The sequence below is a fragment of the Ipomoea triloba genome, chromosome 5, assembly GCF_003576645.1.
Source record: "Ipomoea triloba cultivar NCNSP0323 chromosome 5, ASM357664v1".
In the NCBI taxonomy this organism is placed as follows: domain Eukaryota; kingdom Viridiplantae; phylum Streptophyta; class Magnoliopsida; order Solanales; family Convolvulaceae; genus Ipomoea; species Ipomoea triloba.
The window spans coordinates 2423181-2495269 of NC_044920.1; the positions used below are offsets into that span (position 1 = coordinate 2423181).

The 72089-nt window shown below is 35.6% G+C and overlaps 7 protein-coding genes across 8 annotated transcripts; 4 read left to right on the top strand and 3 right to left on the bottom strand.

Moving 5' to 3' along the window:
* Positions 1–14971: 14971 nt before the first annotated feature.
* LOC116019429 (7-deoxyloganetic acid glucosyltransferase-like) lies at positions 14972–17094 on the top strand. Its single transcript, XM_031259615.1, has 2 exons — positions 14972–15484; positions 16013–17094. The coding sequence occupies exons 1-2, from the start codon at positions 14983–14985 to the stop codon at positions 16957–16959; spliced, it is 1449 nt and encodes a 482-aa protein (XP_031115475.1). The 5' UTR covers positions 14972–14982; the 3' UTR covers positions 16960–17094.
* A 2446-nt stretch (positions 17095–19540) lies between these two features.
* Positions 19541–21607, top strand: LOC116019063 (7-deoxyloganetic acid glucosyltransferase-like). Its single transcript, XM_031259138.1, has 2 exons — positions 19541–20068; positions 20496–21607. The coding sequence occupies exons 1-2, from the start codon at positions 19567–19569 to the stop codon at positions 21440–21442; spliced, it is 1449 nt and encodes a 482-aa protein (XP_031114998.1). The 5' UTR covers positions 19541–19566; the 3' UTR covers positions 21443–21607.
* A 4143-nt stretch (positions 21608–25750) lies between these two features.
* LOC116019074 (17.3 kDa class I heat shock protein-like) lies at positions 25751–26502 on the bottom strand. Its single transcript, XM_031259158.1, has one exon. It carries the CDS (start codon positions 26418–26420, stop codon positions 25941–25943), a length of 480 nt encoding a protein of 159 aa, XP_031115018.1. The 5' UTR covers positions 26421–26502; the 3' UTR covers positions 25751–25940.
* Positions 26503–29187: 2685 nt separating this feature from the next.
* Positions 29188–29897, top strand: LOC116019075 (18.1 kDa class I heat shock protein-like). Its single transcript, XM_031259159.1, has one exon. The coding sequence runs from the start codon at positions 29373–29375 to the stop codon at positions 29850–29852; it is 480 nt and encodes a 159-aa protein (XP_031115019.1). The 5' UTR covers positions 29188–29372; the 3' UTR covers positions 29853–29897.
* A 1146-nt stretch (positions 29898–31043) lies between these two features.
* On the bottom strand, positions 31044–34585 carry LOC116019255 (N-carbamoylputrescine amidase). The gene is made up of 9 exons (XM_031259404.1): positions 34331–34585; positions 34082–34130; positions 32622–32713; positions 32302–32453; positions 32165–32211; positions 32012–32045; positions 31721–31887; positions 31508–31604; positions 31044–31425 (listed from the first exon to the last, which is right to left on the bottom strand). Exons 1-9 carry the CDS (start codon positions 34417–34419, stop codon positions 31250–31252), a joined length of 903 nt encoding a protein of 300 aa, XP_031115264.1. The 5' UTR covers positions 34420–34585; the 3' UTR covers positions 31044–31249.
* Positions 34586–38093: 3508 nt separating this feature from the next.
* On the top strand, positions 38094–40789 carry LOC116019350 (7-deoxyloganetic acid glucosyltransferase-like). Its single transcript, XM_031259523.1, has 3 exons — positions 38094–38746; positions 39042–39265; positions 40052–40789. Exons 1-3 carry the CDS (start codon positions 38260–38262, stop codon positions 40760–40762), a joined length of 1422 nt encoding a protein of 473 aa, XP_031115383.1. The 5' UTR covers positions 38094–38259; the 3' UTR covers positions 40763–40789.
* Positions 40790–45371: 4582 nt separating this feature from the next.
* On the bottom strand, positions 45372–47911 carry LOC116019040. Of its 2 annotated transcripts, none has more exons than XM_031259108.1 (5): positions 47574–47911; positions 47188–47454; positions 46717–47095; positions 46133–46243; positions 45372–46044 (listed from the first exon to the last, which is right to left on the bottom strand). In XM_031259108.1, exons 1-5 carry the CDS (start codon positions 47862–47864, stop codon positions 45941–45943), a joined length of 1152 nt encoding a protein of 383 aa, XP_031114968.1. In that variant the 5' UTR covers positions 47865–47911; the 3' UTR covers positions 45372–45940. The 2 variants fall into 2 exon arrangements, with proteins under 2 accessions (XP_031114968.1, XP_031114967.1); XM_031259107.1 differs by having other exon boundaries at positions 46717–47101.
* Between the last annotated feature and the right edge of the window lie 24178 nt (positions 47912–72089).

Sequence of the window (72089 nt, forward strand, 5' to 3'; positions counted from 1 at the left end):
AGACGTCAAAATATAAAATGTTCACAGAGCTCCCTGTGTCGACCAGCACCCGCTGGACATCCGTTCCGCTGACATCTAGTGTGACGACGAGCGGGTCATTTTGGGTTTCCCCATGGAGTGGTAGATCATCGTCAGTGAAAGATATTGGCTCTGTACGCTTTTTCTTCTCTCGGGGTTCCGAGTGGATCGTCCCAACGTATAAGTTCCTCGCCCATTGCTTCCTTTGGCGCGAAGAGTCACCTCCTTCAGGGCCCCCGTAGATGACGTGGATCACTGGTTTCTTTCCGACAGCCTTCTCGTCAGCTGTCCCAGGTGGGACGAATGCCTTGTTGTTCTTTTCGGGATTCCTTTTCCACACATTCCTCTCCGTTTTTCCTTTGTTTCTATCTCCCTTCATCACAAATTGCCCCAACTCTCCATTCTGAATGAGTTGTTCGATGAGCACGCGCAAGGCCATGCACTCCGAAGTATTGTGTCCCTTGACTCTGTGGAAAGCACAATACTTGCTCTTGTCCTCCCCCTCAGGTACCGGCTCCGGCGGGTGGACCAGATTGCATTGCTCGGCAAACTGCAAAACTTCCACCAAGGGTCTGTTCAATGGAGTGAAACGTGGTACGTCATCTGGTCGGTTGTGTTGTTTGACGTGTTTGAACGGTGGTCTATTCTTCCTTTGATCATGGCCTCTGTCCCGATTGGCCGGTTGCTCATCACGTCTCTTTGCCATGTTGGCTTCGGTGGCGTCTGCATGATGTTTAGCTCTAGTGATGGCCTCCTCATAGGTTCGGGGGGGATTAACTATGAGGTCGTAGTAGAGCGCCCCAGAACAAAGTGATGCAAGGAAAGCTTGGATTGCTACCCGGTCCTCCATTGGTTCAACCTCATCAACCTCACGTTCCCATCTGAATAAGAAAGTAGACAACGGTTCTCCCACAGCTTGATTCACCTTGTTCAGGCAAGTGTAAGATTTCTTTCTCGATTTACTTGCAGCGAAGCGCTTTACGAACTTATCGGCCAGCTGGCCGAAATTTCTGATCGACCCCCGCTCTAAATCCTTGAACCATTCGGCCGCCTTACCGACCAAGGTGGCGAAGAAAGCTCTGCAAATGACCGCATCGCTTACTCCCAACATCAACATGTTGCCATAATACATGTCGACATGCTCTTGCGGGTCGTATCGCCCGGAATAAGTGTGGGCCAACGGGATCTGGAGGTCCTGCGGGTAGTGGGCATTCATGATGTCGTCCGTAAAGGGGGTGGAAATTAGCGGGCATGATGGTTCTTTTCTCACGCCGACTTTCTCGCGAAGTTCTTGTTGCAAACGATCTACTCTTTCCTGCATCCTGGCCATTTGGCGGCGGGGACTATCTTCTTCATCGAGTCGCCTCTCTTCCCTAGCCGGTTGATCGTCTACTCGACTGGTCCGCCGATCACGTACTCGACCGGCTGGTCGTGCCCTTCTATCAGCTGAACGGGCGCCCCCATATTGTGCACTTCCAGTGCTGCTTTCCTCCACAGTCCTTCGGGACCTCTGTCTCGCGTGTTCATTGTCATTTTGGGGCCCCAAGCGAGATCTAACACTATTCTGGATGCGATCGAAAGCGCTCCTACGTTGGATGGGATCATACCGACGTCCCTCTCGATCGGACCTCCGTGTGCGATCCGTAGATTGGACTTCCTCCAAGTTACGATCTTGAGGTTGGGGGTGCGACTGTTGCCTCTGGGAAGGTTGGGGCACCTGTTGTCCCACGGCGGGGATTTGAGGGATCGCCATCATTTGGGGAGTGGGTGATACAACATAGTATCCAGGAGTCCCCGGCCACGTTTGGTACATCGGNAAACGGCTAAGCGCTGCTAGTCGACCGGTCAGTCGCTGAACATCCTTGACTGATCGGGGGGGTTGCATCTCCATTATCGCTCTGACCTTCTCGGGGTTTGGCTCGATCCCCCGCCCCGTCATCATGAACCCCAAGAATTTTCCCGTCTGAACAGCAAAAGTACACTTACTTGGGTTCAGACGCAGGTTGAAAGTTTCCATCACCTTGAATGCCCGGGCAAGATCGGCAGGATGAGTTTCCTTCAGTCGACTCTTGATGAGCATGTCATCCACATATGCTTCCATAGTCGACCCGAGCAATCCTTTAAACAGCTTGTTCACCATCCTTTGGTATGTAGCTCCGGAGTTCCGCAGACCAAATGCCATTACCACATAGCAAAACACTCCGTCTGGAGTGATGAAAGCAGTCTTCTCTTCATCTTCCTTGGTCATGAAGATTTGATGGTATCCTTTGAATGCGTCCATGAAACTTAGCAGCTCACACCCGGCTGTTTCATCAACCATCTGGTCGGGATTTGGTAAGGGATATGGATCCTTCGGACAAGCTTTGTTCAAATCGGTGTAGTCCACGCACATTCTCCATGTTGGCGGTTTAGGCGCAAGGACTACATTGGCTAACCATTCCGGGTAGAGGACTTCTCGGACGTGCCCTACTGCCAAGAGTGTGGCGGTCTCCTTTTTCACGAATTCCCTTCTTTCACTCGACAGGTGCCTTTTCTTTTGCTTGACCGGTTTTGAACCTGGCTGGATTGACAAGCGGTGGCAAATGACAGATCGATCAACTCCGAGCATGTCTTCCGGTCCCCAAGCGAAAACATTCTTGTATCTCTGCAACACTCCAATGATGTCTTCACGTAGGTCGACAGGGAGTCCTCGACCGATCTTGACTACTCTTTCTGGTCGGTCGGAGTCAAGTATGATTTCTTCCAATTCTGAGGCAGGTTGTGGTTTTTCCTTCAGCTCTCCATGGTCGACCTGCTGGGATATGGTGTGAATCCTACTTTCCTCCCGGTCCGACTGCTTGACCGCTCGCACGTAGCATTGCCGAGCAGCACGTTGGTCTCCTCGGACCACTCCAATCCCATTAGGTGTATGGAACTTCATGCACAAGTGGCTCATGGATATAACAGCAGCTGCGCGAGTGATGCCTGGTCGTCCAAGTATAGCGTTGTGAACACATTTCAATTTTACTACCACAAAGTCCATGGTAGTCTTCAATACGTTCGGTTGGCTGCCCAACTCCACGTCCAAGCGGATGACTCCCTCTGCTTCTATGGAGTCGCCAGTGAAACCAGACAGCGGGGTCCGAATGGGGGTTAACCGATCGGTGGACAAACCCAATTGTGTAAAGACGTCAAAATATAAAATGTTCACAGAGCTCCCTGTGTCGACCAGCACCCGCTGGACATCCGTTCCGCTGACATCTAGTGTGACGACGAGCGGGTCATTTTGGGTTTCCCCATGGAGTGGTAGATCATCGTCAGTGAAAGATATTGGCTCTGTACGCTTTTTCTTCTCTCGGGGTTCCGAGTGGATCGTCCCAACGTATAAGTTCCTCGCCCATTGCTTCCTTTGGCGCGAAGAGTCACCTCCTTCAGGGCCCCCGTAGATGACGTGGATCACTGGTTTCTTTCCGACAGCCTTCTCGTCAGCTGTCCCAGGTGGGACGAATGCCTTGTTGTTCTTTTCGGGATTCCTTTTCCACACATTCCTCTCCGTTTTTCCTTTGTTTCTATCTCCCTTCATCACAAATTGCCCCAACTCTCCATTCTGAATGAGTTGTTCGATGAGCACGCGCAAGGCCATGCACTCCGAAGTATTGTGTCCCTTGACTCTGTGGAAAGCACAATACTTGCTCTTGTCCTCCCCCTCAGGTACCGGCTCCGGCGGGTGGACCAGATTGCATTGCTCGGCAAACTGCAAAACTTCCACCAAGGGTCTGTTCAATGGAGTGAAACGTGGTACGTCATCTGGTCGGTTGTGTTGTTTGACGTGTTTGAACGGTGGTCTATTCTTCCTTTGATCATGGCCTCTGTCCCGATTGGCCGGTTGCTCATCACGTCTCTTTGCCATGTTGGCTTCGGTGGCGTCTGCATGATGTTTAGCTCTAGTGATGGCCTCCTCATAGGTTCGGGGGGGATTAACTATGAGGTCGTAGTAGAGCGCCCCAGAACAAAGTGATGCAAGGAAAGCTTGGATTGCTACCCGGTCCTCCATTGGTTCAACCTCATCAACCTCACGTTCCCATCTGAATAAGAAAGTAGACAACGGTTCTCCCACAGCTTGATTCACCTTGTTCAGGCAAGTGTAAGATTTCTTTCTCGATTTACTTGCAGCGAAGCGCTTTACGAACTTATCGGCCAGCTGGCCGAAATTTCTGATCGACCCCCGCTCTAAATCCTTGAACCATTCGGCCGCCTTACCGACCAAGGTGGCGAAGAAAGCTCTGCAAATGACCGCATCGCTTACTCCCAACATCAACATGTTGCCATAATACATGTCGACATGCTCTTGCGGGTCGTATCGCCCGGAATAAGTGTGGGCCAACGGGATCTGGAGGTCCTGCGGGTAGTGGGCATTCATGATGTCGTCCGTAAAGGGGGTGGAAATTAGCGGGCATGATGGTTCTTTTCTCACGCCGACTTTCTCGCGAAGTTCTTGTTGCAAACGATCTACTCTTTCCTGCATCCTGGCCATTTGGCGGCGGGGACTATCTTCTTCATCGAGTCGCCTCTCTTCCCTAGCCGGTTGATCGTCTACTCGACTGGTCCGCCGATCACGTACTCGACCGGCTGGTCGTGCCCTTCTATCAGCTGAACGGGCGCCCCCATATTGTGCACTTCCAGTGCTGCTTTCCTCCACAGTCCTCCGGGACCTCTGTCTCGCGTGTTCATTGTCATTTTGGGGCCCCAAGCGAGATCTAACACTATTCTGGATGCGATCGAAAGCGCTCCTACGTTGGATGGGATCATACCGACGTCCCTCTCGATCGGACCTCCGTGTGCGATCCGTAGATTGGACTTCCTCCAAGTTACGATCTTGAGGTTGGGGGTGCGACTGTTGCCTCTGGGAAGGTTGGGGCACCTGTTGTCCCACGGCGGGGATTTGAGGGATCGCCATCATTTGGGGAGTGGGTGATACAACATAGTATCCAGGAGTCCCCGGCCACGTTTGGTACATCGGAGTCAATCCTTGTTGTGGAGCTCCTTGCAACGGGTTTCCCCCAAGTGCACCTGGTGTTGGAGTCAGCATTTGGCCCGTAGGGGGCAGCATGGCATATGTTATTGGAATTTGAAAACTCGTCTGCCCAGCACGTTCGCCTACATTCGGGTTGACCGGTTGGGTAGGTCGTGCATCTTGCCTTTGGTTGGATGTCAGCTCGTTCATCAGGCTCCTGGATCGATCCAACTGGCGACGTAGATCATCTTCTGGGAGTGGTTCCATCACATTGTTGGGGTGAGGCCCAACCTGCCGGGTTGGACTCCCCCTACGCGCATGACTTTGGCTCAAACTTTTCCTGCTGTTCGTCATTTTGAGGTCAATAGAGGGTTGTGAGAAGAAAGAAAAATAACGGGATAGACGAAGTGACTTGTCCAGTCCCCACAGACGGCGCCAATGATAGCGTTAATGTAAACGGGGTCTACGATTACGCTACGAATACGTGTGCTACGGGTGGTGAAGGATGTCGCTCGGTGGGTCACCGGTCGACGACTGAACGGTTCGAAGCTATATCGCTCTACGAGTGACGAACAGTCATAAAAAGTAAGCAAGAGAAAGATGATGATCAAATCGCAAGTGTATTAGTCTAGTACTGATGAGTTCTCCCCCACCAAAATGAGGGGTGTGATCCCCCTATTTATACTAAGCAGGTCACGTGAGTACTCAACGGATGACATGCGGATGGTCTGACGTGTCATGTCGGCATTGGTCACCTTGAACAGTCGCTCTGCAGGATCTCCGTGACGTGCTCGAGGTGGCAGAGCAATTACTCACAAAATGCCATCACTTGTCGCCTCGAGCATTGCAAACGATTAGAATCTTCGGGGAGCTCAAATGATTCCTATAATTCGGAATCTCCTAGCTCCTTAGTAGGCTGCCCGTAGGGTGGCAATAAGTCGCCCGTAGGATGATAATAGGCCGACCGAGTGGTTGTTGACGGAGTGTAGAGTGGTTGATGCGGACCGACCGAGTGGTTGTCGACGGAGTGTAGAGTGGTGGATGCGGACCGACCGAGTGGTTGTCGACGGAGTGTAGAGTGGTGGATGCGGACCGACCGAGTGGATGTCGACGGAATGTAGAGTGGTCGATGCGGACCGACCGAGTGGATGTCGACGGAATGTAGAGTGGTCGATGCGGACCGACCGAGTGGTTGTCAAGTAGGGTGGCAAAGTGCGCGCGTAGTCCAATTGCGTATTTACCCATCAATTATCAAATAATAAACATTCAATATAAAATTAATGTATTTTTAGTATATTAAAAATATACATTGTATTTAGGGGATGTACATTATTTGTGTACTGAATGTACATTATATTGTATAATGTACATTTAGTACACATATAATGTACATTTTATATATTAAAAGTGTACTTTTTTATTATAGTCCACATAGCACTATGTGGACCATGTCCACACAATAATTTGTCCTTTCTCTTGGATTGGCTTTTATTTATTGGGTGTCCATGAATGGGCTAATCCTATTGCTTATTAAAACTAAAACTTAATTACCAATTAGATAATGACACATAATGAGAGATGAATTGTATGAGAAAAATAAAAGGAGTATCTACCATTATTCAATTTCTTTAGTACTATCTACCATTATTCATTATTTTAAAAAAAATTTGAAAAATGTGTTTTCAAAGAGTCTTACTTGCCCTAAACGGAAAATTTATACTATGGACCATGGTTCATGCTTGATATAGTACTAAGGCCCAAAATATGTGGTGGCCCAATTCGTGTACACAGCCTAGTCAGAATTACAACTCAATCAAGATCAATACCGGATATAATATTATTTTATTATTAAATTATTAATGTAATATTATATTCTTAAAAGTCAAGTGCCCCTTGAAAAATATTATATTCCTAAAAGGTCAGGTCCTACAACTATGTAAAGGACCCTAACCCTTCAAACTCACTCAGACAATCAAGAGTCACTTTGACTCCATAGAATCAATTCAGAGTAATTGAAAGCAATCTAAAAGGAAAATACTTTTTCTACTCCCAACTTTTACTCTCACACGAATGAAAATGTCTTATTTATTCTTGCCACATCAAAGAGTATAATTTATGGAGTAGAATTTAGGAGTCTCAATAGTAGAACTCAATTTGAAAAGCTCTTCAAAAACAATTTTTTCTTTCTCTCATAATCTTTTCCTCCTTTTTATCATTCATCAATTCAATTTCACCAATTCAATCAATTTGCTTAAATACTTTTCACACTTAAAGATAGTGTTGGCTTATTGTTGACTAGCCCAATAGTCACAAAACTAACATTGACCTCGTCTGTGGGGAACACGTGTACTAGACCATTGTAGAAGCCTTTCCAGCCACGAAGAACTCTCTCTCTTTCTCTCTGAAATGTACTACTTCATTTGAAGAAAATTGAAAGAGCAGAATCAGTATGGATCCATGCCCATTTGTACATTTGATCATCGAGTCTTACCGCCCTCTTCAGCCTTGCTCTTCTACCTCTTCGCAATTTCCTAATCAAACACTGCACTAATATATTATTATTGTAGCACCGCTTTTGATTTCCCATTTATAGCGTCGCTTAAATTCTTCCCATTTTGGGACGTCACGAATCCAATAATCGTTAACAAACCACTTCCTATAAGTAATTAAAACTCTGCCTTTTCTCTCATTCCGATCCATTTCAACCCACAAACCTCTTCACTCTTTTATGAACTTTTGCTTCTAGTGCAACAATGGTGGGCAAAAAACCTGAGTAAACTATAGAAAGGAGAAGCGTTGAGGAAAAACAGCTTGAAACCTGGGAAGTAATCGACCCCAGGAGATACTCTTAGTCAATAAGAGTCATGGCTTTGGACCTCCGCTTTTACAGCGACACGACTGGAGCTCCCACTGACGACCGTTCCCCCCATTAACTTTTTCGGCGTTCAATGAGCTCAAAATGGAGTATGACGAAGAGGGCATCTGTAAAAGTGTGCCCAGAGTTCTCTCCTGGATCTTCAACACCACCTTGGACTTTGGATGGAGTTTGATGAAGAGCACTTTTCTTGAAGATGAATGGACCCTGATCCGCTTGATATATAGCGTGGAGTTCCGGCTGATTGATGTTACTAGTGTCTCCTTTTCTATTGATCGAATCAAACAAATTAAGGTCAAGCTCAGAAATATTGATTTGAATAAGAAAAAAAAGACAAAACCAAAAGAAAAAGAAAAAGAAAAAGAAAGAAATAAAGAAGAAGAAGAAGACAAAGAAAGGTGAGGAGGAAATAAAGAAGAAAGAAAAGAAAAAAAAAGGAAGAAAACAAAAGAAAGTGGAAAACAAAAAAAAAAAAAAAAAAGAAGAAGAAGAAGAGAGAGAGATGGGGAAGAAAGGAATCATGAAAGAAAAAGGAAGAATTAAAAGGGGAAAATAAAGAAAGAAAAAGAAAAGAGAAAGAGGAAGAAAACAAAAGAAAGTGGAAGACATTGACGGGGCGTTTGGTTGGAGGGAAGGAATTATGTGAGAAAAGAATTCTAATTCTAAAGTGGTAATTTAAATTCCAGTGTTTGGTTGACAGGAATAAAATTACTGTGAATTTTAATTCCAATCTACTATCTATCTACTATACTAATAAGAGTCAAAGAGAGTTAGGTCTAAAATGGGTAGAAAAAATGACCGTCAAATTATTTAATCAAATGGATGGTTAAGATGAATTATTTAATCAAATAGATGGTTAAGATAATTCAGATTAATATTATTAATAGAGATTACCTAATTTAACCTTACTTTTATGACTATCCGTTAAGTTTTCCGTTAAATATTCTCTTCCCCGTTAATATTCCGTTAACTTTTAACTTACCCATTAATTTCTACAAAAAAAAAGTCTTAGGTTCGAACCTCATCTCAATCAAATTTGACATAATTAAGTTTCTCACTATATTTTACTCGATCTTATTAAATTAAATAAATTAGTAGCTATAACAAAAAAAAATGATACATATGTATTTCTTTAATTTAGAATTATGTGTCTACAATACCTTTATTTGAAAAAATTATTCATTATCAAAAAATTAAATTAAATAAGAGAAATAATTTCATTAGTTATATTTTCTTTATTTTCTTTCATGCAAAGATTCTTTACATTCAAATTTATCAATTAATATTCATTACATTGTCCATTATCTTATTTTTACAATATCTTATAATTAAATATCAAAGTTATAGTACAAAATAATGTTATTTATTTATTTACCAAGTATTTTATTAATACTATGAAATTTTTTTAAAAATAATTTGAAGCTAATTATATTAACTACTTGGGGATTGGTTGACAATGCAAAGAGAGTACTCAAATAACCCAACAAATTAAAGCGTAATCACTCTATTTTACTCTTATTGAATTAAATAAATTATTAGTTACACCAAAAAATGATACATATGTATTTCTTTAATACCATGAAAAAAATAAAAAAGAATAGTTTGAAACCAATCATATTAACTACTTGGGGGATTTGTTGACAATGAAAGTACTCAAATAAGGCATTACCCAGCAAATTGAAGCGAGAAACTACATTTTAATATCTTTGGAATACATAATATTTTAAATTTTCAAATTTTTATTAATTTATTTAATCTTTTTTTCTTAAACTAGGGATTTTTTTATCCACAATAACTCATTCAACAATAATGGTTGAACCAAATGAACCCCAAGCAGAACATCTAAAGGAAAGTCCATAGCTCATATATCATAATCTCATTTCATGACGTTGTCATCTATGCTACCAACAATAACCGAATTGCAAATAACACACTACCATCAAAAAGGAAGAGAACAAATAGTAAAGATGAAGACAATGACAATGTTACTCAAAAGAGAATTAAGAACACTTAGAAAAATTCAAACAAAAAGTAGTATTTATTTAGACTATCATTTTTAGACCAAATATTTAGACTATCGATTTTACAATGTTGCAAACATTTATTTTAGTAATAATTATAATTAATTTTCTATATTATCTTGGATTCATATATTTTGAGTTAGATATTTAAATAAAAAAATTCGACATTCAATTACTCATGTATAAACTTCTCATATATAATCTTGCATTGATATACTTTCAAATATTTATTTAAATATAAACATTGGAATTAACCAATTCGCGCAATGCGCGTATAAAACTAGTATTTGGTATACATGGGAATTGAACGGGAATAAGTAGTATAAAGTCAAAATGTTTGTTATTATTATTATTATTATTATTATTATTAATCATCTTATATGACAAGTATCTCTTGGACCCATTTGCATATATATTCAAAAACCCAAAAAATATAACATATTAAATTCAAAATTTTGTTCTTCAAAATGTAGGCAAATATGCTATATACACACCAAATTTAAATACTTGAAAGTTTTGAGAAAACATACTTGATTATGGTTGGTCTAAAATGATTATTGCTTAGGAGTTAGGAATGACGTTCTTTGTTGACAATAGTAGAAGAATAATACACGCTATCATCTAGAAGGAAATGTGGGGCATTAATTTTAGGTTAACAAAGGGAGGGGTAATTTTGTCTTAGGACTTCTTTTTTTCTTCCTAAAATCCATGGAATTAAAATCTCAGCGGGGCCATGAGATTCTAATTCCATGAAAATGAGGGAATTGCAATTACTTCCAATCAAACTAAGAAATTTAGTTGCCTTTGGAATTATATGGGTATTAAGTGGGTATGGAATTCAAATTCCCTCCAACCAAACGCCTTGTGAGTGAGAGATGGGAAAGTAAGGAATTAAAAAAAAAAATTAGAAAAGAGGGAAAAGATGGATAGACTATATAATGCAAGTCTTTGTTTACTTTACAATGCAAGTCTTATTAGCTTGCTAAACATTATATTGTCATGTACCCTATCCTCCGAGAATCAATAACATGGCAGAATCTTTGTTTCAACTAGTTCATTCAAATGTTTGGGGGCCATGCCGTGTGAAATCTAAAAGTGGTGTTAGATATTTTGTTAAATTCGTCTCCTTGACCCTTTGACATCTAAAAGTGGTTTAAGTAAATAATTATCACTAACATTTTTTCTTTCCGTTAGAGCCCTAACTTTATTGACTCTTATTAATATTACTAGTTTTATACCCGCATTACGCGTATGTGTTAATGCCCAATGTTTATATTTAAATAAATATTTGAAAGTATATCAATGCAAGATTATATATGAGAATTTATACATCGGTAATTGAATGTCAAATTTTTTTTTATTTAAATATCTAACTCAAAGTATATGAATCCAAGATAATATAGAAAATTCATTATAATTATTACTAAAATAAATGTTTGCAACCTTGTAAAATCGATAGTCTAAATATTTGGTCTAAAAATGATAATCTAAATAAATACTACTTTTCATTTGAATTTTTCTAAGTGTTCTTAATTCTCTTTTGAGTAACATTGTCATTTTCTTCATCTTTACTATTTGTTTTCTTCCTTTTTGTTGGTAGTGTGTTATTTGCAATTCGGTTATTGTTGGTAGCATAGATGACAACGTCATGCAATGAGATTATGATATATGAGCTATGGACTTTCCTTTAGGTGTTCTGCTTGGGTTCATTTGGTTCAACCATTATTGTTGAATGAGTTATTGTGTATAAAGAAATCCTTAGTTTAAGAAAAAAGATTAAATAAATTAATAAAATTTTGAAATTTTAAAATATTATATATTCCAAAGATATTAAAAGGTAGTTTCTCGCTTCAATTTGCTGGGTAATGGATTATTTGAGTACTTTTATTGTAAACAAATCCCCCAAGTAGTTAATATGATTGGTTTCAAACTATTTTATTTTTTTATTTTTTTCATGGTATTAAAGAAATACATATGTATCATTTTTTAGTATAACTACTAATTTATTTAATTCAATAAAAGTAAAATAGAGCGATTCCGCTTCAATTTATTGGGTTATTTGAGTACTCTCTTTGTCAACCAATCCCTAAGTAGTTAATATAATTAGCTTCAAATTATTTTAAATGTTTTTTTCATAGTATTAATAAAATACTTGGTAAATAAATATATAACAATATTTTGTACTATAACTTTGATATTTAATTACAAGATATTGTAAAAATAAGATAATGGACAATGTAATGGATATCAATTGATAAATTAGAATGTAAAGAATCTTTGCATGAGAGAAAATAAAGACAATATAACTAATGAAATTATTTCTCTTATTTAATTTAATTTTTTGATAATGAATAATTTTTTCAAATAAAGGTATTGTAGACACATAATTCTAAATTAAAGAAATACATATGTATCATTTTTCGTTGTAGCTACTAATTTATTTATTTAATTTAATAAGAGTAAATAAAGTGACAAACTTAATTATGTCAAATTTGATTAAGATGAGGTTCGAACCTAAGATCTTTCTTATAGAAATTAATGGGTAAGTTAAAAGTTAACGGAATATTAACAAAGAAGAGAATATTTAACGGAAAACTTAAGGGATAATCATAAAAGTAAGGTTAAATTGGGTAATCACTATTAATAATATTAATCTGAATTATCTTAACCATCTATTTGATTAAATAATTTGACCGCCATTTTTTCTACCCATTTTAGGCCTAACTCTCTTTGGCTCTTATTAGTATAGTAGGACAATGTAATGAATATCAATTGATAAATTAGAATGTAAAGAATCTTTGCAGGAGAGAAAATAAAAACAATATAACTAATGGAATTATTTCTCTTATTTAATTTAATTTTTTGATAATGAATAATTTTTTCAAATAAAAGTATTGTAGACACATAATTCTAAATTAAAGAAATACATATGTATCATTTTTTGTTGTAGCTACTAATTTATTTATTTAATTTAATAAGAGTAAATAAAGTGACAAACTTAATTATGTCAAATTTGATTGAGATGAGGTTCGAACCTAAAATCTTTTTTATAGAAATTAATGGGTAAGTTAAAAGTTAACGGAATATTAACAAAGAAGAGAATATTTAACGGAAAACTTAAGGGATAATCATAAAAGTAAGGTTAAATTGGGTAATCACTATTAATAATATTAATTTGAATTATCTTAACCATCTATTTGATTAAATAATTCATCTGAACCATCCATTTGATTAAATAATTTGACCGCCATTTTTTCTACCCATTTTAGGCCTAACTCTCTTTGGCTCTTATTAGTATAGTAGATATTATATATATTTCTATGTATACAAATATACACCACTCAATGTTAAAAAATGCACAACACAAATATGCATATCACCAAAAAAAGACACCACTAAGCATTCAAATATACACCACACAGTGTTCAGAAATGCATAATTAGGGGCAGGGTAGTTATGGTGCATTATTTTGGGTGTGTTGTGTGTTTTTGGTGTTTTGTGTATTTTCATCGTTGTGCATTTTCTAATATTGAGTGGTGTATATTTGAATACATAGTGGTATATACTACACCGGCCGCACGGGAAGGGGTGACTACATTTGAGCAGATTTATATATATATATATATATATATATATATATATATATATATATATATATATAGGGTTGCACTCTGGTGCGAACTCTCGCCCAGTTAGGAAATGAGAACGCTCCACAGTCGTCCACGTGTCCAGATCAACGAATCAGATGCAATTTTAAAAAAATGACGCGGTGGCATTTTCGTAAATAACTGGAACTTTGGTGCACCTAGTTTCACTTAAAAGTGCACCTAGTTTCACTTACAAGTGCACCTAGTTTCACTTACAAGTGCACATATTTTCGCACCTATTTTCACTTACAAGTGCAAGTAATTTACCTTTTTAATATTCATGCACCTATTTTCGCAAATACTTTCACTTACAAATGCAAGTAATTTACCTTGTTAATATTCATGCACCTGGGTGCAACCTAGGTGCACCTAGTTATAACATAGGGTGCACCTAGTTATAACATAGATTGCACCTAGTTATAACATTAAGTGCACCTAGTTATAACATTAGGTGCACTTAGTATTGATGCTCACTGTACAATTCATTTGCACCTGTAATACATTTTACTTCAATTTGCAATACATTTTACTTGCACTTATGCAAGTAATTTATTTTGTTAACATTCATGCACCTGGGTGTAACCTATGCGCACCTAGTTATAGCATTAGGTGCACCTAGTTATAACATTAGGTGCACTTAGTATTGATGCTCATTGTATAATTTACTTGCACTTGTAATACATTTTACTTGCACGTGTGCACTTATTTTCACTTGCAGGTGCAAGTAATTTACCTTGTTAACATTTATGCACCTGGGTACACCTATGTGCACCTAGTTATAACATGACGTGCACCTAGTTATAACGTTAGGTGCAACTACATTCCGGACACGTGGCGCGCTGTGATTCGTTCGCAATTCTCTCCTGGGCGGCCAGTTCGCACCTGAACGCGATCCTATATATATATATAGAATTAATGTCAACTAAGGATCCTCCAAGTATAGTGACACCACCATGCTTAGTCTTAATTAGACTGAAAGGACGACTTTGTCCTTACTTTAGAGGGCTTAAACGGCTAAAACTAACGGAAGGATCACAATTAGTTAAAATTTGAAAGTTAACGAACTATGGATGGTTAACTAAAAAGTTAAGACTAAACATAGTAAAATCACTATACTTGAAGGACTTCAACTGCTATTAACTTTTAATAGATCTAATACAAGCCGCCCTAGATTTAAATTGAGCTATAAATAGGGGCAATCCTAGCCAAACTATTGACGAAGTAAGCTACTGAATTGACCTACTTGATTTGAGTTGATTTGTTAGTAGTCTTTTTTCAGCTAAGGTCACAAGGATGGAATTTACATACCAATGTACACCATTAATAGTGGATTTGAATTTACCGGGTTACTTATAAAAAAAATTGAGCTATAAATTGGAGTTGAAACAAAGAGGAATGTGCTATGAGTGGCATAGAACGTAACCCTAAATGGCTCAGGTGGAGTGTATTGGTCATATACTGATTTTCCCTTACCCAGCACAGGGCCATGTCAACTCCATGCTCAAACTTGCCCACCTTTTAGATCTTGCCAACTTCCATATCACTTTCTTTGTCTCCTCCACCATTCACGCTCGCCTTCTGGCTCTCACCGACGTCGACTCCGGCCGTTTCAGCCCCCGTTTCCGCCTCAAGAGCTTCCCTCCCGGAATCTATGACGGTGGTATCGATTCAAGGGAAGGAGCCTTAGAGCTCTATCACTCCCTGCACACAATAGCGAAGCCATTCTTGAAGCAATATATAGCCCACAATCGCGATTCCGGCCTGCCCTTCACCTGCTTCATCTCGGATTTAGTGCTTAGCATCGCCTTGGAGGTTAGCGAACAATGTTTCAATCTTCCGGTTTACTATTTCCGTACTATCGGCGCCTGCGCCTTCTGGGCTTTCTTCTCCTTGCCTGATCTCTTCGAAGCCGGCGAGCTACCCATCAAAGGTTTGTTCTTTCTCCTCTTCAATTCCTCAACAAATCTATGTGCTTTTTCACGTAGATTTGATCCTCTCTCCCTATTTGGGAAGAGGCAGGTAAGGACCAAATCCAATACCATAATTAAGCAACTGTTGAGCTGAGGCTGGTAAAGGACAAAGTTCAGAACCTTAGTTAAACTTGTATTACTTGCTAGCTATAACTTTTAAAGTAACGTTTAATTCTAAAAAGTGATATGAATCCCAACAAAAGAAGTTAAGACAAGCTTGCTTTGGGCTGAGTCCGATAAGGGCCAAGTCAAGCATCATGACTTAATGATAAATGTGGGCTGGTGCTGAGAGGAAATTGTTAGGCAGAAGCCAGTAAAGGATTGTTGGGTCCAGCACCATGACATAGTGATAGAAACACTGGTGCTAGGAGGGTATTGTTAGGCAAAGTCCAGTAAAAGATTGTTGCACAGAGGCCAGTAAAGATCAAGTCCAACATCATGTGGCGTAGTAGTAAGCTCTTGATCTTAACAGACTCTCGTGCATGCAGAGAATGGAATGGAATCACCAATAACAAAGGTGAAGGGCATGGAAGATTTTCTTAGGGCAAGAGATCTTCCATCCTGGTGCAGATACGAGGAAGATGACACGGCAAGAATTGTCTATACTGAAACCCGGCGTGCGGTTGAAGCTCGAGCGCTCATACTCAACACTTTTGAAGACCTTGAAGGACCAATACTATCCCAAATCAGAACCAAATGTCCTAAAGTTTACACAATCGGACCACTCCATGCCCGTCTCATGGCCACCCTAGCTTCCAAATCCACCCACTCAAACAGCCTTTGGCAAGAAGATGAGACCTGCATGGCTTGGCTGGACTCACAAGAGCCAAAATCAGTGATCTACGTGAGCTTTGGAAGCATTTCTGTGATTACAAGGCAGCAATTGATGGAGTTCTGGTATGGTCTGGTGAATAGTGGGAAGAAATTCTTGTGGGTTATGAGGTCTGATTTGGTTGCAGGGAAAGATGTGGAAAGCCCAATTCCTTCAGAGCTAGAAGAGGGCACAAAAGCAAATGGGTACATTATAGGTTGGGCCCCACAAGAGGCCGTCCTGGACCATCCCGCTGTCGGAGGGTTTTTAACGCATTCTGGATGGAACTCTACACTGGAAAGTATAGCCGCCGGGGTGCCTATGATTTGCTGGCCATTTTTCGCCGATCAACAAACAAATAGTCGGTTTGTCGGAGAGGTTTGGAAGCTAGGATTGGACATGAAAGATGTGTGTGATAGAAGCAGTGTGGAGAAGTTAATAAGAGAATTGATGGAGAAGAGGAAGGGTGAGTTCTTGGAGAGGGCTGAAAATATGGTTAAGTTAGCAAAAGAAGCTATCAGTGAAGGAGGATCATCTTACTGCAATTTTGATTGTCTGATTCAAGATATCATTAAGCTTAATGAATCTATGAGCGAGGAAGACACTGTAAAATGTGCTGATTAATTTCCCACTGGATTTTCTTTCATTTTCAATCACATCTTACCTGCATGCTTCAGTAGTACGTCCATAGGGCCTCCACAAGAAATTGCTTTTCCTCTTTTGTCGTATTCTCTATTACCATCCAATGCATGAGTTATTACTTATTTGTCTCTATTCTCTAGTGTCCTTTTGATTACACACATATATATACAGTATTTTTATAATTATTACAAACTTTAAACATAGACACTGAACAAAGTGTCAAAAGTTTGAGATCAAATTAAAGTTACTTTAATTAACTTTGGAATGAAGAAGGATGACATTATTGCCTATGTTACAATTATATCGGTCAATAATAAATAACGTGTTGCCCAGCAATTGCATATGTGTTACCATTGATGAAGCACTTAATTTGGATGTCCCCTTGCCATTTCCAATCTTGAGTTCATGTCAAAATATTGGTATCTTATGTGAATTGACCTATATAAACTTTATAAAATTGTAAGATGAGGTAAATTAGACACCACTATATATTTCGATTGAAATTTTCATCAATATTTAAACTATTTAACTAATATGTGTATATACGTATTTTTAATCACCAATTAATCTCATCTATATATATAATTTTTTAATAGATGAGATTAGTTATCATAGACTCAAGAAGTTGGTTCTCATTTGATTTCTATTATATATGTGTGTGTTATTTATACAATGCTTTACATTAATTATTATGTGGTCCAACAAGAAAATTGAGAAACTGCCTTTATTACAAATTGGTGTACCCAAGGCAACATGTCATATTGTAATTATGTTCATATGCTACTGAATCACATTCTTTGATCTGACTGATTGATTGTACCATATTGTCTTTATTGTTGTTGGATATGATTTAAATGGTGATATTGTTACTTTTAATGGTGATTTAATGGACATCCCCGTAAGCCATTTATCACAGTTTTTAATGAGTTTTTTGCCACCTTCGAAGAGAGCGAGAATGTGAGGGTTTCATGCAAGTGAATGGTTTTTGCAGAGATGTGGGACCTGCCTCAAATAATATAGCGACATTTGTCTGTCGCGTGAAGGTTACAAAAGCGTCTAGCAGGCGCGTGCAATGCTGGGCGCGTTAAAAGAGTTGTATTACTTTTTTTTTTAAATCAACTTTTGTTTTTTTTTTTCTCTCTCTTTCCTTCCATCTCCTCTTTCCTAACTACTCTTACAAAAATTCCTCCAAAAAAAAAAATACTCCACTATTGTGGATGCTCTTAGGTTCATTGTATTATTAGATCTAAATTAAATATAGTCTAATGATACTGAATAGAATGTCTGAGAAAATTAACCTTGTATTATTTTGGTCTTTTCATGCTTTGATCATCTCATTTGCCCTTTGCAGTGGTTTTCCTTACACATTTCATCCAATGAAGAGGTCCGGCGAATGTCATGGCTTTGTAATGTGGCTCACATGGCTTTCGTCGGACTTCTTCATTGGATGAAAATGTGTAAGGAAAAACAATACAAAAGGTCAAGGAGATGACCAAAGAATGAAAAAACCAAAAATATCCCTGTTTTGGACGGTCGTCATTTAACGAAAATTTTAACGGTGGACTAAAATTGGCAAGGACTAAATAAGACTGGCCGCAATGTGGCAAAAATTAATGAAGTGGACTAAAATTGACAATGCTCCAATAACAATAGGACCAAAAATGGAAATGAGTCAAAATTATATATGAGATGTTCATGCATATATGTAATTGAATGTTGAATTTGTTTATTTAAATTGGTAATTCAAAGTATATGAATGCAAGATAATATATGAAAGGTTGTTTATAATTGTCACTAAAATAAATGTTTGCAATTTTGTAAAAATGATAGTCTAAATACTTAGTCTAAAAATAATAGTATAAATAAATGCACAATTAGGGGCAGGATAGTTATGATGCATTATTTTGGGTGTGTTGTGTGTTTTTTTGTTGTTTTTTGTATTTTCATTGTTGTGTAATTTCTAATATTAAGTGGTTTATATTTGAATACATAGTGGTGTATACTGCACCGGCTGCGAGGGAAGGCGCGGCTAGATTTGAGCAGATTTATATATATATATATATATATATAAAGAATTAATGTCAACTAGGATCCTCCAAGTATAGTGACACCACCATGCTTAGTCTTAATTAGACTGAAAGGACGACTTTGTCCTTACTTTAGAGGGCCTAGATGGCTAAAACAAACGGAATGACCACAACTAGTTAAAATTTGAAAGTTAACGAACTATGTATGGTTAACTAAAAAGTTAAGAATAAACATAACAAAATAACTATACTTAAAGGACTCCAACTGCTATTAACTTTTAATAGATCTAATCCAAGCCGCCCTAGCATTAAATTGAGCTATAAATAGGGGCAATCCTAGCCAAACTATTGACGAAGAAGCAACTTACTGAATTGACCTACTTGATTTGAGTTGATTTGTTAGTAGTCTTTTTTCGGCTAAGGTCGCAAGGAGGGAATTTACATACTCAATGGTGTCCATTGAGTAGTGGATTTGAATTTACCGGGTTACTTAGAAAAAAATTAAGCTATAAATTGGATTTGAAACAAAGAGGAATGTGCTATGAGTGGCAGAGAACCCTAAATGGCTAAGGTGGAGTGTATTGGTCACATACTGATTTTCCCTTATCCAGCACAGGGCCATGTCAACTCCATGCTCAAACTTGCCCACCTTTTAGATCTTGCCAACTTCCATATCACTTTCTTTGTCTCCTCCAACATTCACGCTCGCCTTCTGGCTCTCACCGACGTCGACTCCGGCCGTTTCAGCCCCCGTTTCCGCCTCCAGAGCTTCCCTCCCGGAATCTATGACGGTGGTATCGATTCAAAGGAAGGAGCCTTAGAGCTCTATCACTCCCTGCACACAATAGGGAAGCCATTCTTGAAGCAATATATAGCCCAGAATCGCGATTCCGGCCTGCCCTTCACCTGCTTCATCTCGGATTTAGTGCTTAGCATCGCCTTAGAGGTTAGCGAACAATCTTTCAATCTTCCGGTTTACTATTTCTGTGTAATCAGCGCCTGCGGCTTCTGGGCTTACTTCTCCTTGCCTGATCTCTTCGAAGCCGGTGAGCTACCCATCAAAGGTTTGTTCTTCCTCTTCTTCAATTCTTTAACAAATCTCAGTTTTTCACGTAGATTTGATCTAGACTGAGGTTGGTAAGAACTAAGTGCAGCACCATGTGATTAGGGGATGATTGGATGAGACTGGTAAATTAAGGACTAAATTCAACTTGACTATATAAAAAAATAAAATTGTCTCTCTCTACTACTTATTAGTTTTAGCTTAGTGGTAAGCATTTGATTTTAAAATGTAATATAAGTCTCAAGAAGAGCAGTTAAGGTTGACTGATGTTGGGCGGAGGCCGGTAAGGGCCAAGTCCAACACCACGTGACCCAGTGATAAATGCAGCCTGATGTTGGAAGAGAATTGTTGGACAGTTAAGGCCAATTCCAGCATCATGTGCAATAGTGGTAAGCTCGTGATCCTAATAGACACTCTTATGCATGCAGAGAATGGATTGGAATCATCAATAACAAAGGTGAAGGGCATGGAAGATTTTCTGAGGGCTAGAGATCTTCCATCCTGTTGCAGATACGAGGAAGAAGGCCCGACAAGAATTATCTATACCGAAACCCGGCGTGCGGTTAAAGCTCGAGCGCTCATACTCAACACTTTCGAAGACCTGGAGGGACCAATACTATCCCAAATCAGAACCAAATGTCCTAAAGTTTACACAATCGGACCACTCCATGCCCGTGTCAAGGCCACCCTAGCTTCAAAATCCACCCACTCAAACAGCCTTTTGCAAGAAGATGAGACCTGCATGGCTTGGTTGGACTCACAAGAGCCAAAATCAGTGATCTACGTGAGCTTTGGAAGCATCTCTGTGCTTACAAGGCAGCAATTGATGGAGTTCTGGTATGGTCTGGTTAATAGTGGGAAGAAATTCTTGTGGGTTATGAGGCCTGATTTGGTTGCAGGGAAAGATGAGGAAACCCCAATTCCTTCAGAGCTAGAAGAGGGCACAAAAGCAAATGGGTACATTATAGGTTGGGCCCCACAAGAGGCCGTCCTGGACCATCCCGCTGTCGGAGGGTTTTTAACTCATTCTGGATGGAACTCTACACTGGAAAGTATAGCCGCCGGGGTGCCTATGATTTGCTGGCCATTTTTTGCCGATCAACAGACAAATAGTCGGTTTGTGGGAGAGGTTTGGAAGCTAGGAATGGACATGAAAGATGTGTGTGATAGAAGCAGTGTGGAGAAATTAATCAGAGAATTGATGGAGAAGAGGAAGGGTGAGTTCTTGGAGAGGGCTGAAAATATGGTTAAGTTAGCAAAAGAAGCTATCAGTGAAGGAGGATCATCTTACTGCAATTTTGATTGTCTGATTCAAGATATCATTAAGCTTAATGAATCTATGAGCGAGGAAGACACTGTAAAATGTGCTGGTTAATTTCCCACTGGATTTTAATTTGTTCCATTTTAATCACATCGTCCTTACCTGCATGCTTCAGTATGTAGTACGTCCATAGGGCCTCCACAAGACATTGCTTTTCCTCTTTTGTCGTTTTCTCTATTACCATCTTTCACTGCATGAGTCATCACTTATTTGTCTCTATTCTCTACTCTCTAGTGTCCTTTTGATTAGACACATACACACATATATGAGGAAAATGAGAAATGATATATCATTTTTATAATTATTACAAACTTTAAACATATGCACGGAATAAAATGTCAAAAGCTTGAGATTAAATTAAAGTTGTTAACTTTGGAATGAAGAAGGATGACGTTGTTGCATATGTAACAATTATATCGGTCAATAGTGACATGTTGCCGGACAATTGCATGTGTTGTCATTGATCAAATACTTGATTTGGATGCCTGGCTCCCTTTGTCATTTCTAATCTTGAGCTCATGTCAAAATAATGGTGATGTTGTGGGATCTCATGTGAATTGACCTATATAAGTTTTACAAAATTGCAAGATGAGGTAAATTAGACACTATATATTTCAATTGAATTTTTTGTCAATTATGTAAACTATTTAACTAATATGTGTACATGCTCTTTTTTAATTCACATTTAATCTCATCTATATATCTATAATTTTTTAATGGATGGGATAAGTTATCATGGAGTCAGAGATTGGTTCTCATATCATTTCTAATATATATATGTGTGTATTATTTATAAATGCTTTACATTTATTATTAGGTGGGCCAAAATGAAAAATGAGAAACTGCCTTTATTACGAATTGGTGTCCCAGGGCAACATGTGATACTGTAATTATGTTCATATGGTACTTGAATCACATTCTTGATCTTATTGATTGATTGTACCATATTGTCTTTATTGTTGTTTGATTTAAAAAGGCGATATTGTTACTTTTAATGGTGATTTAATGAGCATTCTATTAGTCACTTTATTACAATTTTTGAAGAGTTTTTTGCCACCTCGGAAGAGAGAGAATGTGATAGTGTCCTGCAAATGAGGGGTTTTTGCAGAGATGTGGGACTCATCTCGAATAATATTGTACCATCTGCAAGCACGTGCAGTGCTGGGCGCGTTAAAAGTGTTGTTTTACTTTCATTTTTTTAAATCAACTTTTGTTTTATTATTAGTTTCTTTGTTCTCTTTCCTACCATCTTCTATTTTCTAATCACTCTTACAAAATCTCCTCAAAAACCATTAAAAAAAACTCCACTATTGAGGATGCTCTTAGGTTCATTGTATTAGACTGAAATATAGTCTAATGATACCGAATAGAATGTACGAGAAATCTAACCTTGTAGTAGCAGGAGCAGAAGCAGTGTTGATCGATCTCCCGCTATAGTTGATGGATTTTGTTGTGTTGTTTCTTGAATGGTAGACCTACAGAGTGTTAGTCGTTTGGCCACATACTTGACTAAGAACCTTCGATGATGTATTGGTATTATTCTGAACAGTATGAGTACCATAACTTTAGGTGCAATAAAATGTATGTCCAGTATCCCATCTATACAAGCTTTATATAGCCTATAGGCCAGACATAGTGGTTGATGATGACAAGACAAACCCTAGTCAACCAAATTACTGAATGGATCTAGTCAACTTACACCACATAAATAAGAACAAAACACATCATAGCGTGATATGTCTTCTATTTGACAAAGTAATATCTTCTTTGCACATGCATTTTAATTCTCCAACTTAGGTCCTAAGGAATGTTTCTCAAAATAACATATATATGCACAACTGAAAAGAGAAAACGATCCAAATTATACAAAAGAATACATTGTATGGTCCCTAATAGCTAAGAGCTTGGAGTTGATACGTCTATCGCGCGCTCCCACTCATTAAAATAGCCAAAAGATAGTCACATAAAAAAGAATCAACAACTTAGACAACAAATCAAAACTCTATGTCCAAAATTTGAAATTTTTAACATACACCATAACTTCCCAATTAAGCTCATCAAGATCCACTTTAAATGAATTAAACATTTTAAATCTTACTTTTATGTTTCACAAAATTGTTTTGAGTCTTACAAACCAAAATGACCCAGGACCAATTCTGAAGAAACTAAAAACTATATTAATTGCTAAAGAATTTATATTATGACAGTGCACCACATTACAAAAATGCTTCTGTTCTAATTTATAAACTTCTTACAAACCAAGGTTCGGTAGTGGAGGTAAGCTCCGTTCCTATCCTCCTATCGGTGATTTGAGTACCTCCATACTTATATTTTACTTGGTGATTTATCTATGAACTAAGAATTGTTGGATACCTCCACTTATGTATTATTATGCTATATTGATACTTGAGAATGAGAGTTGAACTACCCATTGATATTTGAGAATGACTTTGAGAATATCTATACTGGAAATGCTTATATGATGAGCTATGCTTTATGATTATGAATTCCCCCCTATCTATATTATGATATTCTTGAGTAAAGCTGGAATTGAATTCCTCCGTACTTATATGTACATCTTACAAATGATATTTGGGAAGGTTATGTTTTGAAATGAGTGGTGATCGAGAGATATTATAATAAGTACTATTACTTATATGAACCTATTGGTACTTTGAGTAGTGTGTGTGTTATCTTTAAATACTTAAGTAATGTATGGAAAACTATTTTGGGAAGTATTTTTACTATGTATCTTTGGTATGAGTCAAACTCTTTTATTGAATGGTTCCAAAATATATTTACAAAGTATAGCTATTTTCAAAAGTATATATATGTACTTACTTTACAGGGCGGGGTAGAGCTTACTTAACATTTTTTTGCTAATCCTTTTATCTCTTGTTTTCCCAAACCTTAATTGTTTTCAGGACTTGGACTTGTGGCTAGTGAGAGCGTGGCGTAGAACTTGTACCCGAGCTTTGGTTATAGTATAAATTGAATTGATGTTGTAGTTAGATATGGTTTAGAATGAAGGATTGGTTGTAATTAAATTTGTAGATAGAAATCCTTGTAGCCTGTGCGTTTGGGTTTAGATTCTAGCCCAAGCGCGGCATAGCACCCCATAGTTTAAGTTTTAGTTTCGCTTCCGTATTTATTTTCCAAATGGTTAGCAAGAATTGTTGTTTATTTATATTTAACCCTGTATTAGAAATTGGGGGTGTTACAAAAATGGTCCCTTGACTATAATAAAAATTACCAATTTGGTTCCGATTTAACGGATATCAAATGGTAAAATAAACGGAGGACCAAATTAGTTAATTTCTTCAAAGTCGAGGACTTAATTGGGCAAGAAAAATTGTCGAGGACCAAAGTGATGAAATCCCAATAGTCGAGGGACCAAATCAGTAATTAACTCTTTGAAAATATTAATAGTCAAGAACCAAATTTGATACATATACAATAGTCAAAATCAGGACCGTTCTATTAAAAATATGGACACTGTCTAATATTTTAATTTGGACCTTCGCTATTTTTGTTTCGAGATGCAATCTAATTAAATGCAATCTAATTAAATATAATATACTAAAACGAAAAACATAAAGATAATAATAAAGAGACAAGAATATAGGGGAAGCGAGATTTTTTTAACATTTAGATTTCATTATAATATACAAAGAGATATCTATTTATAAAATTAAGAAATATTATCTAAAAAGACCTATGAAATATAAAGATAGAAGTCTTAGAAGATTTAGAAAATCTCTATAACTAAGGTAATTAAGTCCAAATTCAGACTTCAAGTTATTGTATTTTATGACAAAAGTAAAAAAGTAATAAATTTTTTTTAAAATATAATGCATAAAATTTAACAAAGAAAAATACATTTTAAAATTTAATTTAAAATTAGTGATATTTCCGTACATATTTAAATACAAATTTATTCACCTAAATTTCGGTGTCAATTACTTCTAAAATTTTATTATCATTTACAATTAAAACTGTTATATAGATTATTTTAAAAAAATATTTATCAATGCAAGTAAAAAAAATATTGAACTATACATAAAATATTTAAAAATAAAATAAAATAAAATTGGGGCCTTATCGGTCGCCTTAATTGGCCCAACATGGCCATGGCCAACCCTAGTCAAAATAAAAATAAAATTTAAATATTCTTGTGCGCAGTAGGCAAGTATCTAGTATATGTGTTTAAATAATTTTTCATGATTTATATCCTCCCAGATGCTTTGTCTGGAGGTACGACCCTTGTCTAGTCTATGTGTTTAAATAATTTTTCATTATTTATATCCTCCCAGATACTTTGTCTGTGTCTGGAGGTACGACCCTTGTACTTGAGGATTAACCTTTTGGAAAAATTTTTTTTCCTGTTTATTTAATTTAAAACATTAACTGAAATTACAATTTTAATCCATCATACATAATAATACAGTATTGTCTAATTGACATGAACACACAGAAAAAAATAATACTCCGTAATAATGATAAGACACACACATATAACTACATAAACATTAATTAATTAAACATTAATTAATTAACCAGAAATGTCGATAGCCTTAACATCAGCCTTCTTGGCCTCCTCCTTGGGCACCCTCACACTCAACACCCCATTCTCCATGCTAGCCTTTATCCCATCCATCTTCACATTCTCCGGCAGCCTGAACCGCCGGAGAAACCTCCCGGAGCTCCTCTCCATCCGGTGCCACGTGTCCGTCTTCTCCTCCTGCTCCCTACTCCTCTCTCCACTGATCTGCAGCACTCTCCCTCCCTCCACCTCCACCTTCACCTCCTCTTTCTTCAGCCCGGGAAGGTCCGCCGTGAAAACGTGCGCCTCCGGCGTCTCCTTCCAGTCGATCCTCGCGCTGGCGAACCGCGCCGCCTCGCCGGAAACCTCCGGTGAAGAGACAGCGGCGTTAGAGAATGGGAAGTCGTAGAAGGGGTCCCAGATTTCGAGGGAGAATGGGTCGAAGACGTTGCTTCGTCGGCCACCGAAGAAGCTCGGAATCAGCGACATTCTATTGATCTTGGTGAAAGAAAAGAGCGTTTGAGTAATTGTTTCCAAATTTCTGTTGCTTTGTTGGATGGTGTGGAAATTGAGGGACTAATGTGTATTTATAGGGCAGTGAATGCAGGGGATTTCGGGACTGGGTCTTTCTTGAAGTTTCGAGAAGGGAAAGTTAGAAGAAAAAATTATGTAGAATATGGTGGATATTTTGAGATATTTCGATTCGTCATATGATGTTTATCTGGAACATTGTAGATGTCTTCCTCTTTGGTAAACAGTACATTCCCTAATTACATTATGTTACGGACCAGGTGCACGAAGCAACATGCATTTAAGACACCCTTATATTCTCGTCTTAATTTTTTCAATTTAGTTTTATTTTTTATAATTAAAATTAATGTTTAAAAATATATCATTAAAAATTATAATTGCGATTCTGGAAAGATATTATATCGGTCTTTTTTTAATTTGTTTTATTGAGTTAATATATCAAGTAGTGGTTTTACTCCATTTAGTACTAAGTGACTTTTTGTACTTAATTTAGCCATAGACTTTGATAGTTTTATGCAATTTAGTCTTATGTTAACAATTTCTTTTGTTGACGTTTAAAAGTAGAATCAACATAATCATTTCCTCTCCCTCCTCTTTTTTTTGGTCAAATTACCCTCCTCTCCATAATTATCCCTCCCCCTTCTTCATCGATGGTCAAATTCCCCATTCTCTTCCCTTATTTTCTCCAAGCCCTAGAAATCTAAAAGTTTACCTTATCCAACCATTGACAAATTGGTACTGCTTATCAATGGGATACGAGACAAAGAACTAGAAGCAAATGCACAAAGAAATCATACTTGAACCTTAGAAGTAGTTTCTTAACATGTAAACAATTAGTAGTTTCTTTTTAGCATTACCACAGTTCTCTAGGATTTTAATTTTTAACAAAAGCTTGAACCTTGTTAATGGGGGGAGTACTCCACCTTCTTCACAATTTCACCAATGCACAAAAATTTTTCAAATTCGACCTCAAATCATATGTTTGTGTTTGCATGGTAATGTTATGTCGAGAATGAAAAATCTCCCGTGTTTGTCTCTCCTCAAAATTTATTCCTGTTAAATTGGCTAAGCATGAAAATCTCTTATTGTGTAATTAACTAAACATTGGCTAAGTGGTCTTCCTGTGTAATTAACTAAACATCTTTAGTTAAATTGACTAAGCATGAGCTGTATTGACTAAACATATTCTAATTGGATTTTTAATTTCATAAATTTTATTTTGTCTTTAGTATGCAATATAATTGTGTAAATCTATATGTTCTTGCTCAAACAGATGGATTACTCAAACAGGATGGTAATCTGACCAAAAAGAAGAGAGAGGAGAAATTACCATGTTGACCTCGGTTTTAACAGCCAACAAACAAAAATTTTAATAGAGAACTAAATTGAGTAAAACCATCAAAGTTGAAGACTAAATTAAGTACAAAAGTCACTTATAACTAAATCAAGTAAAACCATTATAGTCGACGATTATATTGGGGTTTAAGTGTTTAACTCTTGTTTTATTATAGGCTTCAAGCTATTGTGCTCACCGGCAGCATCACCAAAATTCGAATTCGATGATCAAGGCTCCGCCAAATCATTCTTGTTGGACTCAGGTTGTTGATCCTAGTGCATGTTCTTCTCCGGCAGCGACAACGACGCCACTTGCCTTGCGGCTCAGAAACACTTGTTCGAGATTAATTGGAGACCAAGTCAGAACCTAGGAGGTAGTAAGATGTTCTTCATAGTAGAGATAGTCATTTCTAGAGAAAGAAAGTGGATATGCGGAGCACTAAAGAGAGGAGAAAGAAGGAGATAAGGGGCCAAAAGTGAAATTTTGATACTAAAAGATTAAATTGCCCTCATCATTTTATCCATTAAAAATTTTCAACTACTATTCCCGACAAATTGACTAGACGGACTCAAAAGTAAGGAAAACTTTTTCTATCTAACCAAACATGTGTAACAGATTATGTACATATATGTTAGTTTACTTTTGCAATCTTTTGCCAATTATAATTACTAGATGTAATTTATTCAGTATATATTTTTAGATAATGACTACCATTTTCTATATTACTAAACACATAATAAGAATTAATATCACTTTTGGTCCCTCGACTTTTAAGTTTTATAAATTTTGGTGCACAACTTTAAATTTTTTCAATTTTGATGCCTAACTTTGTTATTTTTATCAATTTTGGTCCTTCCGATTAAATTGACGACGAAATGTTGCCAGATTTTATATTTTAAGGGAAAAATCATTATCCCAAAGAAAGATCTTCAATATCTAAACAAAATCACTGTAAGATCATATTTATAGGTGTTTGATTGGTGCAAATAATGGGAAAGACAGGCAGAAACTCGACAGAGATCTATGAGATTTATACCATTGACGATTGACAAACTCTTTTTTTTTCTCTTAATATGATTTTTCTTTTGTTTATATATTAAAGATCTTTCTTTGAGATAATGATTTTGTCCTTAAAATATAAAATTCGGCAATATTTTGTCGTCAATTTGGCTGAAAGGACCAAAACTAATAAAAATAACAAAATTAAGCACGGACAAATTTTAAAATTGTGCACTAAAATTAATAAAACTCAAAAATTGAGGGACCAAAAGTGATATTAATTCACATAAATAATGAATAAACAATGTTTGAGACTTGAGTAGTTGAAATATCTCAAAATATCCACGATATTCTAGATAATTCTTCATTCTACCATTCACTTTACGAAGCTTCACGAAAGACCCAATTGCTAAAGCTCATGAGCTCATCCGTTCACTCCCATCCTCCGCTTTCCCTATAAATGCACATCAGTCCTCTAACTTTCACATCATCGAACAAAGCAACAGAAACTTTAAAGCAACCACTTAAACGCTCTTTCTTAACCAAAATCTTCTTGCAATTTCGCTTTCCCAAGAATGTCGCTGATTCCAAGCTTCTTCAGTGGCCGACGAAGCAACGTCTTCGACCCATTCTCCCTCGAAATCTGGGACCCCTTCTATGACTTCCCATTCTCTAACGCCGAAGTCTCTGCACCGGAGGTTTCCGGCGAGGCGGCGCGGTTCGCCAGCGCGACGATCGACTGGAAGGAGACGCCGGAGGCTCACGTTTTCACGGCGGACCTTCCCGGGCTGAAGAAAGAGGAGGTGAAGGTGGAGGTGGAGGATGGGAGAGTGTTGCAGATTAGTGGAGAGAGGAGTAGGGAGCAGGAGGAGAAGACGGACACGTGGCACCGGATGGAGAGGAGCTCCGGGAGATTTCTACGGCGGTTCAGGCTGCCGGAGAATGTGAAGATGGATGGGATAAAGGCTAGCATGGAGAATGGAGTGTTGAGTGTGACGGTGCCCAAGGAGGAGGCCAAGAAGGCTGATGTCAAGGCTATCGACATTTCTGGTTAATTAATGTTTGTAAAATAATATTAATAATATTATTATGTGTATGTGTTTTTTGCCATATTATCATGTATGATGGATTAAATTTTATAACTCTAGTTATTGCCATAAATTAAATTAAATAATAATCTTTTATCCTGTCTACTATATATATCAAATAGAAGTCTATTACTAACTTTTTCATATCAAAAAATCAATCTGGTCAGCATTTTATTCTTTAATTCAGTTAGTCAAGTGTGAATAAGAATTTAAGTATAGTATGAACTTAAAGGTGATTTTTATGATTAGAGTATGATCAATATACTTACTAATTGGACCAAAAAATAGATACTATGAGTAGTTTGTATGAACTTTTTTATATTTAGTGATGTTTTTAATTTTATTTTAAATATATGGAAAAAAACGAATAAAACAAAGAAAATACTAGTAGCTCATCAAAGCTGCTCATTTGGTTGGATGGCCGTCAAGCCTGCTACTTTAGAAGTGGATAAATAAGAAAACTTTATTTAAATTCCCTCTGAAAAATAATTCTCTTCCAAAATAAATTGTTTAATGAAAATACATTTTATAATTCCCTCTGAAAAATAATTCTCTTCCAAAATAAATTGTTTAATGAAAATACATTTTACTCTTACAAAAGTAATATGAACATGTTTGGTTGTTGACGGATCCGCTACTTTAAAATTTTGATCATGATCAATACACCAAACTAGTTGTTTGGTAGACCAACGATTTGGAGCAATAGATTGTTTTAAACAACTGAAATCTCTAACATTACTATTGAGGAGCTTTTAAGGGTAGATTGTGATTGAGGAGTGAACAGTGGAGTTATGTAACTTCTCTATTTTGGGTAGTGATTAGAAGAGCCTACCACTAGGGCGTTCACCTTGTTTGAGTAGTAGTTAGTAGAAACATATCCTTGTTTGAGTAGTAGTCAGTAGAAACATATCCTGTCTACTTAACTTATTATATCCATTAGGCTTGAAATTCCTTCCGCTTGCCTGTTGAAGTGGTGTCTGTTTTGGCATCGTCCTGACTCCCGAGTTCTTCAGCTGGTCTCAGATTCTAGAGTGTTGTGTGAGATTGAAGTTAGGTTCGCATCTTCGAGCATTAGGATACTAACACCCAACCCCCACAAAATGGTAGAGGTTTTAAGAGTCAAACTTTACTGTTAGATGTAAAAAACAGTTGAGGATCAAATTTGGAAGCTAAATGCTAGTATTGATATCATAATATGAAGATACTTGAATGTCATTTACCACAACAAAACATCTCTTCTTGGTTTCTTCTAGGGACATACCACCTTACGAGCTAAACCATCTAGTTATTCAAATGATGAAATTTCGAGGTTATAAAAGTTCCTTACAACCATCTCTCTCAAAGCAGAAACTGAGGAATTCAGTTCAGAGAGATGGATTGCGGCCATCTAATGTCAAAAGCACCTTATACAAGTCCGGGCGCCGATCACGAAACACCCCCCAACTACATCTTTTGCTTTTGATACTGGCCAGATCAAACTGTGCTACAAGAACAGCTTCCTCCTTATCATCTGCAAGTGCCACAATTTCTCCTGTGGGACCTAATCATTATTGGAATAGCAAGCTCAAATAGTCAAATCCCTTGTTCAAATAAACACTTCATTTAGTCATTTCATGGGATACCTGCTATAAAGGAATTGCCATAGAATGTTATCTCACTCTTCCCATGCTCTGTCTCAATTATCTCCTTCCCAATGCGGTTTGACGCTACTAGAGGTACCTTAACTCACAACAAGTTATAATGGCAATCCTCCCTTAGAAATGAGCTTTGAAAGATGTAACAAATGGAATAACTTATCTAAGACAACTTTAGAATATTATGATTCAAAAGCTTACTAGGTTAGCCCCAGCATGACCTTGCATCACTCGCTTCCAGTGCTCTCGGGAATCAAGTCCGTCATCTTGAGGTTCAGAACCAATTGCAGTTGGGTACAACAGTATTTCTGCACCCTGAAGAGCCATAGCTCGAGCTGTCTCGGGGAACCATTGATCCCAGCAAATACCTACAAAAATAGTAGTGTCATTTTGGACTGGACTTTTATTATTTTGGAGGTCACCAATGTTAACTAAGCTTCTTGCGAATTGTCATAAAGAATATTTAAAGATGAAGATAGGATATATTCTCACCCACTCCAATTTTTGCAAATTTAGTCTCGAAGACCTGTGCATTTTAAGTGTAAATGGTTACCCAAATTCAATCACACAGTCATAGATGCTAAAGACTTTTTTACAATTCACAACCAATTAAACCTATACAGAGGACCAACTTAAGAAATTTACCTTAAAGCCAGTGTCACCTGGATTAAAGTAAAATTTTTCCTGGTAACCTACAAAACACCAAGTAGAAGGAATTCAATCAATTTCGTTATGTAGTTGACTTGAAATTTCACTCCTACAGTACGTCTCGCACCACTTACCTGGACCATCAGGAATATGGGATTTTCTATAAAGTCCAAGATCAGTCCCATCAGCATCAATCACAACTACTGAATTGTAATGGGCATTATTTGCCTCCTCAAAGAAGCTAACTGGAATTACAACTCCCAAATCTTTTGCAAGCTCCTGCATCCTGTAAAGGATGTACACGAAAAACTCAAGTCTAGCTGGATTGAACAATCTTGATATAAAAATCTGGGATATTTTGGTTTATCTGTATCATCAATTGAGCAATTTTGTGATAATAAAATTACCAAACAACTGAACAAGATACAAAACCAGATAAATTTTGAGTTTTCACCTTAGAATTGTTGGATGTGCCTTGTATGGTTTTGCTCTTTGAAAGTAGTCTTCCCTTTGTGCTTGACAAAAGTAATAACCCTCAAACAACTCCTGAAATAGAAAACAAGGAGAAAGAAGTTACAAAAATATTAAATAAGTTTTTAAAAGACCCAAAAAAGCACACATATCACTACCCTTAGGTAACCTCAAAACATACATACATAGAAAAATGCAAAGACGATTTATATAATATCCCTTTTATTCATAAGAATTCAAGGTTTAATATAAAATAGATTCCCACTGCACAAATTTTAAAATGGAATTAAATTAGGCACTATCCCAGATCTCAACTAGATCAATTAACCATTTTGTCACTCTTCTAATCCTCTCTAGTCATTTTAGCTCACTTCTAAATCTTGCAACTTTTATAGATTTTGGCTTGACCTGATCATTTCCTAATTAGGATGTTTCCTTAAACAGCTCATTTCACTGAGTGATCACTCTCATCCAACAGTCTACAGCAAATACTGCAAGAAAGGCTTATGCAAAGCCTCTGTTTAAGTTCATAACATTCAGAACTAAATTCACCAATCAGTACAAATGCCTCAGATCACTCACGCACACTATAGCATTATAGCCTTATACCATGCTATGCACATCTTTCAATTTCAATTCACTTTTCATTTTCTTTTATAGGTTGTTCACTACATATATTCACCAAAAAGTTAAACAATGTGAAATGAAAATACATGTCCCAGTATTAGATCCACTTCTCATTCATATACTACGATACTTTAGACAAAAGCAAAGCATGGAAAGAGGACAAATCATTCCCTACTCTTAGAAACATACAATTAACTAGGAGGCAAAAGATACTAAAGCCAATAAAATTTCAAAAGACTTGACAGTTTGAATTATATACTTATAATAGAGTTTTAGCCATTTTTAATCCATAGTGTTCAGTTTTGATAGTCTTACCCTCATTCTTCAAAATTACCATGTTAACACCCCCATTGTTTCACAAAGTTACCCAACAACCAAAATTGCCATTTTCATTTCCATTATTTTCCACTAAGCCCATATTTTGGCATTTTCACTTTGCCCTTGATGCTTATTGTCTATCCCTACTCAGCATTTAGTGGAATTAGCTACAAAGGGACAAACATGGAGTAAGTGTACAAGGAATGAAGACCTTCTGACCTTAAGCAGACAATTTTCCAGAATAGGGTAAGACCATCAAAAGCAGGAAATTAACCAACAAAAAAAAAAAAAAAAAAAAAAAAAAAAAAACTCAATTATAATACATCAAGTTGCCAAGTTAAAGTTTATCAGATTTTAGCACTAAAAATGAATAAATGATGTAACTGCTGCTCCATCATCATCTCGTTAAGAAATGGCTTAGCAAAAGAAATAGATCTAGTAAACACATCATTGTTTAACACGAAGCAACAACGTATCCTTAACAAAAGCAATCCGTACCTGTATAAGAATGATATTCGCACCCTTCTCATGAGCTGCTCTAACCAACCTGCGTTAAAGGAGCCACGAAATGCAACTCTCAAAAACATAATTCACAAAATAAATAAATAAATAACAATTCTCCAAACAGAATCATTTCACTATAAACTCACTAAGGAATGAGCCCTAAATCACGCATCAATCCAAATCTCGGTATAAACATCAATCATCTTAAAGCTGCACAAGACTAGACGAATCATAAATTCGGACCTCTCGGCGGTGGCGACGTTGGTGGCGACATCATCCGTGCAGGCGAATTGCAGAGCTGCGACGGTGACTAGTCTCTTGATCTCGGCCATTCTCCGCCGTAAAACTCCTTTTGCTTAAATCTCTTGCGTTATCCAACAACGAAATCAAAGCAGAGTCAATGGTGGAGCTGATTTCAGAATGACAATAATTGACGCCTTATTGCAGAGAGAATATATGCTTGCAAAAAGCTGGACATAAAAACGGCGATTTTCTAGTCTATGCAAGGTTGGCCACTGGCAAATTATACCATTTACCAGGGTCTACGGTAAACTCGGTTCAAAAATAACTCTTAAATTTTAATATATTCTATATCTATTAAAGCTGTCAAAATAGGCCTATAAGCAAGGCTAAAAACCCACCAATAATACCGGTCTAAGGGAGGCAGGGCACTCCAAATTCTTAACTTTGTAATTTTTAAATTTTATAATTTATATAAAAAAAAATATGTATATGCTAAGTGATAAGTCGATAAAAAAATTGCATCTAATTGGCCAGCATCTGTTGTGACTTCATCAACATTGTGGAGTATTGAAGCTAAGTATAGGAGATGACTAGATGAGGGAGTGGCAGCAATTGGTTGAGTCTCACCAGTCAAGATCTTTGATTCCTAAGACATTTATTTAGCTCATACTGCTAGCTTCTTCAACGATTCAATCACGATAAGTGGTGGCTTCTGCTTAGTAACAACAGTTTTTCTGTTTCAATTCCCTCTATTCTGTCAAATGCAAAATATTTAATACAATTGCCGCAGCTTCATACAAACTAGATTTTAGATTGATTCCTCCATAGTTGGCTTCACTGGCGGAGCTATAGTGGGGGCAACTGCCCCCACTCACCCCACCTCTACCCCATATATAGTATGTATATATAGGTCAGTTTTAGATATAAGTATAGTAAAACAAATAAATATAAATGAATGGTTACTTAGCTGAGTTGGTAGATGTGCGTATTTGGCTAATGTTAAGTGTTCGAATCTGAACATACCCCTTGCTGCTGTCAACTAAATTTTTATATATGTATACATATCTTTTTTTTAAAATTAATATGTATCCATATCTTCTAAAAAATTAATAATGTATACATATCTTTTTTAAAAATTAATAATGCGATGTGTAATTTATAATATGTTTTCAAATTAGTTATGTTTCAAAAATTAATAATGAGATATGTAATTTATAATATGTTTTCAAATTAATTATGTTTCATATTTTGTTATACATATTTTTATAAAGTTGTGATGTGTTTTATTTTTTGTCTATACATCTAATAATATTTATGACTATATTTGAGATATGTAATTTATAATGTGTCTTCTATGAATTATTTTATTAAATTAATTATGTTTCATATTTTGTTATGAATATTTTTATTAAGTTTTAATGTGTTTTATTTTTCGCCTATATCCAACAATATTTATGACTATAAGTGTTTTTTTATAAACAGCTTCTTCAAACCTTTCTATAACTTTTTAAAAAATTAATAATGAGATGTGTAATTTATAATGCACTTTTTCATTTGCATTACTTTATCAAATTAATTATGTTTCACATTTTGTTATGAATATTTTTATAAAATTTTGATGTATTTTATTTTTCGCCTATATCAAATAATAATGAGATGTGTAATTTATATTGACTATATTTTTCCCCCACTGAACAAAATTTCTGGCTCCGCCACTGGTTGGCTTGGGGAATTTGTCAATCCTTAAGTCTTTTTTTTATGTTGGACGAATCAAATTGGAGGTAGTGTCATTGGCTCCCTTTAGCTTAGCCCTCCCCCGGATATAAGTGAAAGAGATATGTCAATAATATGATTCTGCCCATTCTCTATCACTTCTTTTGGTATATTTTCAGCATTGAATTTGTGCAAGTAATGTATACTCATTTTTCTGACACTATTTATGTTTGCAACTCATACAACAAAGACACCAGATTTAAATCCAATATTTTTTTTGAGTGATACTGACTCTGTTACAATAACATTATGATAACACTCTGACCAACTTAGTTCTGTCTTGTGACCCTAGCCGGCAGATGGCCATAAAATAAGAAGTAAGCCCTTCTAGGTTGTCCAAATTAAAAAAAAAAAAAAAAAAAAAAAAAAAAAAAAAGCTAATAAATCATTGCTATAAGTCAAACTTATAACCTTTTAATAAACAGACTGACCAACTTTATTGGGATTGTTCTCACATCCCATACATTTTAATATACCTTTGGTCTTAACCAAAAATTTAAATTTTATAAAGTGAGTCAATAAAACACCATCTTTTTTGTCTGAAGGTTTACACAATCGGACCAATCCATGCATGCCTCAAGGCCAGACTGCAACTCAAACAAGCATCCTCTAACCGCCTCTGGCAAGAAGACAAATCCTGCATGGCATGGCTGGATTCTCAAAAGCCAAAATCAGTTATATCTACGTGAGCTTTGGAAGCATTTCTGTGATTACTAGGCATCAATTGATGAAATTTTGGTATGGTAGTTAATAGTGGGCAGAAATAATTCTTATGGGTGATGAGGCCTGATTTGGTTGCAGCAAAAGATATATGGGGAAAGCCCAATTCCATTGGAGTTGGAAGAGGGCCCAATTCCTAGAAGTATTTTTTTTTTTTTGAAAACATTTATTTTTGTTGAGTAATATACATACTCTCATTTTTTACTCCATTTCTTACTTTCAGCTTAGGGTGTGTTTGGAAAGCAGAAAAATGACTTCTGAAAAATATTTTCCAAAAAATAAGTCATTTTTCGGAAAATGATTTCATTTTCAGGTGTTTAGATGTATTCTGGAAAACTGTATTTGTGTGTTTGGTTCATTTTCTAGAAAATGGATAGGAAAATTGGTAGAATTATATAATTAAACATTTTAATTAATTTTAAAATATAAAAAAATTATTATACTATTAAAGTTATGTTATTTAAAAAAAAAAAGGGGCTACAGGTTTCCGCCGGAAACCAGTTTTCCATTATGGCCAGTGGTCCATTTGGGACCATTTCCGGTCACTAGCCATGGTTCCACAAGTTTTGCGCGTATAACTCATTTCCGGAAAATTTTCTGGAAGTTGTTTTCCGGAAAATTGGCACCATTTTCCTTGGTCAACGGAAATTGTTTTCCGTTGACCACATTTTCCAAGCACTCCCAAACAAAAGAAACCCGGAAAATGATTTCCAGAAATCATTTTCCGGGTTTCCAAACACACCCTAAAGTGTCATATTCTGATTCATCTAGAAACATTGGTGCGCTACAACTTCTATTATTTATCTTCTATAAATCTAATCATGACATATGGCGAGAGCTTTACTCCATCGGAGTACATTATCATTATTGTTGTTTAAAATCAAATCCGTCTCGAGTACAAGAATCATTTCACGGACTCAGAGTCTCATACCGCTCTTTTTTAAAAGTGAAAAATAATTGCTCAATTCGTCCTATTTTATTTGCCTGATTCGACTAACCAGACTTGACTGAAATTATTTGTTATATAATTTAATTTTTTATAATATTAAATTTAATATTAGTATATAAACTTTATACATTTTGAAATTATATTAAAATTACTATTAAATAAAAAAAATTAAATTTAAAAATTATTAACAAAAAAAAAAAGTAAATGAAAAAAGAATTGGTTTGAGTCGTGAATGAATAGTAAACCGGACGGAGGACAGAATGACAGATGGAGTATATTAATACTGGACACACAATATAGCATAAAGTATAGTGTCTATAACCGGCTTTGTTTCTTTATTGGGACTTTTTAGTAAATGCAAATGGATCCGCCGGCCGGCCGGCAGCTTTGACTTATAATTTTTCAAGAATCGAGTGATTAAAAAAAAAACACAAAGGTTGAGGAGTGAGGACGAATTAGTTGCAGATCGAGGTTAATTGAATTCTTAATGGAGTTTTCCGGCCACATACTCATCGTCCCTTTCCCATTACAGGGCCATATCAACTCAATGCTCAACCTCGCACACCTCTTAGATCTTTCCAACTTCCATGTCACTTTCCTTCTCACCGCCGACACTCACGCTCGCCTGCTAGCTCACTCCGACGTCGATTCCGGCCGGTTCAGCCCTCGTTTCCGCCTCCATACCTTCCCCGCCGGCATCCATGGGGACCGCACGGGTTCCCAGGAAGAGCTCGCAGAGATGTTTTATTCCCTGGTTAAAATCGGCGAGCCGTTCTTGAGGGAACTCATTGCCCGGACTGGAGATTCCGGGCCGCCGTTCACTTGTTTGATCTCCGATTTGCTTGAAATCTCTCTGAATATCAGTCGAGATTTGGGTTTGCCGGTTTACTATTTCCGTACAATCGGCGCTTCCGCCTTGTGGGCTTACTTCTCCGTCCCCGATCTCATCCAAGCCAACGAGCTGCCAATCAAAGGTTATTACTTGCTGCAAATATTTTCTCTCCTTTTAACTTTCTTGAAATCTTCAAGAAAGGAATGTGCACATTATATCACGGACCAGGTCTAGCTTGCATTTAGATTTTGTATTTATAGTTGACACATTGCAACAGTTTCTGTACGTGTACGCAACTATTATGTTAGGTTAGTAATTATAAGTTATTTGTTTATATGTATAGAAACTATTAACTATAATAGGGTTTACAATACAATATGAATCTTGATTCATGGTATAATAATTGGAAGCTAATTGGGATGAAAATGGAAATGCAGAGAATGGGATGGACTCGCTGGTGACAAAGGTGAAGGGCATGGAGGGGTTCCTGAGGGCAAGAGACCTTCCAAGTTTGTGTAGGGCAGATGAGATGACAGGGCCAGTGTTCAAGCTTGTCTGCACTCAACCCCAACTTGTCCATCAACTTCATGCCATCATTCTCAACACCTTTGAAGGCCTCGAAGGTCCAATCCTATCCCATATTAGAGCCAAATATCCAAAGGTATGTTCAAACAAATAATCATTCTATACATTTTTTTTAGTACTCAGGTTTTCAAAAAAAAAAAAAAGTAAACCTCACATTATGACCTTAGCAATAAAAGACCACAGTAAATAAATTAGTGGCATTGTTGACCGATTCAAACGAAGAAAGTCAATAAATTCATCCTACTAAGAGTCAAACTTATAAGTTATATAATATTGTGGTTACCGAGTCAATAGTCTGACTAACTTTACTATGATTGTCCTCATTATTCTATACATTTTGATACTACCTTTGGTCTTAACTCAAATTATACTATGGACCATTGTTCACCTTATAATGTAGACCATTGATAAATGTTCATTTTTAGTATACTAAATGTTCATTTTTAATTCAGACCATTGTTCCCGTTGTAATATAAACTATTGATAAATGTTTATTTTTAGTATATTGAAAGTTTTTTTTTCTAATTATATACCAAAAAAGAACCTTCAATATACTAAAAATGAAGAGTTCTGAACTCTTAATCTCTATTCTCTAACTTTTACTCCCTAATGTGACAAGAGATGATAAGTTACATTCACTGTGTAGGTCCCAATGAAATGTCAAAATAAAAAATTTGAGTCTGGGAGTAAAAATAGAGAGTAGAACTTGAGAATTCGAATAGTATTTTTCAAAAATGAACTTTCAATATATTATAAATGAACCTTATACAATTGGGTCCACCTTGTAAGCTGGATTATGGTAAAACTAAAAGGGTAAACTTTATAATATCTGTCAATAAAACACCATCTTTTTTGTCCCAAGGTTTACACAATCGGACCACTCCATGCCAGTCTCAAGGCCAGACTGCAACTCAAACAAGCCTCCTCCAATAGCCTTTTGCAAGAAGACAGATCTTGCATCGCATGGCTGGATTCTCAAGAACCAAAATCAGTGATCTACGTGAGCTTTGGAAGCATTTCTGTGATTACCAGACAACAATTGATGGAATTTTGGTATGGTCTAGTTAATAGTGGGAAGAAATTCTTATGGGTTATGAGGCCTGATTTGGTTGTAGCAAAAGATGGGGAAACCCCAATTCCTTTGGAGCTTGAAGAGGGCACAAAAGCAAATGGGTACATGGTAGGTTGGGCCCCACAAGAAGAGGTGCTGGAACACCCTGCAGTTGGGGGATTCTTAACGCACTGTGGATGGAACTCGACGCTGGAGAGTATAGTAGCCGGTGTGCCTATGATTTGCTGGCCGTTCTTCGCGGATCAGCAGACGAATAGTCGGTTTGTGGGAGAGGTGTGGAAGGTTGGGTTGGACATGAAAGATGTGTGTGACAGAAGTAGTGTGGAGAATATGATCAGAGAGTTGATGGATAAGAGAAAAGGAGAGTTGTTGAAGAGGGTTGAAGATATGGGTAAGTTGGCAAAAGAAGCCATCACTGAAGGAGGATCATCTTACTGTAATTTGGATTGTTTGATTCAAGATATCATTAAGCTTAATGTGTCAGTGAGGAAGACAATTTAAAGCAAATAAATGCACTTCATTTCATGACATCTGATTTTTTTTTTAATACTATTGACTCTTGTAACAATGTAGTATTTGTTCATACATACTTTCTCAATCTACTGAAACACAACGAACCAATGCCCTTATTGGGAATTGAATTTGTGACCTCTCACTTGATCTTTTAAATAAAAGAATTAGGGAATGAAGAACAAACAACAATGAATTAAAATATATTATAATATTCAAGGAAATGTAGTTTGTTTAATGCTAAGAAATGAGAATAGGATTTACTATCATATGTGTTGAGAGGCAGTGAAAATTTCTATTATCAAGCACACTCCATCAGATTTGTGGAAATATTAAAATTGATATGCATATATTTTAGAATATATGTAATGAGTGATACTAAATTTATTCTCTAAGAGATTATAGGAGTAAGAAGAATAATTCAGGATTTTTTACATGGTATTAAAGCATGGCTCTAAATCCCTAGTTCTTATCGTCCCTCACCAAATATCTCCAACAACTATGTCTAAACCTGATGAGATCCTTCAATTCCTGTAGGTTTCTCACCTTCAGATGATTCATCCAATTCTTCACATCCTCCTCACTAGACTGTCACAATCACATGTCATAAACTCAACGGCCACAACTACCTTAAATGGTCCAACTCAACAGCCAAAGGGCAAAGGGAAAGACAAATATTTCACTGGTGAAATCGGTAAGCCTAAAGAAACTACCTATCGCCAATGGAAATCCAAAAACCATATGGTAATGTCTTTGTTAATCAACTACATGCTTTCTGTGATTGGAGAAAATTTTCTCCTCTATTGTACAACGAAAGAAATTTGGGATTGAGCTCGTGACACCTATTCCACTTCTGAAAATACTTTAGAACTGTTTGAAACCAAGCTCTTGGAGTTAAAGCAAGGGGACTCTAGTATCACGCAATATTACAACAACATAACAAGGCACTGGCTACCTTGATATGTTTAACGTATACTCTTGGAAGTGTACTGCTAATTCTACACTTCACAAGAATATTGTTGAGCAAAAGAGAACCTTCAGTCGACAGTTTGGAGGTGTTCAAAATATCCCTCAAGAGGTGCACTATATGCGACAGTTGCATGGCATAGACGGCCGTTCGGGACAAATTAGTGATGATTGGGGTGTGAAGATTGCAAATTACATTGACTCGTGGGATGATCCACATAATCACCCTATTTAGAACATTAGGGTTAGACGGGATTTTTTAAATATGGCAGACACCTGGCTTATATCCAATATGTGGCCTCCCTAGACCGAAAGAAAATCAATAGACTAAAAGAAAATCAATAGACTACTCTTACTAGGAGAAACGTGTAACCAGTTTAGATTGCTCATAATGGCCTAGGAGAGAAACCGTGTAACTACTCTTACTAGGAGAAACGTAAACGTGTAACGCGTAACTTTAGGAGAATGGCCTAGGAGAATGGCCTAGGAGAAACGTAAACGTGTAACGCGTAACTTTAGGAGAATGGCCTAGGAGAATCGAGTCGAGTTTAGGAGAATGGCCCCAAACGTGTAACTTTAGGAGAATGGCCTAGGAGAATCGAGTCGAGTTTAGGAGAATGGCCCCAAACGTGTAACTAACGTAACTTTCTTCTGAGGCTTGAACCCACCACCACCCGTATAAAGGGAAGGGTTTGATGCCACTGGACCACAAGGTATAAACGTGTAACTTTGTAGTTACTAATAAATTAATATTCTGGCCAATTTGGCTCAAGTTGCCCCCATTATTTTATACACTTTTGATATTGCCTCTGGTCAAATTATACTATGAATCATGGGCCATATTGTAATGTGGACCATTAATAAATGTTCATTTAATAAACTAAAAATGCATATTCAATGTATTGAAAATAAACTTTCAGTTATACTATAAATGAACCTAATGTAACCCAATGGGGTAGTTCAAGTGGCAAGTGAGCTCTCTTTGTGAGGAAGAATTTCGGGAGAACTCGGGTTCAACTCATCAGCTCCTTCCCGGAGCGAATGCGGCTGGACCCAAGTCAAAGGCTAAATTTTATAAAGCGACTCAATAAAACACCGAGTTAATTCCATTTTTTGTCCTAGATTTATAGGTGACAATCCACTTTTAGTACGTCTTTTTTTTTTTTATTTTGGTCCTATTATTATTGTGGCATTAGCAAATTTAGTCCTTCAATAACAAAATCGTTGAAATATCGTTAAATACAAAGACATTTCAATCTTTTTTATACAAAGTATGTTGAACTTGTATATTTTTATGTTTATTTTTTTTGAAAATATTCATAATTAAAGACGAAAATGTTCTTATATTTAACGATATTTAAACTGATTTGTTGATAAAGGACCAAAAATGGTCATGTCATAATAATAGAAGAACCAAAAGTGAATGTTCTAATTTAAAAAAAAAAAAAAAAAAAAAAAAAAAAAAACCCTAAAAGTGAATTGTCACCTATGAATCTAGGATCAAAAATGGAATTAACTCTAAAACACCATATTGTTTGTCTCCAGGTTTACACAATCGGACCAATCCATGCTTGTCTCAAGGCCAAACTGCAACTCAAGCATGTCTCCTCCAACATCTTCTAGCAAGAACACAGATCCTTCATGAAATGGCTGGATTCTCAAGAACCAAAATCAGTGATCTACATGAGCTTTGTAAGCATTTCTGTGATTACCAGGCATCAATTGATGGAATTTTTGTATGGTCTGGTTAACACTTAAAGTGGGAAGAAATTCTTGTAGGTGATAAGACCTAATTTGGTTGCAGCAAAAGATGAGGAAAGCCCAATTCCTTTTGAGCTGGAAGAGGGTACAAAGGCAAATGGGTACATGGTAGGTTGGGCACCAAAAGAAGTGTTGGAACACCCCGCGATAGGAGGATTCTTAACACACTGCGGATGGAACTCGACACTAGAAAGTATAGTGACTGGTTGCCTATTTAAATCTCTGACCTTTAATCTTATATGAAACACTATAGACACGGATTTCCACCATTTATCCATTAGAGTCTTTTAAAATTAATTGCAAAAATTTTTTAATTTCTTAACTAGCTAGGTAAAAAATTAAATATTTGGCCCTTTAAAATTTGAGGCCCTGTATTGTTAGGTAACTTGTGTAGCCCAAAATCCGACCCTGCATTTAACTTAAGAAAGGTCAAGGATTTGAATATTTTTACACCTTCTATGAGACGTGTGATTTATATAATGTATTTTCTGTTTAAATCATTTTATCAAAATAATTATGTTTCGTATTTTGTTATGAATATTTTTTATAAAGTTTTGATTTATGTCGCTATCCAACTATATTTATGGATATGCTTCCTATGATGATGATGATGAAGAATTGGATCTAATTTGATCATTGTATTTTATATGTAGGGATTTGGATCATTAAATGAATGATAATGTTAGCCACCGAACACCTGCACGTCTATACTCAACATCCAAACATAATTCAAAGTAATATACTAAAAGCAATACAATCATTTCTTTTTTCCTTTTTAATGTATTATAATATCATATAATACTGTTGAAAAATCTTAAAATATAAAAGTATTCTACTAATTCTCCAATGTCTATATTAATCCCTTTTTTTAACAAAGATGGTTGCATAATTTATAGCATTATTGTCGCCATCATTATGACAAATATTCCAAAGCCATGTCAGTATGAGTTCGCTCCACCGCCATTTCAAACCATGTCCTTTCCAATTCAACTAACTTTTAAATTCTCAATAAAGTTAAACAAATACAAATAATTAAAAGGAAAATGATAAGTGTAGTTCTTTTTTTGAAACCATAAGTGTAGTTCTAAATAATATAATTCCCGTTTCAAATTTAAATTTTTAGGTCACGAAAGAAAAGCAATGGAATTTGAATCTCCGTATCTTCGTTGAAGACTTTAAAGTAATCAGACGAATAAACTAAGTTAACCCCACAATTATAATATTTGTTAGAATCAGGGTAGTAAACGAGTCGAGTCGACGTCAATAAATAATAGGTGTGCTCCCTAGAAAATTGAAGCTCGAACTCAGTTCGGTTACGGAACGAGCCGACTCGAGCTCGAAGTTGATCGAGTTTGAGCCGAATTTTGACCAAGCGGATCGCAAGCTGCTCGACTGGTTTATATATATATGGCTCGCAAGTGACTCGACGAGCCACGAGCCTAAAATATTTGCACTCCAGCTTAACTCTATTGCAAAACAAGCCAGCTCAAGCCGAGCTTTGACCGAACGACTCACGAGCTACTTGGTTCATTTACGCCCCTAATTATAATTTGACAAATATTTGACATTTTTGGAAAAAAAAAAATACTTGTAATCCAGAGTATATTTAGTGTTTTCATTTTAATTTGTGTTTTGGTTGGCATGACTTAGACTACAAACTTCTTTTTGTACTCCATATTTTATATTGTTAGAAACATGGTAACATGGTATTATCCGGTCAGTAGACCAACTAGGTTTGAATAGTTTAATGTTGTCCAGTTGTCCCTTTCCAGAACTAGTATGCCGTCTGGCCTTTAATGCTCAACCCAAGAAGACGCAGAGAGAGATAGAGAGAGAGACTTTAAAGGCAGAAGTGAGGGTTTGGTAAAGGCAATTAAACAAACACACAGAAGAAACATGTACATATTCAATGCTTCTTCTGATCTGCAGAAGAGATTATAGAAGAAACTAAATAACACACCCAATTTCTTATTTTACATTAATGAACCATAACACTATGTTGTCTGCTTGTCTTGTCTGCAGAGATCCCACCACCCAAAATCATCTTAACACCAGATATTTATGCTAATAATAATAATTAAAACTTTATTTAACAAAAAGAAAAATAAATCAAATCCCATCTTCTTCTTCTACCTTCTAACTAGTAACTATCCTTCTGCAAACATTTCAGAATATGTTTCTGAAACCTTAAGAAAAAACAAAGAAATAATAATAATAATAATAACACTTATTGCTTCTTCTTCTTCTTCTTCTTCCTGGGGCCTTAACTTTTGAAAAGCTGGAGTTGAACCCACTTGATTTTCTTTTTGGTTTTTGGTTTTTGCAAAACTATTATTGGACTTACCTAACAACTACCCTTCTCCTAAGCTCCTTTCCTAAGCTCAAAAAACACCATTTTTTTATATGAAACCCTGAGATAATCCTTTAAGAAACTCTGCAATGTCAATAAGTCCATTCCTGGGGCAGACATACTTCATGGCGTTCTTGCCGGAAATTCATCCGCTGCTGGGCTAACACTGCAGCATTCCTTCTTGCAATCAACATTTCTGGATAAAAAATCAAAGTTCTTCACAGTTAGCTCTCCATAAACATGACTGGACTAAAAGGTGGAAGTAAAGTTGTGTTAAGACTTACCATAATCTGAAACAAAAACACCATTTAGCCGAGGTTGAACTGCGCCATTGATGTCCTCAATGTTGTTCTTGTGCAGACCATGAACAAGCTTAGCAGTAGGGTTACAGCATCCTGTGTTTTCAAGAAACAAGATATCTCAGGTCACATCGAACATTGGGGTAAAAATCTGGGTTTTTGAAACAGGAGAATCTCATTGGGTTTCGAGTTTGAACCAAAGAGAAGCTAAGAAGATGGGGTGGATACTGGAGAATCAGATTTCAGAGGGAGTGGGGACCCAGAAAGAGACAAATAAGCTCGATTTTACACCTAAAGATTGAGACTTTTTTTCTTTTTTATCGATATTTGCAGTGGGTGAGAGAAGACTACTACGTTTCAAACAGTAAAAAGAAAAGAAAAAGGGTCAAAATTAAAGCAGGCTCTTTTGCTTTATCTGCTGTAACAAGAGCTTTATCAGAGCTACTGAGTTTGAAAACATTGACTCGGCCTAACCCGTCGAGTTTAACGTCCATGACTCGGATAGAAATTTATATATACAAAATTTTGGGAAATTTGAAACGAAACAAAATAATAGAATGTTTGAATACCTGTTCTGTTCCCAGAATCTATGGGTTTATTGTTATTGCCATATTTTCTTGGGAGAAAAACACCGGTGCCGGAACGCTCCTTTTTCATTCCGAAGGCGCCGGAGCCACAGCAAGCGGCGGCGGAACCACCGAAAGGCATAGCAGGCCGACCGGACTGAAAATGCAGGGAGCGCAAGGCGGCTGCGTGGCCGGCGCCGCCGCCGCCCACCAACGGCCTGCCGTACCTTCCATTCTCCACAAACGGCACAGCGCCGCCAAGCACGGCGGTGCGAGAGGCGCGAGCCTGGAAGAGCGGCGGTGGTTCAATGTAGCATCCGTTGTCCCACATAGCGCCGCCGCAGCCCTGCTGCTGCTTCACCATTTGAGCCCCAACCGGTTTCTGTAACTGTCAAAATTAGGTTTAATTAATTAAAAATCTGTAAAAATTGGGAGCAGAAATGGCGGTAAAAGCAGCGCCGGAAAATGGCTTACCCTAGCATTTTGCACGGCGGCGTGAGGCGGAAGCGGAGCGAATGTTCGAGTCCCCGGAAGCTCATCTCCGGCCCTCATTTTCAGCCTCGCAACCTGACCGGCGGCGGCCTGAAGTATCAGATCCCAGGCGTCGCTCTTCGCTGCAAGCGGCGTAGTCGGAGAGGATATCTGAGATGACCCGTTCGGTGAACCCGACCCGGCACTCATACCCGACCAGCTCCCCACTCGGGCCAGAGTCGATTGGGGCGACCCACACAGAAGCCAACTCTTCATAATTTCAACCAAAAACCATAAACTCAGTACACACTCAAAAAAATTAAAATTAAAACAAAAAATTTAAAAAATATAAAAAAATTCATACATAAATGCAATGCAAAATATAGTACCTCAAAGTGATTTTGAGCAGGGGAGGTGGACTTGCGAGTTTCATCGAGAGAGGACCGAGTTAAGCGGCGAGTCAACTCAGCGAGGAACTCCTCCTCGTCGCTCTCCGTTCCGGTAGACGCGGCCGGCGAAGAGCAGAGATCGTACGGGAACTCCGCCGGGAAGCAGAGGTCAGGGTCGAGCTTCGTCGTCTTCACCGCGGTTTTCTCAAAGGTACCGGCGTAACCGGCGAGAATATCGTCGGCGGTGAAAAACTCCGGCGGCAACAAGAACTCCGGTTCTTTAACAGCCATCTCTGAGAGTGAGAGAGAGAGAGAGAGAGAAGATTTGCAGAGTGTTGTGTTGTGAAGAAGAAGATAGGCGGTGGGGGTAATAAAGGAGAAGGGGAGTGAGTTTTTTTTTTTTTTTTGCCAGAGGGTGTGGGGCCCAAAGGAAGGGAGGGAAAAGCGGGAAGGTGGGCCCAGGCGGAGTTTTGACGAAGTGGCGTAGTGGGAGGGATGACTGGATGTTCTTTGAGGCGGACAGGGTGGCATTTTTTAAGGATTCCCTCTTTTTTTTTTCTTTTCCTTTTTTGTCATTTTTTATTTTTCATTTTTGAAATTTTAAACATGAGGAAAACTTTTTCGGAATTTTCTTTAAAGTATTTATGCGTAAATAATTTATATGAAATTTTTAATTTTAAATTCATCATTGTAATAGTTGTTGGTTATTTGTCAACAAAGTTTGGGATTCAAATATAGACAGTTACGACTCTTGTTCACTAGTAGACAACTAGTGGTTATTCATCAATGGAAATAGTCATCAACTATCCAACAATGGTTAGTGGTTGTTTTTTAAAACATTTCAATTTAAATAAAATAAAATAAAAAATTATATACTTAGGATTCAAGTTCGTATTAAAATGTCATGTGTTAGCCTAGTTAGCGCTACATTATAAGTAACATGTTGAATACATCACATTATGGCCTAATTGTACTAATTTGCTAGTTTATGGTACCTCATCGATTTTATTTTTTTCAATTAAAAAGTTTAATTGCACTATCCACAAAACTTAATAAATCAATTTGAAACTTTTTTCTAATTTAATTTTTTTTCATATAGGCAAAACAAAAAGTTTCAATCGATATTATATAAATCTATATAATTAAGGCCAGTAAGATCCATAAACGGTAAAGAGTTTATGTCATTGGATAAATATAGTCAACAAAATCGCAACCTATATAGTCAACACATTAATGTTATTTATCATGAATTTTTTAACTATACAAGTCCAATTTCGACCAAAAAAATTATTGAATTGCATCAATCTTATTATAATATTATAATTTTGAGTCAGGAATCATGATTATCACCTTCTTCCCTAATTTGTTGGGCAACCATCAAATAACCACTTATCAACATAATAATTCATTGAAGCTAAGTTTTATTTATCAATTATAAATAACTCAAAGGACTTGTATATTCAAAATAATATAGTGACACCAAAAATGATTAGTATACTTTTTAACAAAATTATCACTCTTGTCATATACTCTTATTTCTGTAATGGGCTTTTTGGTTCACGGAATAGGTAGGGAATGGCATAGCATTCCCAGTAATAACCTATTCCGTTGTTTGGTTCGCATTTGTATTCTATTACCAGGGCCCCCCTGGTATTAACCTATTCCTGACCTCTCAGGAATAGGTATTTTATTTTATTTCCATTTTTACCCTTTTTGGTAACAAGATTTTCCTGACAGATTATTAAAAAATTATTATCATTATTAACGATCCAAGCTCAAAGCGTGAGCAATAGAAGGGAAAGGAACCGATGAACAGTCAATACAGTCAGACTTAGATAGGGCTTCCCTAGCCAATACATGAGCAACCCCGTTCGCGGACCGTTTAACAAACAGAAAGCTTAAATTAGAGAAATCTCTTGCTAAGTTTTTAATATCATAAATTAAAAGGTCAAAAGATGAAATAGGTTCATGATCTTCATTGATGCCATTGATGACCTGTAAGCAATCACTTTCGAGAAGGACATTGTGATTTGTGAAGCTGCATGGACATAGTAGCCACCTCGCCGCCCTTAGTGGGAAAACCTAATTAGAGTACACAGCAACGGTTGTAGATTTTTGGCAAAATGGATTTCAAGAATCATGCTCCGTCGCAGCTCACGGGGGAGGCAGAAGCGCAGCTCCAAGAAGGCATCAACCTGGTGCTGTCTCGATGCTCGATTGGCCTCTCTGTAGATGGCCGTCGCAAACGAGTGGGGCGGCCGCGGATCTCATCAGAAATCCCAAGAGCTGTCTGAACGCATCTTCTCATTCTTCACTCAATCCAAAATTGCGTAAGCAAGGAGCAGACCAAAGCCAACATTAATTATAAACACAACACCTTACCTCTGAGTCTGAAAACAGCATCCACATCTGCTTAGGATAAACGCATCACATTATTAGGACTCTTGAATATCTAATTAGTTGTTGCAGGAAGACTCCTTGAAACAAGGGCATTTATGTCTTTTAAATATATATTCCATTTCTATTCCTTCCGCAAACCAAACGCTAGAATACAATTCCCAAGTCTATTCCTTCCGCGAACCAAACGCTGGAATACAATTCATATTCTATTCCTTACCTATTCCATTCCTTATGGAATAGTATTCCTATTCCCTTAAAATTCATTCCGTGAACCAAACGTGCTGTAAATGATAGAAAGAAAATGAAAGAAGAAAAAAAGAGTTAATATCTTATTTGTTAAGTCAATCAATATCACAAGAGAATAATGTGGAGTATATAACTAATAAGTACTAATTTTACTATTATTTGCTCCCCAAATGTTGAATCCCTCATCCCAATGGCTTCTCACACCCTCGCCCGACAAAGTATTTGGGAGGATGTAAATCATGATAACTCAATTGAACACATAGGCTATACATTTGCTTACTACGCACACCGAAAGTGAAGTTTAGACAGACTTGAAGTACTATTATATCAAGTGTTGATGCTAGCTAACTAAAATTTAGGTACACCATATGCAATAAGAGATGTTTAAAGAGTAAATATAGGTGGCAATATATGATAATATAACATAATTGGACAATATAACCCTATCCTCCTTGCTTTATTTGGATGGATATCTATTACACAAAGTTATATATATTCAGACATATTCAGTTGAGATCATAAAACAAGTTTTATTTAAAATGCACATTTAGATAAGGGGTGTTAATTTTCTTGTCAATCACACACATACACACACACACACACACATATGGGGCGCTCAGGTGTGAACCATCACCCAGGCGAGAACTGAGAACGCTTCGCAGCCGTCCACGTGTTCAGATCAACGAATCAGATGTAATTTAAAAAATTAAAAAAAAAAATAACGCGGTGGCATTTTCGTAAATAATTCAAACTTTGGTGCAAGTAATTGTGTTATAAGTGCACCTAGTTTCATTTACAAGTGCAAGTAATTTACCTTGTTAACATTCATGCATATAGGTGCACCACTTATAACGTTATGTTCAACTAGTTATAGCATTAGAAGCACTTAGTATTAAGCTCGATGTACATTTTACTTTCACCTTTAATACATTTTACTTGCACTTGTGCACTTATTTTCACTTACAAGTGCAAGTAATTTACTAATTATAACATTAGGTGCATCTAGTTATAACATTAGCTGCACTTAGTATTGATGTTCAGTGTAAATTTTACTTGCACTTTTGCACATATTTTCACTTACAAGTGCAGGTAAATTACCTTGTTAACATTCATGTACTTAGGTGCCCGCACCTTGTTATAACGTTAGGTGCAACTACATCTGGACACGTGGCGCACTGCGAAGCGTTCTCAGTTTTCTCCTAGCAGAGTGGTTCTCACTTGAACGCGATTATATATATATATATATATATATATATATATATATATATATATATATATATATATATATATAGGGGTCCTGTTAATTGCAATCCACGACTTTCAAAACTGTTAATTTCATACCTTAACTATTCAATTTTTGTCAATTTTGGTCACTCTGGCCAAATTACCCGTCAAATGTCACCGGAAAGTCCTAAACCCTAAAATAACAAGGGTATTTTGGTCATTTCACATTCTTGTCTTCTTCTCCGGCGACCTCCCACTTTTTCTTGCATTTTTCCGGCTACGCCTTCGCGATGAACAGAGTAGCAGATCGACGACATTGGATGTCAGATCTGGCGACTCCTCCCACATTTCTTCGTCGGAGACCTCCGTTATCGCGGTGAGCAACCAGATCTGGCTGTTCAACGTGGGCAGGAGCACTAGCGACCTCAGCTCTTCCCTGCGATAGTTCCTCTGTTTTTCGGCGAGGCATTGAATGTCAGTATTAGTTCCTTCCGAACAACGACTATGGCGGATGGTCTTTCTCCCTCTTCGGCGGTGCAACTCGGTTCTTCCGGCTGCAATGATTAGTTTGGCAGTGAGCAAGTGGATTTGTAGGAGGTAAGCAACGACTATGGACGGCTCTTTGTTTCATTCAATTGTGATAAGCAACAGTCGCCGGAAAAAATGCAAGAAAAAGTGGGAGGTCGCCGAAGAAGAAGACAAGAATGTGAAATGACCAAAATACCCTTGTTATTTTAGGGTTTAGGATTTTCCGGCGACATTTGGCCGGTAATTTGGCCGGAGTGACCGAAATTGACAAAAATTAAATAGTTAAGGTACGAAATTAACAGTTTTGAAAGTCGTGGACTGCAATTAGCAAGACCCTTATAGTTAGTAGACCAAAATGGCAATTATATATATATATATATATATATATATATATATATATATATATATATATATATATATATATATATATATATAGTAGAGTTTAAGTGTAGACGTGTCTTAACGTGTGAACAGTGCGACCTCACCACTATGTATACAAATATACACCACTCAGTGTTAGAAAATGCACCACACAAATATGCACCGTTAGGTACACATCACCAAAAAACACACCACTAAGTATTGAAATATACACCACACAGTGTTTGGAAATGCACAATTAGGGGCAAAAGAGTTATAGTACATTATTTTGGATGTGTGATGTGTTTTTTGGTGTTTTGTATGTTTTTATGTGCTGCGTTTTTTATCATTGAGTGATGCATTTTATAACATTGAGTGGTGTGAACCGCACCGACCGCACGGAAAGACGCGGCCACATCTATATAATCAAATGAAAACTAAACTTCTCCTCGTGTGAAGTATGAATTAAATTAATTAATCAATTAACAAACAATAACTTAGAAAAATTAATGTAAAAAAAGACATGATGAATTTTATAAATATTAATTTGAAATTTGTCAAACATTAAACAAGAATTAAAATTGCAATACAATAGATCTAACTACTAGTCTACTGATCTTCTTTAATCTACCTAGCCTGCTAGTGGGGCCCCCAATAAATTCCAAACCACAATGATTAAAACTTTTGTAGGCATCATTTGTTGTCATTATTATTTGAATTTTATTGTTCCAAAAACATTTCAAATGGTTAAATAAAAAAACAAAAAAAAAATTAAAAAAAAATTTAAAAAAAAAAAAAAAAAAAACGAGCTGATCGCTAAACAAATTCAAATCTAACAACACATTTACGGATTAAAATATGCTAGAGACTATAATTAAAAATAAAAACCCTTATTTACCCGACTTCAAGACTTGATGTTATTAATTAAGAATTGGTATTTAATTTATACTTCATTTGTCTTAGGGAAAATCGCACTCTTAGTCCCCCAATTAGTACAACTTCTGCAATGTTGTCCTTATCTTTCAATTTGGACACTTTTGATCCCTCAGTTATTGACCCGTTAGTCAATTTAGTCCTTATGTCAGTTAACAACCATGACCTCCGTTTAGACCATGGGTATAATTGGAATTTCACATATTAGGAAAATGCACTTTTGGTCCCTCACCAATAACTTAAGTTTCATTGTAATTCTTGGAGCTTAATTCTTCCCCATGCTGAACACAATCAACACTAGGCTAGATGCCAAGAACATTGCCACCATTCTCCGGCATTGTGAGGTGAAGGTGTTCTTCGTGGACTATGAATATGTGGAGAAGGCTAGGAAAGCGGTGGAGTTGTTGATGGCGGAGAATACTATGCACTGTGGAGTTGTTCGTCGTTATTAACTTCCGGCAAGACATCTAACCGGCCCGCTAATATGAAAGTTAGGACAACCAGCCTGCTAGTATATAACTACGGTTGAAGTGAACATATATGCATATCGACAAAAAAAAAAAGAAAAAAAAAAAGAAATGTTAGAAAGCTTAGAGAGGGAAAGTTAGATAATGGAGGTCCAAAGGCCACATGCCGTCTGCATTACCTATCCAGCTCAAGGCCACATACACGCCATGCTCGAGCTAGCCAAGCTTCTTCATCACAGGGGTTTTCACATTACCTATGTTCTCACTCAACTTAACTATACCCACATCATGAAAGCCAGAAACTTCATCCCTCTCAGTCAATCACCCACTTTCCGTTTCGAAACCATACCCGACGGCCTTCCCTCACCCACTTTCCGTTTCGAAACCATACCCGACGGCCTTCCCTCACGGGAAAACCCCGACACCACTCTAGACATCGTCGAGCATTATTGCTTTTCGACGGCCAAGAATTTCTAGACTAACTTCTGATATATTGTTTTTCCCGATTAGCGCTGTCGCCAGTTTGATGCACATATATTCTCCTAAACTCCGTGACAAGGTTTTCAAAAACAAAGGTGTGAAAAAATCTCTCTTAGCTTATGGCATTCCATCAATTTGTAGACCACATCTGGGCTAGCCCTATTATTTTATAGCCATAGTCAAAGTAAAAGCAATAGCTCCACACACACACACACACACACACACACACACACACACACACACACACATATAATGAGAATAGTTAGCGCGAGTGACGAGTCAAAAGCCGAGGTGGGTTTGTTGAATCCGGTAATGGGGCTTAGAGCTTGCTCCTTTAAATTTCCTGTGGCCGGTGAGAAAGAATCTTGATTGTTTACATGCAGAAATCTCCGACTTAGTGTGAGATTCATCTCCATCGATCTCCATTTCCTTGTAGAAAACAAGCAATTAAGCTCCAAGAATTACAAGGAAATTAAGTTATTGGTGAGGGACCAAAAATGCATTTTCCTAATATGTGAAATTCCAATTATACCCATGGTCTAAACGGAGGTAATGGTTGTTAACTGATAGAAGGACTAAATTGACTAACGGGTCAATAACTGAGGGATCAAAAGTGTCCAAATTGAAAGATAAGGACAACATTGCAGAAGTGGTACTAATTGGGGGACCAAAAGTGCAATTTCCCCTTTGTCTTATTTTAGTTGTCATATTCATTATTAACGAGTCAAATTAATTTTTTCACTTATTTTGTTTAGCATTTTTTTTAAATTTAATTTTTTTTTGCTTTGATGCATGAAAATAAATTGAATGATCTAATTGATAGAGCTGTCGAAACAAATTGGTGAGGCAGGCCTGCCATATAGCGGGGGGTGGGTTAAAAAGCCTGTCAAAATATGGGCCTAAAATAGGATCGGCCGACTTGGCCAGCAGCCTGTCAAATTTAAAACATTGTAAATTTAAATAAAAATTAATACTCCGTACGAAAAAGTTAATAAGTGTATATTAAAAAAATATAAATAGTTTAAACATATATTAATGTATCCATAATTTGTTGAACACAATAATAACTAATATATCAATAAGTTCTAATAAATAATCAAATACATAATATGTGAATCAGCAAGGCGATAACAAATAATTTCTACAATGTAGTATTTACTAATACATATTTTTCAATATAAATAAATAAATTAGCATATATTTATACATACACACTAATATTAATTATATATACATACTAGGCGGGTCCCGTTGGCCTACCAAAGCCCGCCATTTTGGCCCGACGGACTAAAAATCTCGCCAAAATATGAGTCATAAAAGTCAAAACTCTCCCGCCGTTTTGACAGAGCATGACGGGCTAGTTTAGCGGGCTAAATCAATTTTTACGACTCTACTAATTGACTATTTGTATAATTTATTTGACCAATTAATAATAATAATAATAATAATAATAATAATAATAATAATAATCCGTGAGTTGTGGATAAATTAACACCTCCAATTGCGGCTTATCATGATACCCATAACCCATCAGGCTAGGGAATCAGGGAGTTGTAAGTTGCATACCAATTTTTTTTTCTTTTTTTTTTTTAAAAAAAAATGCCATTTTACAGCTTGGCATTATTTTAATTTTGTGAAATAATTAGTACCAACCATGCAGCATACGCGGACAAAGTGGGAATATGCAAATATTAATTTCATTTGGATAAGGAAACTGCGACATTTGATGAGTGGGCTTACGCCTTACCCCCATAAAGCGACACCCTCGCCCTAATTGGCGGGAATTCTATTCATCTCCCACAATTCAACTTACTACCTATGTACCATCCTAATATTTAAAAAAAAAACCATAAATTGGAAAACAACATTTATATAAATAAATAAATAAAAACTAGTAACCTTCTCCGGTCGATGAAGACTGTTTGGCCACATTTTCTAGCGACATGTTGGTCACGCCTTAGTCGAAATTTTACTGGAGTTTCGTCGGTGCATTATTGACCTGCTATTGCAGGTGACTATTAGGATTTTGGGTCTTGATGCACTGAATTAATATATTAATGTATTTAATTGTTACTTTCAGAAGTTCAATAACCTATTTGACTTCTTACATAAAGTTAAAGAATGTATTTAACTTTTTTAAATTTAATACAGAGTATTAATTTGTTTTGATAAAGAAAAAAAAAAAGAAAAAACAAAATAAGGGGCGAGTTTCCCGCCAAAAAGAGAGGGGGAGGGGGTGGGGTGGTTTACGTTGAATCGTGGACATGAAATGATGTCAGAGAAACATTGCTATCTTTGTTCCTACATTCGAACTCAACGGTCAGGTTTCATTGGTGGCAGGCAGCTGTCTCCCACAATCCACAAACAGCTCATCCCCACCCCACTCCCCCACATGCCACACCCTCCAAACATTCAAACATCTTATACATATACTCCATTCATCTCATTTATTTACTATGCATATAAATAATTAAATATGCTTCAATTAACGAGAACTAACTAAATTGTTACCCTTTTTAATATTTAGGTGATATTAGTTTTGCCGAACTAACAATAAAGGTAAAAATTTGTGTAAGAGCGTCTCACCATGAGACGTGTCGGGTCGGGTCGAGTCAATATACAATTGTAATACTTATATGCACAAATGTCATACTTATATGCTCAAATGTAATACTAATTAGGAATAAATTTTTTTTTACTTATAAGGGTAAATGTAATACTTTTAAGAAAAAATACAATACTTTTACACTTCAATTTAAAAGTATTACTTTTTTCCTCAAAAGTATTATATTTGCCCTTATAAGTAAGGGACACTTGTCAACGTTACTTATTATGAAAAATGTATTACTTTTTTCTCTTATAAGTAAAAAAAGTGTATTTTTGATTAGTGTTATATTTGAGCATATAAGTATGATATTTGCACATATAAGTATAACATTTGCATAATACTTTGACCCGACCCGACCATTCTCACGAATAAAGATCCGTGAGACGGTCTCACACAAGTGTTACCCAACAATAAATTCACATGATCTCGTCCATAATATTACTATAAAGGTAAACTGCAAGTTACACAATCAGCCCATCGGTCAAATCATAATCTTCAACGCATCCTTATCAGTTGGGACATTTTGCAGTTATTGAGGAGTTTTTGTAAGTGTAATTAGGAAAGAGAAAATGAGGAGGAATGATTAAAAAAAAAAAACAAAACAAAACTGAAATTTAAAAAAAAAATTATGTGCTGTCAGGCGCGCCTGCGTGCAGTGCTGGGCACCTGTTGTGCGCGAACACGCGCACAGCAGAGCTGATCCATTTCCCATGCATCTATGCAATTTTACTGTTTCACTCACTCCCATTTTGCTGGAGAAGCCTTTTCTTTCTCTTTCCACTTTCTCTTCCTTCCACATCATCTAATACTATTCAATATCCCCTAAGGCCTTCCTCAATAGTTAAACTTGGATGTGATTTTTGAAAAGTTTTTGTAAGTGTGATTAGTAAAGAGAAAATGAGAGTGGAAGAAAAAAAAATGTAAAACAAAATACAAAAAAGTAAAAAACCACCAAATCTGTCAAAAAGTAAGGTGCAGCTCCTTCTTCACAGTGGCAGGGCCTACCAAAATCTGTAAAACACTCATTTTTGCAAGACAAAAACATCACAAATAACTCATCTTCCACAATTGTTAAGAACCCAACACTAAATTTTTATTATTCCAAAAACTCATCAAAAAACTCTATTAGGGAAGGCCTAAGGCCAACCCCATTAGTCATTTTGGACACAAAATTTAAGGAAAAAACTGATTCATTGCATTTTGAACACATGCAAAGGGATGCTTTATTTTGGGTTCTTTTTCTTGGGAGATTTTGCAAGTTATGGTGGCCCCACTGGAAAAGGCAGATGCGCCTCACGCAGGCGCAGAATTCGCGCCCAGGCGAGCGTGTGCAGTTCACGCGCCCGCCTGGGCGCGTAATATTAATATTTTTTATTTTATTTTTTTGTCATATTTTGTTTTCTTTTCATTTTTTCTTTCATCTCATTTTCTCTTTCCTAATCACATTTACAAAATATCCTCAAAATCTACACCAAAATTCTAACTATGGGAGAAGACCTAAATATCCATTGATATGGATGCCCATGCAAACATAAGAGATCTAATGAACCATTTACCATTCATGTTTCCAGTACGATTCGAACCTCACATTGTCTCCTTCAATTGTGATGAACCACTGCCATTTAATTTTTGACATAAATTAAACCACTACCTTGTCCACTACAATTTAATTTATTTATAATATTAGTTTAATATTAATGTTAATATTTAATATCCTAGCTATACATACACAACATATATGTGATTAGTAAAAAGATAAATTATTTAATTAAAAAAACAGTGAATACATTTATTTGTATATATTTTTAAATTTTAAATAGATAATGAAAAATAAAAAATTAAAGAATTGGGGTAAACGGGAGCCTACATTTGGCTGTACCAACTAATTAATCTATATTTATTAATGGAAAATGTTAAGTGTATTTACGGGGATATTAGTTCATCACAGGTTAAAATGTATGACATATTTTTTAATTAATCAATGTGTTTTGCATTAATCGAAACTAGAAACAATAATCGATATATTTACTCTTTAAATTTTGTTACGTGTACTTTTAATTTACTTCATACCTTGTGACGTAATGACTAGTTTTAATTACTAGAAAAATCTTTTTTTTTTTTTTAGTATTACTGACTTTGTTACACTGCATTATCTGTTCATAACTACTTTCTCAACCAACTGAATCACAAAAAGAGTCAATAACACCTCCACTGAGACTCGTATTCACCCCTTTCTATATGAAGTGCAACCGGGTGTCACTATACCACAAAGTCTTGGCAAAAAGATTTTTTTTTTATTCTTTCTCTTTTGTCTAATGACTACTTTTTAATGATCCAGAAAACAAAAATTACTTTCTAATGAGAAGATGACATACTCAACACTTTTTTTTTTCTTTTTCCATAAAAAAGTATTTTTATGCCAAATTTACTTATTTGGTTCAATCAGCGCAGGACAAGCGTCAGGCATCCACTAGACCAATATCCTATGCGGAATTTTTTTTTTCAATTTTAAAATATAAGAATGTAAAATGGAAACATATCTACTTCACATGGACCGTGTCTCCATTAATTTGTATTTTTAGAAAGTAATTCATATTTTTATATGCATTATGTATTTTGATCATTTGAAATTTTGAATTGATATTTTTGATAACGGATTATTATTAGTCACTTATTTAAACAAACGAATGATTTGTAGCTCATAAGTCATTATACTTATAACATCACTATCAATAACAACAATTTTTCAATTCAAAATTTTATGCATGATATCGAAATTCAAAAGTAGTATTTTTAAAATAATCAAATAAATAATAAAATATATCTTAATTTTATAAGTCATTTTTAATGTTAACAACTAACCATAAATAGTTAATTTTACTTAACAACTAATACTATGATTCTTTTTTATAACATAGTTAGCTTATCAGTCAATTTTAGCTTATTTAATCGCTATTAGCTATTTGACTTGGTTAAACAACCAATATGAGTCTTTGATTAATTAGCTTTTTGCAACAACTTATTGCTTCAAAACGATAAAATTCAAAAAGCTGTTCAAGTAGTTTTTTATCAGCTTTTTGAGAAAAGCCATGTTTGGTAAATAGCCTAGCTAATAGCCAATTTTGGCTTATTTGACCATTATTAGTTGTTTAACTTGGTTAAAAAATTAATATAAGTGTTTGGTTAATAAGCTTTTTGTAACTCCAAAATATTAAAATTCAAAAGGCTACTCAAAGTAACTTTTTCAACTTTTTGAAAAAAAAAAAAGAAGAAGAAATTATACAAAACAGCTATCAGCTAACAACTAATTTACCAAACACTTTTCTACAATCAGCTAACGTTATCAACTAATCATACTTTCTAACCCAATCAGCTAACAGCTATGACTACCAGCCATTTACCAAACAAGGCCAAAGTCAATTTGTATGTAAACAACTATTGTCTAACTGCCAATTTAAACATATTTCTACAATCCTCTAATGCTATCAACTAGTCAAACACACTAACTCAATAAGCTAACATCTATTTACCAAAACCATCTATATGATTTAAACCGCTAATATGCAATCCATTATCCGTTAATTCTTAATCTATGAGTAACTAAAAACTTTAAAATGGAGTAGGCCAATGTTTAATAATCCAAACGGTCCAATACTATACGATCAAAACAACTAACGCAATGTGTTATATGTTAATTGCTAAACATATATAACCAATCATGAGTAACTAAAAGCATTAAAACGAAGTGGGTCAGTGCTTGATGAGCCAAATGGTCCACAAATTCCAACTAACCAAACTAAAAAATTTGAAGTGGTTTGGGTTATGATGACAAATAGTAGTTGATGGTGGCTAGGAATAAGGTATCCCGGATAGGGATTGCATGCATGCCAAATTGTATATATATTGCTTGACGGTATCCCACCGAATCCTTGGAACAGAACAAGCATCGGATCCGATCTCACCTGGATCCACTAAATGGTACATACAGTACCAGCATCTACCATACAGCTACTTCCCACATTTGAGTTGACCCAATCCAACCATCTCACAGTGTATGTAGGACATATCATTCCATACCAAAGTACTAGTAATCCCGGAAAAATGTGCGTACTGATGTTAATCGTTCATATAGGATGATCAAAGATTGAAAATTAAGAAAACATAACTGTCAACGTTTTTAAATGTACCGTCATTATCACAAAAATGTTATCTGTCTTTTTTTTTTTTTTTTCCTTCACATTTTTCATTAAGTTCTAGTCCTTGATCATCCAAAATGAATCTAGGAGATTAGTTTTCGTGTTCTCACGGAGCACTGGTTCTCATTTGAACCTGATTATATGTATACACAGTCTGGATCTCATGAGAGCTATGCTTCATGTGAGAATTGTGGGCAAAATCAAGCCTGTCCATTGACATTTTTGTACAGAGTAATTATTATAAACTTCGTCCATGCACTTGGCCGGATGCACTATCAAGCTATTCCGAGTGCACGGACAAATAGAAGTGCTATCACATTTTCCATTATTTTGTATATCTTATTCTAATTTGAATTGATTCTATATGTTTGTTGTTGTTGTTATTATTATTATTAAAGGTGTCAATCGATAATAAAATTTAGCGTCATGAAAGGTTATGATAGACATGTTAATGATATGTATGCAAAATAATAAATACATATAGCTATAATTAATTAATAACTTAAACTTTTAAGTTTAAGTAGAACAAGTGGTTTAAACAATATGTTGCGGTTATTAGTTTATTGAAGGAAAAAGTGATATTTGAAAATTTTATAAGTTTATAGTGAATATTTATCTCAAATAATATATATTCCTTTGTTTATATCTTGCTTACAAAAGGTAAAATTCCTCCCTAACTCCTACACCCCAACCTCAATAATGAAAGGTGTCTACATGAGGTTACGAGCTACCACATTAGGTATAATTCCACATTGTGACTATCAGAATAATCTCAATCTTACATATTTATCCATAATTTACCATTTAAATTGTCCATGCAGACTATTCTTTGCATATCTAATTAATTACCCAGAAACAAATTATTAAAATAAACACAATGATGCATTTTACCAACCATTTATTTTTGCTCCTTTTCACTGTTATTACAAAACTTTAATTTGGTGGCAACATTTTTTCAAATTTGAAACATTCAAGTTATGGGCCCCACACTCACGCCCACAACATGAACCTAGTAACATGGGATCCCTATTCATAATAATGATATTAGGTAGCAGTAGCTACTGCTATTTGTTTTCATCTGCAAATAATAATTCCGCTGTTTTTTGGATCTTCAGAATCGTAAGATGTTTGGCTGTTTGCTTCAATTCCATGCCTAACTCTATCTTGCATATAGCATCAATAATCATGCACAAGTATATGTTGTGCATGGTCAAAGGGATCTTTCTTCCCAGTCTAAGGAACTGCTTCCAAGAACTGAAACAAACCTAACAAATTCTTGAATTAACTTTTAATAATTTTTGTAATGTCCTTTTTTTTGAAAACAATAATTTTTGTAATGTCCTAAGCATCCTTAAGCCATCCATACCAATGATTTTTGTTAGAGTTAATGTCAGAACTTTGCCACCATGACATGAGAAAAAAGGGGAGAGAGAAGGAATGAATTTTCTGCAAGTTAGAGGTGCATAGTATAGTAACCAATTGATCAGCTCTCATTTAGACTTCAACTGCTGTGCGCGTTGTGTGCACAGCAGCGCCCATGCGAGCGCCACGCGCACAACAGCGCCCATGCGACAGACTCTTTATTTTTTTTTATTTATTTTTTAAAAAATCATATTTGTGTTTTTTTCTTCATCTCATTTTCTCTTTCCTAATCACACCTACAGATTCTTAATCAATGGAGTTTTTTCGCGTGAGGAGTTTTTGTAAGTGTGATTAGGAAAGAGAAAATGAGAGGGGAGAAAAAAAATAAAAACAAATCAAATTAAAAAAATAAAAAATAAAAACATGAAGGTGTTAGGCGCGCCTGACGCACCCAACTGTGCGCCAAATGCTCACAGCAAGCCCTGCCTTACTCAATTTCCTGCTTTACTCAATTTTGTTAGAAAACAGTGTTGTATGAACTTTCATTTGCAGATGAACCCATTTCAATCTCTCTCTTACTCTTTCTTGCCAAGTAGCTAAAATTCTGACATTATTTTCTCAAGCTTCACTGATGGTGATGCTCTAATAATATTATTACATCTTTCCTTATGAATTGCAATTACAACGTGCATTATTTTGGTCTTTATACTACTTATTCCTTTCAATTATCATATATATCAAACATTGTAATTGAAATTTTCAGTAATTCTATTTTTACCTACAAAACAAAGGAATTTGAATTTCTATTTTATTGACACTACCTCATTCATTTTTCAAAAAATTACAATTCTTTCTCCCTAATTCCATTGTTACAAATAATTACAATTCTTTCTCCCTAATTCCATCGTTACAAATGGTCTATTTGTGGACTAAGATGGTGGATACGGGCTAACTGCTAAAGCATAGTGCGGGTTATCCTAATTTGCAAGGAAATAGGCCGAGAGTAAGTAGAGTTGTAGGAGGTAAGCTAATCATAGTGATGGAATAATATTAATCAAAGAAGAAAGGAGTCAATATATGAGAATAGGGAGGATTAAGGGAAGTTGCAAATTACTTTATATAAAGGCTTAAAAATTAAAAGATCGTGACATGCTCATTTTAGTCTTAAATAATTTGTCTTCTACGTATTTTTCTTCCTCTTTTACTTTATGGTCATGATTGTTTATGTACATGTATTGATGTACCTAAAACATACATATATAATGTAGAATTTTGGCTTGGTTTAGTCTAAAAGGGCTAGGCCCGTGATTTTTATTGTTTTAATTTTCACGTTAAATCCTTGTTGTTAATAAACTAAAAACTTTTGAGAAAAAGGATTTTTACAATTAAAGTATTTTTTTTCACTCATCCTAGCTAGTTGTTTTGTTTTATGGAACAATACAGTAGTTCAAGATCTAGTTTAGACAATGTATGTTGTATTTGTACTAGATTGAGTCTGTACTATAGAAAAGACACAGTTCAGCATTTGAAGACAAAGATTGAAAATCAAACGTGAACTAGACTAGAAGACCAGTTCAAGATGAAGATCAAGACAATTATTCAGTTCAAGCATAATTGGGAATGATTCTTATAAATACACTTCATTTCCAGTCAGATCAAATTGGTGATTTCCAAGCTAAGAAACTATTATGAATATTTCAATACTCTTTCAAGCTAAGGGCTTATCTCGGAGATTAAACTAAGCAACTTGCTGAATCTGATTTAACTCAAGTTGATTGACGCTTGATGAATAAGGGTCGTCAACCACAATAGCAACTCGGGAGAGTAGTAGGGAGAGCCTCAACTTGTAAGATTGAGAAATCTTGCACCATCTTTCCAAGAAACTTCAGCGTAGTTTGTAAGCTGAGCATTAGCAGTGGCAGCTTGAAGTGTTCGCTCTTAATCAATTTGTTTGGTAATAACGTTCAATTGGTTAATGAATGAAGTGCTGGGCTAACCATATTTTGGTGCCTCTAGATGTAGGAATGGTTATTCCGAAACTGGGTTACCAAACTTGTGTGTTCTGATCTAGTGCATGATTTACTCTCGGTCTCGATTTTATCTTTTGCATGCTAAAAACACTCTGCACCATGATTTGAACTAGCTCATTAACTCTATCAATCAAGTCTATTACGCGTTCCGATTGCTTTGGTTGTTAACACTTAAGTTTGTATTGAGTTACACGTTACTGCATACGGAAAACTCCACTTGTGTCCTACTTATTTATTAATTCACTACAAATACCTTATCACCTTATATCATCCATTTTTATCTATATATGGAAATATCTATTTTCTCCATCACGTAATTAGAATAAGATGTTTCTCTTATAATTTATAAATATATGAGACTCTATCTTACAGCTATATATGCATATCATATTTTTCTTCATGAGGATATACATGGGTAATTACAATCTGCCTAAACTTTTGAATATGAAGTCAATCAATTATAAGAAAGTTAGGTGTAGGTCTTCATATAAGAGTGATGATTTGCTTCAAATCTCCAAGCAATTAAGCTCATTGGACATGTGAGAGCTCACTTTGGGTCATTGAACTTAATAGCTGTCTTTAACTCATTTAAATATAAGTCCATTTTCCAGCTGTTACAACTTTTGTATTTAGTTTGAGAATTTTGATAAAGTTAAGTATACAAAATTTGACTCAGCCATATCTGTCTTATGAAATTTAGAATGAAAAAACATGTGGGTCACATTCTGTTGTATATAGGTGTGATTTATTAGTACATACTATCAAATAATAATTGTAAATTGTTTAGTGAAAAAGAAGAATGATAAAAGATGTAGTTTGTGAATTATTGCATAGGAATATAATTTATTCTATACACATTTTTAAATTGACTGTGAATTTCTCTCAGTCACTCAACAAAATACAAAACATTGGTCAAAAATCAAAAGTCAAAGCATCCCCAACATCTTCAACGGAGGTGAAACATAAGTCTTTTCATTAGAAAAAAGTTGAGACGACAGGTGTTACAAAACAGATAGATTAAATGCCACTATTATTATTATTATTTAATAGGATTGTTTTGAAGAAAATAGTAAACAATAAATCATTTCAACAGTTCTAATTAAATAATAAATAGACACTAAATGCCTTCTAAACCCACTAAATGTGTAGTCCCTCTTTATAGGTTTGCTAGTTTACCTTCGTAAGGTTTAAGGTGTTGGATCCATATAATATATAAACATAATCGTGCAATCTAATTATCATTTTAGACTTTTAATTGAGATGGAACATATGCTTTAAAATTTCATAAATTTGAATATTTGATCATCGAAGAGTTTAATTGAAAATCAAATATTACATTGGCAGTTGAGAAACAATTGAGGGATCAAAATGATGATTTACCTTTAATATAATGTATATTTACTGTTTCAAAGATTAAAAAAAGTATTATTTATGGTTGATTAATATAATGTATATTTCCAGTCCCTTACCACTTAGTGTGTTGACTGTTGGACGGAGGATTACTCTTCTGGCTATCGGCGGAAGGGATACTATTGAAAAACCAAAAAATTTAATGTATATTTATTGTTTCAAAGTGATAGAGAATATTCCACAAGTTTGATCTCCCTATACATTTCATACTCTTGTTTTGTGGTCGGATCACGGTCAAACGGTTCGGGTCAAAGTCGGTTAGTCAATTCTTTGGGCTTATATAAAGGCCATTGATTCCCAGTAAGGGGATTTTTTTTCATTTTTCTCTCCCTCTCTCTAGAACACACGGGGGAGGAGGCGATTCTCTCTCTTCCCCTCTACTCTCTCTCTCTAAATATTGAATAAAAGAGGCTTTGTAAGTGCACAAATGATGCACATTAGTATTTTTAGTTGTCTAAATCATTTGACAAACCATAGCTTTCATTTATTTATATTTTCTAAGCTTAGGTTGGTCCATTATTTCATTTGACTCGTTCAAAGCTCACAGTTGGTCTCCTAGATCACAACCAACTGTTTACTGGATTTGGGTCAGTGTTACCAGAAAATTTCCAAAACGGAATTCAGTTTATTTCAGCAGTGTTTTAGCCTTGTTTTTGAATGAATGGACATCAATATTTTGAGGAGAATTATCAGCACTCATTTGGAAAAGTTGGTTACTTGAGAATGCTATATAAAGGATGATATTCAAAGCTTTATTAACACACTTTTGAGAAGGGAAATTCGAACATCATTCTACACGATTTATTGTCTAATTGTGAGTGAGATTGAAAAGCTGATTTATTTCTATATTGATACACTATGGCGTGGTGTTGATTGAGAAGAGTTGTGGCTGCACGAATCCAATCACTTGAAGATGTTTTGAAGATTGTTTGATGAATGTTGATGTAATAGGCGTGGCCTTTGTATGATTACCATTTCATCTCCTTGTAATCTTGACAAACATCTAATGGATTGGGCTGTCGTGAGTGCCCCGCAGACGTAAGAGTTTAGCTCCGAATACCATTTGTTGTGTTTTGGTTCTACTCTTCTTATTTTTTTTTATCTTTTATTTTTTAAATTAATCTAATGAAGGATAAGTTAATTTGTGTTTAAAATTGAGTAGAACTTTTAAGTGTTTATTGCATTCAAGACCCAAGATGCATTTTCAGGCTTCCTTAAACTAATTTACAGATTTCCGGCCTCTATTGATTCTTCATACATTCCTACATACATTCTGTACATACAAAATACATTGAAAAAATTAGTTCTATCACAAAGATTTTATATATATATATATATATAAAGTACATCATTTAAAGTTTGAACTGTACTGTGGAGTTTAAAATAATAGTTTATTTTGACACACTACTTGAGGTAGCATTTCAAAATAAGTTTATGGCTTTTTTAAATTTTTCATTTTTTATCTTTATTAATTTACAAAAATGACACATGTCCTTCATTAATCAACATCTTAATATATCTTAGTTTATCGTTATATATCTATTTACATTTATGGCTGATTCAACAATTAATTTTACTAAACACTACTTTAATTTCTATTCAAAAAAAAAAAAAAAAAGCCACTTTGATTTCAATTAGTTAATTTAGTAGTTACTAGCTTTTCAGCTTTTAGTCAATTTTTAGCTAGGCGTGCAAAACAGAGCCGATACCTATATTATACAATTAATGTTCATCATCGTTATTAAAATACATGTAAATTACTTATTTAATGCATGGAGGTAGAGCATGCACTAGAGCAAGAAGAAAATAGAATTAGTTGTCACATGAAAGTAGAATTAATAATAATAATAATAATAATAATAAAAGAATTAATGGAGTTAATTAAGGATAAAAGGAGTTTAGAGGACAGACAGACAGACAGCGATCCAAGGAATTGAAGAGAACGGACATGATGTCGGAATGTGGCTACGCCTTTTAGGGATTTCCGAATTCCCTTGTTATCTGCTTTGTCCCTCCCTCTCCATATTTTTACATGCATGCTTTTCTTGCCCATGTCTTCCCCATCATTCCCCACTACTCCACCCACAACACATACTCCCTAATAATTAAAAACAACACTAGCATTTTTGTCCCTAATTTTTTTTTTTAAACTTAAAAAAAAAAATACTTAGACGATCTCAGATTCGTCGGACTAATTTTAAACTCACAAGACTTCGCCCCTAAAACCGGATTCAAACCTAACATCTACACTGCCGCCTTTAGTCATAACATCAAGTTAGATGACGAACTACTATGCTGAGTTCTAGAGGCAACTTTTTTTCCTCTTCTTTCAATTATATGCCATCACTTTTCGTTACTCAATTGTCTACGAAATGATTTTTTTCAATCCTCAATTATCTGCTAAGTAGCTTTTTTTAATCTATTTCTAATAGAATTCATAAACAAAAATACCCACTTCGCAAACAATTAAGAAATGAAATGTTGTATCATGTAAAAGGGTCAAGTGTTATTTTCTATAATTTATAGGAAAAAAATCATTTTCCTATAATGTAAATACAAAAGGTGTCACATTCCCTAATTAAAATGTTCAAATGTATCAAGTGGCTACATCTAGTCAATAATAACATTCTACTCCTATCAACTTTAATTTCATCCATATAAAAAACTAGTTATAGAAAAAATGACTTAATGCCCATTTTCTTCAATTCGCTTAGCTATCCCCTTATCTATTAGTATCTTACGGGAACTTTACCCATAATGTCTAGTCGTAGTAGCTAACTAGTGTTAAGATCAATTACTAATTATTGTAGATTGTTGCTAAATCTAAAAGACTCAAACTAGTTATAAAAAATGACTTCATGCTCAATTGCTATGCTTACCTATCGCTTTAATTATCTATTATTATCTTATGAGAGTTTTACCAATAACGTATAATCATTCCAGCTAACTAATGTTAAGACCAAGTACTAATCATTGTAGATTGTTACTAAATTTAAAATATTCAAACTAGCTATAAAAAACGACTTAATGCCCAATCACTTGGCTTAGCTATCCCTGATCTATTACGGAGTACTCAGTATTATCTTACGAGGAATTTACCCATAATGTCTAATCATCCCAAATAACCAGTATTAAGATCAAGTACTAGTCATTGAGATCGTTGCTAAATCTAATGGATTCAAACCAGACCAGTTATCAAACATGGTTTAATGCCCAATTGCTTTGCTAAACTATCCCTTGTCTATTACTCCGTATTATCTTGCGGAGACTTTACCCATAACGTCTAATCGTTCCAATTAGTTAGCATTAAGATCAAGAACTAGTCATTATAGACCATAGTTAAATCTAAAAGATTGAAACTAATTATTGGACATGGTTTAATGAAGATAATAATCTTAGCCCAATTCAGAAGTGCAAAGACTAATCATAAAACTGAAATGGGTTTAAGAGTGAGCCCATGTAATGACACTCAAGTGACCCTTTATATTATCTATTGGGCCAACAACGTAACCTTAATAAGCAACGACCAAGTGGATAAACATTCAATTTCATACTGCATTTGATTTTACAACCAAACAAACAAAATAGACGAACATCAACTTTTATTCAATGTTCTGTCGTTTTGTCCCTCCTAAATAGCTCAAACATTCTGGGAGATTGTGCAACCCATACTTCGTGGCCTGACCAAAAGAATAAAATAAAATTTTGAACTATTTGCTAATGTTTAATTGAATCATCGAATTAGAAAAAAAAAAAACTTTATGTGAGCATCTTATAACTCTAAAAGAAATGAAGTTTTAATACTTCTAAAATGTTATTGTTAGGTAATTGTTGAATTCACATTACATGTAGGCTAGGAGTTTATATGGTGATTTATTTTTTTTGTTTTGTTTTGTTTTGTTTTTTTTTTTAATTTCTCTTGATTTGTCGAAATTTATAAAAAGTTTAAAAACAATCGATTAAAATGCCATAGACAATAATGTACAAGTAGGGGTGTGAAAAAAATTTGCGCCAACTGAAAATCAAATCATTTAAAAATTTCTATTACCAATTGGTTATATCGATTATATAGTTCAAAATATTTTAGTTATTTCGTTCATTATCGATTTTGAAAGGAAAAAAAAAACAGACGGACCAAAAAATCTACAACATATCTAACTATAAATTGTGTGTGCGTGTAGGGCCTAGCTCATATGCGACCGACCCTTCTCATGCGGTTGTGCAGCCTGAGCATTTACATATGCTTAGTGGTGTCTCCGCTCTTAAGTGTACCAAAAGACACTCATAAGTGCATCACATACCACTCATCAGGGAACCACAAACTACTCTTCAGTGCAACGTGGGCCTCAAATATTTTCTGTAATGGCTGGTGCATTTAGATATGTGCACCACAGACTCACACTTTCACATACTAGCACATTGTGGTGCATCACAAATCACTACTTAATACACCACATACCATCACTTAATGCACCATAGAAATAAACTTGATGTAAAAAATTATCAAAATGTCAATTTTTCACTGTACCGCTTTGAGACACAAATTTAGAATGGTTTCACCATTTTCAAGAATTTTTTGCACCATTTCTTTTGAAAATTTATTTTCTTCTACAGGTGAATTTGAACTTGAATAGAAATCAACATTTGAATGTGAATACTCGACATTAATCTTCTGCACTACCTTTCAATTGTTGGCATTTTTCGAACTATTATCCCTTTTTTTTTTTTTTTTTTTGAAAAAACTATTATCCCTTGTAAAGAGGGATTTAATATTCACTTTTGCGACCTTGAAAGGGCTGTTAGGTGAAGGTGGATTGATTGTGTTAGTAAGAACTAAAATAACAATTTTATCCTTAATTATTTATGGTTTTGAAGTCCTTCCATTGAACTACAAATTACTTAGTGATATACCTATAATTTAGACATTGAATCTGTACCTCAGATATAACTGAAAGACTTACGATATAGTTTTTCCAATTTCAAATGCCAACAATTATTATTATTTTTAAATGCATGACCATATTATAATGGTAACCAATTTACATTTTAACCACTTAAAATGTAAAAGTATTAATTGTATTTCTTTTTCAGAGTTTAAATGTTTACATACAAAAATTTTCAAATTCAATAATAAAATTATATTTTTCGAATAGTTCAAGATATTTATTCATTTTTTAAATTAAAAGAAAATTATTATTATTATTATTATTATTTTTAATGATTCTCAGTCTCAATTCTCAAAGTTCACTCACTATTCATCCCGTTGAGAAAAGTAAAGTATAGGTTGAGATTTCTTTACAAAAAAGTCAAAGAGTTTCTACTTTCTACTTTTTTTCTTTCCAACGGTAACTAAGCAAGACTTTCCTAATTAACCTCAACTCTCACTATAATAATATTCATAATCTTCTCCCACAATATTCATAATCTTGTATGTATTTCAAATTGTCCACTGAAATTAATTCTCCGTATGTTACAGCAATACAATATTAATTATGATTAAAATCACATCTGAAATTCACTCGTTAACTTTTAAAAATCTCGTATTCTAATTTATATATAACTTGTTTTTAGTAACTACATGTAATTATTACGTGGTATTAATTAGACTAACATTGAAAAATAAAAGATTGTGAATGTAAGAAATAAGAGTAGAGTTTACGTTTCCGGGCAAGTTGGTCGGACAATTTGATAATCACAGTGTTATGAGTTTGACTTTCCGTGAGTGTTATCTATTGACTTTATTGGTGTCGATCAGTTATGACAACTTAGGTTGGTTTACCTTCTTATGGTCTTTTCACAGCTAGTTAGGGTACGGTTACAAGATGGACTTCGCCCAGATTGCACTTTTGAATAGCAAATGTGGACTTTCCTGTAAATAAAAAAGATTGTTACTATGTTGATATGAAATTGCATGGAGGATCAGCATAATGTTTATAATCTAAATTGGGATTTATTATGTTTTTTTTCTTGGGGAACAGACTTATTATATTTTTAGATTAGATAACTACATATAATTTTTATGTAATATTTAATTGAAAAATTTAGCCAAAAATTAAATAATATTTCTAACGTACGATTCTAATCAAACAACAAAATAGCATTTCATTTTTATTCATGATCTATTTCTTTTTAAACCTGATTCATATTCTTTATTTTCATTTTGCGAATTGAATCAAATGCGACCTCAATGTTAAATATTTAAAAATTAATTAAATTAGAAGTATAGTGTGATTGGAACTTGGAATGATGATATTAAAAAAAAATATTGATGT

What these genes read in the sequence shown, in the direction of transcription:
- LOC116019429 (XM_031259615.1), top strand. Translation starts at nt 14,983, where the DNA reads ATGGCTCAGGTGGAGTGTATTGGTCATATACTGATTTTCCCTTACCCA. An exon ending in CGGCGAGCTACCCATCAAAG is followed by an intron (nt 15,485 to 16,012) that starts GTTTGTTCTTTC and finishes TCGTGCATGCAG; the next exon opens with AGAATGGAATGGAATCACCA.
- LOC116019063 (XM_031259138.1), top strand. Translation starts at nt 19,567, where the DNA reads ATGGCTAAGGTGGAGTGTATTGGTCACATACTGATTTTCCCTTATCCA. An exon ending in CGGTGAGCTACCCATCAAAG is followed by an intron (nt 20,069 to 20,495) that starts GTTTGTTCTTCC and finishes TTATGCATGCAG; the next exon opens with AGAATGGATTGGAATCATCA.
- LOC116019074 (XM_031259158.1), bottom strand. Translation starts at nt 26,420, where the DNA reads ATGTCGCTGATTCCGAGCTTCTTCGGTGGCCGACGAAGCAACGTCTTC.
- LOC116019075 (XM_031259159.1), top strand. Translation starts at nt 29,373, where the DNA reads ATGTCGCTGATTCCAAGCTTCTTCAGTGGCCGACGAAGCAACGTCTTC.
- LOC116019255 (XM_031259404.1), bottom strand. Translation starts at nt 34,419, where the DNA reads ATGGCCGAGATCAAGAGACTAGTCACCGTCGCAGCTCTGCAATTCGCC. An exon ending in AACGTCGCCACCGCCGAGAG is followed by an intron (nt 34,131 to 34,330) that starts GTCCGAATTTAT and finishes CCTTTAACGCAG; the next exon opens with GTTGGTTAGAGCAGCTCATG. An exon ending in GTCATGCTGGGGCTAACCTA is followed by an intron (nt 31,605 to 31,720) that starts GTAAGCTTTTGA and finishes TTGTGAGTTAAG; the next exon opens with GTACCTCTAGTAGCGTCAAA.
- LOC116019350 (XM_031259523.1), top strand. Translation starts at nt 38,260, where the DNA reads ATGGAGTTTTCCGGCCACATACTCATCGTCCCTTTCCCATTACAGGGC. An exon ending in CAACGAGCTGCCAATCAAAG is followed by an intron (nt 38,747 to 39,041) that starts GTTATTACTTGC and finishes ATGGAAATGCAG; the next exon opens with AGAATGGGATGGACTCGCTG. An exon ending in TTAGAGCCAAATATCCAAAG is followed by an intron (nt 39,266 to 40,051) that starts GTATGTTCAAAC and finishes TTTTGTCCCAAG; the next exon opens with GTTTACACAATCGGACCACT.
- LOC116019040 (XM_031259107.1), bottom strand. Translation starts at nt 47,864, where the DNA reads ATGGCTGTTAAAGAACCGGAGTTCTTGTTGCCGCCGGAGTTTTTCACC. An exon ending in CCGCCGTGCAAAATGCTAGG is followed by an intron (nt 47,102 to 47,187) that starts GTAAGCCATTTT and finishes TAATTTTGACAG; the next exon opens with TTACAGAAACCGGTTGGGGC. An exon ending in TGTTTTTGTTTCAGATTATG is followed by an intron (nt 46,045 to 46,132) that starts GTAAGTCTTAAC and finishes TTTTTTATCCAG; the next exon opens with AAATGTTGATTGCAAGAAGG.